This window comes from Puntigrus tetrazona, chromosome 15, assembly GCF_018831695.1.
Source record: "Puntigrus tetrazona isolate hp1 chromosome 15, ASM1883169v1, whole genome shotgun sequence".
Classification (NCBI taxonomy): Eukaryota; Metazoa; Chordata; class Actinopteri; order Cypriniformes; family Cyprinidae; genus Puntigrus; species Puntigrus tetrazona.
This window is the reverse complement of record NC_056713.1, coordinates 5705116-5777204: the sequence shown is the minus strand read 5'-3', so window position 1 is coordinate 5777204 and position 72089 is coordinate 5705116. Positions and strand designations below refer to the sequence as shown.

The 72089-nt window shown below is 36.7% G+C and overlaps 7 protein-coding genes, 1 long non-coding RNA gene and 2 pseudogenes across 8 annotated transcripts; 5 read left to right on the top strand and 5 right to left on the bottom strand.

Moving 5' to 3' along the window:
• LOC122359513 overlaps positions 1 to 2384 on the top strand; it is a 6838-nt pseudogene extending 4454 nt beyond the window's left edge.
• A 107-nt stretch (positions 2385 to 2491) lies between these two features.
• On the top strand, positions 2492 to 4596 carry LOC122359514 (P2Y purinoceptor 14-like). The gene is made up of 2 exons (XM_043259844.1): positions 2492 to 2636; positions 3454 to 4596. The coding sequence occupies exon 2, from the start codon at positions 3456 to 3458 to the stop codon at positions 4455 to 4457; it is 1002 nt and encodes a 333-aa protein (XP_043115779.1). The 5' UTR covers positions 2492 to 2636; positions 3454 to 3455; the 3' UTR covers positions 4458 to 4596.
• An 8252-nt stretch (positions 4597 to 12848) lies between these two features.
• Positions 12849 to 19042, top strand: LOC122359407 (interferon-induced GTP-binding protein Mx1-like). The gene is given in 15 exon segments (XM_043259699.1): positions 12849 to 12940; positions 13070 to 13099; positions 13288 to 13496; positions 14574 to 14708; positions 14872 to 15030; positions 15970 to 16084; positions 16086 to 16102; positions 16207 to 16405; positions 16484 to 16562; positions 16753 to 16875; positions 17208 to 17343; positions 17438 to 17603; positions 17726 to 17753; positions 17841 to 18098; positions 18333 to 19042. Coding segments are annotated over 14 exon segments (1872 nt in total). The 5' UTR covers positions 12849 to 12940; positions 13070 to 13076; the 3' UTR covers positions 18558 to 19042.
• LOC122358398 lies at positions 17252 to 17702 on the top strand. Its single transcript, XR_006252601.1, has 3 exons — positions 17252 to 17343; positions 17438 to 17596; positions 17676 to 17702. It is a non-coding gene; the product is annotated as an uncharacterized LOC122358398 (long non-coding RNA).
• Positions 19043 to 27453: 8411 nt separating the features above from the next.
• On the top strand, positions 27454 to 39749 carry pgm2l1 (phosphoglucomutase 2-like 1). Its single transcript, XM_043259789.1, is given in 16 exon segments — positions 27454 to 28114; positions 29713 to 29880; positions 32581 to 32685; positions 33740 to 33826; positions 33978 to 34061; positions 35682 to 35763; positions 35766 to 35874; positions 36167 to 36356; positions 37103 to 37200; positions 37294 to 37310; positions 37313 to 37473; positions 37650 to 37743; positions 38118 to 38247; positions 38342 to 38531; positions 38621 to 38754; positions 38896 to 39749. Coding segments are annotated over 16 exon segments (1854 nt in total). The 5' UTR covers positions 27454 to 28012; the 3' UTR covers positions 38999 to 39749.
• Positions 39750 to 42393: 2644 nt separating this feature from the next.
• On the bottom strand, positions 42394 to 43311 carry LOC122359404 (olfactory receptor 52E4-like). The gene has a single exon (XM_043259693.1). It carries the CDS (start codon positions 43309 to 43311, stop codon positions 42394 to 42396), a length of 918 nt encoding a protein of 305 aa, XP_043115628.1.
• Positions 43312 to 54099: 10788 nt separating this feature from the next.
• LOC122359402 (olfactory receptor 52K1-like) lies at positions 54100 to 55017 on the bottom strand. Its single transcript, XM_043259692.1, has one exon. The coding sequence runs from the start codon at positions 55015 to 55017 to the stop codon at positions 54100 to 54102; it is 918 nt and encodes a 305-aa protein (XP_043115627.1).
• A 4392-nt stretch (positions 55018 to 59409) lies between these two features.
• Positions 59410 to 59997, bottom strand: LOC122359218 (olfactory receptor 2A25-like). The gene has a single exon (XM_043259524.1). It carries the CDS (start codon positions 59995 to 59997, stop codon positions 59410 to 59412), a length of 588 nt encoding a protein of 195 aa, XP_043115459.1.
• A 5553-nt stretch (positions 59998 to 65550) lies between these two features.
• Positions 65551 to 66618, bottom strand: LOC122359401 (annotated as a pseudogene).
• Positions 66619 to 70017: 3399 nt separating this feature from the next.
• On the bottom strand, positions 70018 to 71198 carry LOC122359441 (olfactory receptor 1D2-like). The gene is made up of 2 exons (XM_043259742.1): positions 71181 to 71198; positions 70018 to 70941 (listed from the first exon to the last, which is right to left on the bottom strand). The coding sequence occupies exons 1-2, from the start codon at positions 71196 to 71198 to the stop codon at positions 70018 to 70020; spliced, it is 942 nt and encodes a 313-aa protein (XP_043115677.1).
• Between the last annotated feature and the right edge of the window lie 891 nt (positions 71199 to 72089).

Sequence of the window (72089 nt, the reverse complement as noted above, 5' to 3'; positions counted from 1 at the left end):
GCTGTCAGTTGCTCTTCAGAGATGTTTTGTCCACTTGCCACAACCTCAAATCGTGGCTGAGTGCCAGGGACCAGTTCTCAGTTTTTATAATAAGTGGTTGCATCTGATGCCTATTTATACCCATTTGATGGGGAGGGGCACAGGATGCCAAATTTCATTGGTGTTTTCTCATCAGAGTAAATCAGGACTTCAAGCAACACCCCAGTCTGTCGTCATGGCATAACATCTCTGTTCCCTCAATCAGGGAACGAGGGTTATATACGTAACTGAGGCGTTCATCCTCATGCACAAAATGTTAATACAAAACATCAGGCACTTCAATAAATTATTAATAATTATTAACTTACGATCTATTTGTTTTCAAATCAACATCATTTGAATATCATAATACTGTTTTTTGTCAAAAAACAAAATGCATAATAGTCTATTACCTGGAAAACCCTCACCTCAGATGATTTGACAACATTTATTATTAGTTTGGGGATAATGCATCACGTGTAATGCAAGTTATATAACCAGACAATTGATAAGTAAGATAGTGTGTAAGAGAAATACTGAGCATGACAAGGCAAATAAACGAGTACAAATATTAAAATACTGACTCTAAGAGGCTTGAACAAGAACTTCTATATATTGGATAGCTTCCTGGATAGATCCAAGTAATACTTTTTTTTAACAAAGCAAAAAAGGATTGAATAAAAAATAAGTGACAAAAAGACAAAATTGCCACATTTTAGTTTTATTATTGTTTTATGTGCATTGATAAAACATATACATTAAACACATAGTTGCTTTGGATAAACGTGTCTGTTTGGTTAAAAGCTTATTGAAACAATCAGCAACAAGTACAAGTCAAACGGCATTGGTTCCTAAGGATGGTCATAGTTCTATATGACATATTATTTCTCCAAATTCTATGATGCATTGCTCTCTTTTTCAGGTACATGAAGATCACGCGGCCACTGGAGACTCACACTCTGCAAAGTGTTCGTTCGACACGCTGCATCTGCATTGTGACCTGGGCAACTCTGCTGTGCTCAAATTGTGCTTACATTGTTCTTTTTGTCATGGCTGATAAACAAACTTCTGCCCACAGTGGTTTCGACTGTGACAGCTTTCATAACAGCTTACTCAAACAGATCTACTTGGCCTTGCAGATCATTTGCTTTCCATTGTTTTTGCTTGTGCTGGTATCCTGATTGTTTTCTACTGGTTGAACGTGCAGAAGCTTCGTCAAGCTCAGCGCACAATGCCAGATCAGCCCGGCAATGCTAAGCTCAGCAGGTCAAAGCGTAACATGCAAGTTCTGATGGTGGTTTTCTGTGTGTGTTTTGTACCGTATCATCTGGTGAGACTGCCATATGTGCTCATCAAACCCCTACTGCGGGACTGCAGAGCTGAGCAGGTTTTCTACATCCTGAAGGAGCTGACCGTCCTGCTCGCTGTACTAAATGCCTGCTTGGATCCACTTATTTACTTTGTCTTTTGCAAGACCTTCAGAGCACACCTTAAACTTCAAAGATTCTGCAACTCAGAATGAGATAAAGAGCTCACGTTGTTCCAGAGTATCTTTCTTCAGCTAAACAGAATTGAAAATATTTTGAAAAAAGCGGGTAACCCAATAGTTTGTGGTAGCCTTTGACTTCTACCTTGTTCACGTTTGCAACAACTTGAGGGTGAGTTAATGACAGATGTTTTTTTTATTTTTTTCTGAGTGAATTATCCATTTAACAATATATATCTGTATTCAAAAAAGATTTTCTAAATACTTTATTATCATGTTCTTCAGATTCTTTAGAGAATGATCTAAAGATCTAAATGATCCTATATTTCCCTTTTTTCTTTTCTTCTTTACTTTTCTACACAAACCACTGTGTTACAATGCCTCATATTCCACAACTCAGCATGGGGTGAGAGAGGAAACCATCTTAAATTGTGCTTGACAAAACACAACATCCATATTTATGTCCACTTTGAACTCCCATTGAATCCTCAGATAGGGATATCTGACAGAGATAATAATAAATTTGTAAATGGGAATGTGATCTCCGTTCTTTTTTACTGTAATTTATTTGATTGAATTTTAATGTATTTGTTTTGTAAACTGTTTTTTTAAAGAATTTGAATTCATAGTTACACGAAGTTGTCATATGTAAATTTGTTTCTTTTTACTATAAGTACGTTGCACTTTAAATTCAAATCAGACATGCTATTGTACATCTGTTATCGTTTTTGATCAAATTATTGTAATCTTGCTGGATAAAATGTAGTTATATTCATTGTTGCGTCATGATTTCCAGGGAAATGTTTGTTCATTCTTCAGTGTAATTTTTACGAATATGAATGTGCTGACAATAAAGCTCTTGAGACAAAGTTGATGCTTTATTGAAACTCTATTGCCTCCAATGAGCAATGAAAGAGCAATCAGATTGTCCCATGCTGTTTGTGTACAGAGTACATGAGTGGTAGGAAACTCCTGCAGTGCTGAGCAAGTGTTAACCCACGAGACAAACCCAGCTACTCTTCAGTTCCTGTATCAATGTCAACACCCCCTTCCTCTGAAATATCATGTGAGGCTCATCTCAACACGCTTCTTCTTATTCTGTATCATGATACAAGCTGACACAACTCTTCAAGTAAGTTTCTTTGTTTTACGGAAAACATTGCTATAATGTTATCATAAGTTTTTCTAATATCTGGATATGTGATGGAATTACTTTGAGGTATTTACATTGCACCATGTTATTTCTAAAGTTATTTAATAGTGATTTAATTAAAATCTGGAAATAACAAAGCACAAAAAGATAGAATGTTGGAGATTGTATTGTATTTCATTGAATGTGCAACTGTAGTGTATTAATAAAAATCAAATGTGTATACTACTTGTGGATAATATTACCAAAATACTTTAGTGCACTTTATAATCATGTCAAATGAAATTTTATCATTGCTTTAATATTTTTTTCATGCTTTAACAAAGTAGACATACTTTGATCTAACTGTGTAAAATGCTTAATTATAATTTTTACTTTTTTGTGTTATTCCATACTGCATATAAAAGTTAATTTGTTGTAAAAGTAAACGGCAACTACAACATTAAAAATGTGTAATTTTATAGTTTAAATACAATATACAGTACAAGTATATTTAATACGTTTAACACAATTAACTGTATTGTTAAAAGCGCTATATAAATAAAGGTGACTTGACTACATATTTTGCAAAAGATTTGTATTGTTTCTTCAGAGAGAGTCGAATGTAGAAACAAAAGCATAAAAAGTGCAAGGACTATACAAAGATGTGGATTGAAAGCGGCATAATACTTTTTTAACATTTATTTCTGAACATCAGCAAAAATAAGAAATAAAACTCTAGCAGAAGTTGCAACACTGAACCATGTCACAATATTTCATGATATCATCAAAGCTAAAAAAAAATATTTTTCCGTTTTAGATATGGATGACATCAATACTACACAGACAGAATCAAAAAACAGCACGAACGTCAGCAGCGTGTTCACACATCAGGTTCTTCCTGTGCTCTACACCATCATCTGCCTTTGCGCTTTTATCCTCAACGGACTCGCCGCTTGGATCTTCTTCAGGGTTCCCACCTCCTCGGCCTTAGTAGTTTACCTCAAAAACATGGTGGTGGCGGACATCTTGATGTTGTTTAGCTACCCGTGGCGTGTAGTGGGCGATCTCGGTTATGGCGGCACGCAACTGAAGCTGATAGTTTGCCGCTACACAGCTGTGCTTTTCTACCTCAGCATGTACACAGGAATAACCTTCATGAGCCTCATCAGCTTGGAACGCTACTTCAAAATCGTACGCAGCACGTCCAGCGTGTCTTCATTTCTGCAGCGTGTTTCGGTTGCGAAGGCTCTCGCTCTGCTAACTTGGGGCGTCATGATGTTCTTCAATCTGCCGAACGCCATATTAACCAACCAGCCAATGCCTAAGGTTTTCTCCTGCTTGGCTCTAAAGAGCAACCTGGGTCGGAGCTGGCACGAGATGTCAGCTCACTTCAATGTTGGAATCTTCTGGGTGGCGTTCCTGTTGATGGTGTTTTGCTACACCTCCATCGCTTGTCACGTATACCGCTCTTACAAACGTGTGCAGCAAGACAGCAGTGAGGCAGGACGGCGGTCAAATCGAAGCATCTTTAGCTTGCTGGCTGTTTTTATCTTCTGTTTTGTTCCGTACCACGTCTGTCGCGTGCCCTACACGCTTAGCCAAAGGCACAAGGATGACTTTAGCACCTACAACCGTTTTATTCTCTTTCAGGTCAAAGAAGCTACCCTCTTCCTTTCTGCCCTTAATGTGTGTTTGGATCCTGTCATCTACTTTTTCATGTGCAGGACATTCAGAGAATCGCTGTTGCAGAAAATATCATCTGTAAACCGTGAAAACAGGCGGCCTTCTATAGGCACTGGGCTCAGTATCAGCAATCTGTAATGACTGCGTGAAACTAGCATTAGCCACTTGCAAGATTTAATAGATATTTAGATGTTAAACCACATATCTGGTTGTGGTTACCTTGCATGTGAAAGGCGCAGCATAAAGAGATGGAACGGAAGAAGGTCACAATGAAGTGTTTTCCAAAACCCCAAAAAAACAATGTCAACTACAGCTCTCAGAACTGTTTACTGAAGAAAAGTCAACCTTTAACTGGAGAGTTCACCTATAAATAGAAATTCATCCCTCACCTCATTTTTACTTATATGCCATTGAAGAACCAGTTCTGATTCCCAGATGAACATTTTATAGTGCAGTTCTAAAAGAAGCTGTTTTTCTTTTGGTGAAGAACATTTTAAAACCTTTTCCTCCCTTTGTGTAATATAGACGTTCCAAGGATGTTAAAAGTTCATCGTAGAAACACAGATGTGTACTTCCTTCAAAGAAAAGGCAATCTCAAGGACTATTCAAGGCACTCTTTTCTGTACATTAAAAGTGAATGAGAACGGAGAGTGTCAACTTCCAAAATTACAAAGCAGCAAAAAAATTAAATTAATTCTTCACGCGACAACAAAACAGTCTAAAACATAAGTCTTTAATTAGATTTAATTAGCCTCTATGACCATTTACACTTGGTGAAAATAGCTGCTGCCTTTTTAGAATTTATTTCAAATACAGAGGGCAGGGTTATGGTGAATATATCACATGATATACGGAAAAAGCAATCAGAATAAGTCTTCTCTACAGAAAAAAGCATTATATAGGTTTGAAACACTTTCAAACTGTTTCTTTAATACTGCACAATCCCACACACATCACAAATCTGTTGTTTACATGGTGAGCATGTTTTTTTTTTCACCCACCACATTGGGTTGGACAAACAGGATGGGTTTGAATGTAACACTTGGTTTATGCAAAAACCATTTCCATTGGTTTTACTCTGTGTGAGAAAGTACAGACCAAAATAAATTTTCTCATATACTCATTTCATGTTCATGTTCTCCTTTTACACATTTTTCTAGCTTCTCACACATATTTTCCTTTTTCACTTATGCATCTCAATTCTTTGTCTCCCTCTCTCACACACAGACATGCACATATATATATATATTTTTTATAACACATAAGTGTGTGTCTGTAAATGTTAATGCGCTTTCAGCCACATTTACACTTCACTCTCAAACCAGGAAATAAGTAAGTAATAGGTCTTGCATAGGTCATCCTAACACATTGATGCTATTTAAAGTATTACTGCTGTCTTTTCAAGTATAAGTTGTAGCAATGAAAATGGCATTAGGCATCTTTTAATAATGTGCTGAAATGTTCTGAATGAATGCAAAGATTTCACAAGAGGCTGCACTGAGAATGTGTTGAAAATTCAATTACAAGAACTGCAGTAAATACATTGAGTCATTATGTGGACGTTCTAATTATTGCTGACTGCCAAACACAAAAAAAAAACAGGTCTGAGAACAGTTATGTTCTGTTGCCTCAACCTGTCATTACTGGACATCAAAGCAGACCTCAATATAACATTTCAGGAATGAACTCTTTGTATAAACTGTCAAAGCATTGTAATGTAGGAGGCTGACATTTTTCATCCTCTGAAGGGAGAAATGGATTGAGAATCACTAATTTCTGAATCCTTAAACACCTGATTAGAAGTATAAGTGCTACATTCTTAATTTGAAGCATAAAGCATAGAGCTCATAACACTTTTATATATTGTACAATGTATCTTAGTGTTCAAATTATTGATGCATACATTTTTAGCACAGTTTTTCTTGACTGCTAACACACTATAGCTGATTAATTTGGCCCAGTTTTCCAAATCATTCACACAGTTTCTAGAATCAAAGGCATGTTTCTTGGAACTTTTAACACATTTGATCTCTTTTGTACACACGTTCCAATTCAGTGTTTTCTACAAAACACACCGTTAACATCGTTTCACACAGGTTTAACCATGTTCTCGTTCAGAAAACACCAACACACACAATATAATTGACCCAGGCATCAAAAATTTGCTCAAACAGCACACATTCATCCATATGTGAACATCCAGTAGCAAAACTGATGACACGCATCAGAATCATTATGCATTATGCATTTCGTTCATAAATGAAATCTCATGGGTGCCATTGGGAAAACACATCTATTCAAAAAAAAAAACACATTGGTTGATTGAAAACTGATCACCAATCAGCCAACCACATGCAGTGTACACAGACATTTAGGTAACTTTAATCCGTAGATTTGGCACACAAGGCAGTATTTTCCATGTTGCTTAGCAGAAGAAAATATCACTTGTGACATTGATGAGATCATGTGGTCATACCCAAACATATGGTAGAATCCATAATCCCACCCATGCACAATTGGCCTGTTTTTCTGTATTTACTGTAGTGTGTTTTGTGTTTTATTTTTGCATTACTGCATTTACTGTACTGTGGAGTACTGTGAGATGCAGTGTTGAGTTGATGTCATTTTTGACTCTCGTGAAAACCCATAAAAAAAGCATAACAAATCTATCTATAATTTGGAAAAGTACTGGGCCATGCCTCTCACCTGGTTTACCAGTTATGGTAACATTGCTCAAAGAGTTACCAAGTGTATCTTCAGCCTAAGTGTTGCATTGAGCTTCACAGAATGCTCAATGATGAACTGATAAATAAAAACTGTGAAATTAAAGACTGCAGTGTTTTATATAAGGTACACTGATATGTGGCTGCTAATCTGAAAGTATATTCATACACAGCAAAATTCCCAGTGTTAAATTAACACTTCCTGGTGTTTATATGTGTAGGCACTACAGAGTCTTAAAAGTAACAGTGAAGCAGTGTTAAAGTTAATGAGGTAATTAAAAGATTCAAGAGTGATGATTGTTCATTATTGAAGACACCTGATGTTAACCACCAGAATCACCAAAGAGGTCAGTGGAAAGTGTTCACTATGGGAATCTTTTCTTTAAAATATTGCGTAGTGTTTGGCTGCTATAACTGAATTATGACAACCAGACAAGTGAAAGTGCTTTTATTGTAACATAAGCATTAACTGACCTGAAGTGCTGAATTCATTTAAAGAGAACGACTAAAATAAACACTGATCACAGTAATGCTGATTTTCTTCTTTGGTGATTTAACAGGTGTCTTCAATAATGGACAATCATCACTCAATTAATTCATCAACTTTACTGCGCAAGTGTTACTTTTTACACTCTGTAGTGTGGACACATATAGACACCCCGCAGTGTCACATTGACATCAAGGATTTTGCTGTATATTTAAATAGATGTGCTGGATCATGGACTCGAAAGAAAATTTGAAGTTAATGTCAATTTAAGTGACAACTGGAATATTTTAGTTGACTAAAAAAATTTAGGCAACGGGGTTTTTACAAGTTGAAACTTTTTTTTTTTTTTTTTTTTTTTTACAGTGAAATAATATATGAAAACTGTATTACTATATTATTTAAATGAAATAATACAACAAGTCATCTCATTTTAGTAAAATTATCAAAGTAGTGGATTTAATTGATATATGTCCTAAAGAAGAATATGAACTGGGCTAGAATGGGTCCGAGTTGCTTAAAGTGTTTTAGTTATTTTGAACTTGGAATTTGTTTAATTATTTTGTCTTTTTGAGATAAAATCTAAAGTACTGGTATACGGCCTAAAGGCATACTATCTGTCCAAAACTAATGTGACAATCCAATTTCATTGTGAGCATCAATCAATGGTCAACATCCCATCCTCATTTTTTACTATTTTTAACGCTGTTATTAATCTTCAAGTTTATGAATATCATGCTGTATTAAAGACTTATCTTTTAAACATAATAAACAGAGACTGCATAATGTGTTAATAGCTGCCAGTTCTGGGGATTGTACCGTACCTGTGCTGTTAGATCTGAGTTATAGATCTTTTTATACGGTAGATCATGCTATCCTTCTTGCTTGCTCGGAGCATTGTGTTGGTATCAAAGGAGCTACCTTTAAATGGTTTAGATCTTATCTTTCAAATAGGTTCATTGTTAATATTGGAGAATATTCATCAGAGACTGCTGTTCTATATTGTGGTGTTCCACAGGGACCCGTTTTAGCTCTTATCACGTTTACATATGCTCCTATTAGGGTCTGTCTTCAGGAAACATGACAGTCAAGTTACTTACTTAGACCCTGATTGGTTGAAAACACTTAGGGCCTGCTCATCTGACTTGAAAGCTTGCACATCTTGAACCTTTCTCAATTTTAACTAGAATGAAACTGAAATCATATAACCCTGATCAAATAACCGCATGTAAATCAACACTTTCTGCAAAGCCTTGGATAGAGAACTTGGGTTTTGTTTTGTCTTGTCAGTGGGCAAATGCTGCTTTTTCCAGCTTCATCTTTTAGCTAAAGTAAAACTGAAAGTCTTCTGATGAACTAAAAACAGAACCATATATTACTCAGTGCTATGACCTTTGCACTGGCTGCCTTTATGATACTGTGTTTATTTTAAAGTTGTTCGGTTAGTTTTTAAATCGTTAAATAGTTTGGCCCCTCCTTACTTTTCAGATTTACTTACAGAAGAAACAAGTATTCAAGCTCAAATTAAAGCTAAAGTTGATAATTAAGTGATGATTATTTATTAGTGATAATAAATAAGCATTACTGAAGAAAAGAGAAACATAAGAACTACAACTTCAGCCAAAGCCTTGGAGTAAAAAAACAATGCCACTATAACTGTGGTTGAGGTTTGCATGATGTAGTTCATGCAGTGCTTGTGATTAAACCAAACATGAATATATAAACAAAAACCAAAAGTAACTGTAATCAGGCCAGCTTATCATCTTAGCATACATAAACAACTACCAGCTGCTCAGTGGACAGCACTGATCTCTCTCTTCTTTACAACAGCACACGTATTGCTCCAGAGAGAGATCTAATACAGGAGTCAAAGGTCAGGAGCCTGAATAAAGCAAACACTGATCTCCATGATTGTGATATAATTTTAACCATAAAACATCAATATCTGATCCCATGTAACTCTCAATAAAAGCATGTGTTCGCTACAAATCATTATTTAATTAGGCATTTCATTGCGTGTTAGGACCTACTCCTTGTCAAAATCATACTCTAGATTTAATACTGTCACATGGAATTGATGTTAATGTTCTTGAAATTCTGCAGCAAAGTGATGATATTTCAGGTCACTATCTAGTCTTCTGTGAACTCTGTATAGCCAAAATGGTATTACAAGTATGGTAGAACCATCACTTCCACCACAAAAGTGCTTCTGAGTAATCTCCCTGATTTATCTCAATTCCTTAGCGCATCCAATTCAGCAGAAAAACTTTATGTAACTATGCACTCTCTTTTATCTAGCAGTTGCTCCTTTACGCTTAAGAAAGATCTCACTATGTCGAATAATGAGAACACTTGCACCCCAAAGAGAGCAGCTCGAAAAATGGAGTGCAGGTGAGAAAAAACAAAACTAGAAGTATTTCAGTATAGCCTGGCGAGAAAGTGTCCTATTGTACAGAAAAGCATTAAAAACTGCTAGATCTGATTATTTCTCATCTCTTTTAGAAGAAAACAAACACACCCACTGAAATTATTCAATGCAGTGACTAAATTAACGAAAAATAAAGCTTCAACAGAGTACAAGAGTACAGCAGTAATGATTTCAGTGAATTACAGACCAATCCCGAATCCCCCTCTTCTGTCAAAGATACTAGAAAAAGTAGTATCCTCACAACTATAAAAAATTATATCTGCAGGATCAGACCGTTCTATAGTACTGAGACTGCTCTCATTAAAGTTACAAAGGACCTGCTTCTATCAACTGATCATAACATGGTCGTATCTCCTTATTAGTGCTATTAGATCTTAGCGCAGTGTTCAACATTCTCTTGAATAGACTAGAAAACCGTGTTAGCATTAGTAGAGCATACATATCTGACCGCTATCAGTTTGTGGCATTAAATGAGGAGGTATCATATCGATCAAAAGTGAAATATGGAGTACCTCAAGGCTCAGTACTAGGGTGTTACTTTTCACACTTTACATGTTACCTCTGGGAGATATTATCAGGAGACATGGTGTTAGCTTTCACTGCTCTATGCTAAAGATACTCAGCTGTGTATTTCTTCGCAGCCCGGAATGCATAGTTGATAAAAAAAAAACTAGATGATGAGCAACTTTTTAATGCTAAATTTTGAAAAAACTGAGGTGCTAATTATTGGACATAAAACCCCCACATTCTAGTGATTATCGTCGATTTGATTACAGAGAACATCTCTGCAAGTTTTCAATCTTTTTATTTTCCTATTTGACACTGTTCAGTGCTTTGATACAATCTGCATTGGTAAAAGCGCTTATATAAATAAAAGTGATTGATTGATGAACAAATTCTCATTCCCAAAATGTTTTACATTTACATCAAGAGATCTGGTGGACAAACTAGCCTAGAATATGTTAAGGGAAACTAGGATTCACTAGAATTTGAAACCAATTATCTTGACTTTCCTATTAAAGTCTGTAAAGCCTGCTTACTGTTTCGACCCCATGTAGGTCTAGGGATACTGGGGTATAACATTTAAAAAGACAGACATTCAAGAACGTGCGTACAGTGTGTGGGACAAAGAAAACACCGCAAACTAAAGTGCAAGATAATACATTTATTTGTGTTGGTGATTATTAAATACAAGAGGTGTAGTGGTGATAGAACAAAAAAGAAAAAGATATATACACGTACGCTATTTACAGTATTTACAGGAACAAAACACAAGACGAAGGGAACGGGAAGAAGAGACGAGGGAGGTGCTAAAGAAAATAAATCAAACAGTCTCCAGCTACTTAATTTCCCCCTAAGCCATCTACCAATATAAACTATATGAAAAGAAAATGTCTTCAGCGTCCGAGAGGCCCTAAATAAACTACACTCGCTTATCCAGAACAAGAGTACATGGTGTGGCACGCGCCCCTAACCTGATGTACTATACAAGACAGATTCCTACGTGTTGTAATGTATGTCACGTGACGTTCTTACCTGACCACTTCCCCCCGGCCTCATAACACACAATGCACGATAACTTACAATATGAGCCGAAAAGGGAACGGAAAAACAATACACAGGGTGACAAGTAACGAACATCAAACAAACGCAATATACAATGATAACGAGTAATCAAACAAATAGCGAGCAAAAGAGCAAAACAAAATGGGGAGGCTTGTGGGTGGTCTGGCGGTATAACAATTGGATTCTACTCCAACTTCTTGCGCCCCTTATAATGTCTGTTAATAAAGTACAAATAAGAATTTGCAGACTAACAGTTATAGGTGGGGACCTTGGCTGACCTCCTTTTGGTTAACTTAGCTAAATACAGGTCAGATAAGGTTGATAAGGTGTCGCCATTTTTATCTTCAATAAACAATAAGCCTTTCTGTTACTACACTCCCTTTTGTCAAATTATCCAGAGCCATTCCCTGTGCATTTTCTTTACAGTTTATTCTTAAACTATTCTAGAATGGCCATCTTTACTTCAAATAAAACTAATTATATTTGAAAAGTATGCTTCCAGATTTTCTATTTACAGAGCGTTAAACACCATGGAAGACCACCTCCAAAATGTATTGCTTTTACAATTGGGAAAAGAACATTTATGCAAGAACATTTATGCATTTGACGTTATCCTAAATAATGTTTTGAACATTTTCAGCATCCTCTGGCCAGACCAACTATCATGGTGTGGTTTAATTTATGGCTGTAACACAAATCAGACTGTAGACATGCAACACTCAGAACATCCATCCAGCTTTTTCCACATGAGGAATGAATACATAACGTGGTGAAAGAGTTGAAGCTGTCCACATGGTCTTTGCAGGAGAACTGGCCCAACGACTGAGCCTGGTGTCTCCTAAGTTTTTTTTTTCCCAATTGACCAAGTTTTGGATCCTCGCCTTTGTCACATTTGGCTTGTTTAGTTGGGAATACTTCATTCTTTCGGGTAAACTATTTGAACTGAACTGAGCTGATATAACTGAACTAACTTCATCTGAAAGGCTTTATAAGGCCTTTGGCTTTATTGACACGCTGTCTTACTGTTTAATACTTTAATTTGACACAATCTGTATTCTTTAAAGCACTATAGAAATCTAGGGCTCATTTGTTGTCATGGTCTCCGCTGATGTTTAATGGTGTCGTTGTAAACATTTGGTTTATATTCTTGATAAGCATTAATTCAGTAAACTAGGAATTTATCTATGAACCTGTCTCTAGATATGTAATTCAGTTAAGTCATATGAGTCATCACATGTTTAGTTTCATACTTTATAACTTTTTATTGGACTACGTTCTTTCAATAAATAATCAACATATTGTGAAACACCCCCTTCACTATAAATACACCTTTCAAATGTTAAACTGTTCTTCAGACAACGCAAGCAAAAAGTTAGGAGACATCAGTTTTTTTTCTTTTCATTACATATTGCCGTTCGAGGTAAGTGAAAGTGCTGCATTGAACATACTAAACATATTACACATGCAAAATTATTCTTTCTAAGTATTTTATTTAACAAAGCAAATTAAAAATAAGCTGATTTTATATATTTTTTGTATTCATTTTAAGGAAAACAATGCATAGTCAGGAGGAAGAAAGGTAAAGTTTCCATTCATCTTTTGATAAAAAAATGTCATCATTTTATGTTATTTCTACCACAGAGTACTGTGGCAGAATAATTAAAGCTTATAAAAAAATGAGAGAATTCTCGGGTAATCCAAAACATGTGATTAATGCATAAATCTAAACATGTCTCTGATTCTCTGTTTGACATTTTAATTATAAAGCTTATCTTCAGAGTCACAGACTCATGGAGCATTCCACGGTCATTTCACTGAGTCTGTTCAGCCTTTGATTGAGTTGATCGACTCTCTGAGGTTGATCGGCATTGATAAGGATATAGATCTGCCATCCATTGCAGTGGTGGGAGATCAGAGTTCTGGAAAGAGCTCGGTTTTGGAGGCACTCTCTGGGGTGGCTCTACCTCGAGGAAGTGGTAAGACTCTGAAGTTCCTTTTATTTCACCAATTGACAAAATCAGAATTAAAAATAGCATTTATTGCAGTTGTGCAACATTGTGCAGTGTTAAAAAAACATTTAGTTTCAACCTTCATACATGCAACCGTTACCCCGCTCTTTCATAAAATATTTTGAGGGAGGGGGCCAGCAGACACGTTTCATAAATATATATACATATACATATATTTATGAAACTTACTTTGATGCCAGTTGGCATATGGCAAAATGGGCCTCATACATGAAACACCAGGGGAACAAATTATTGCAAAAATAATTTGTAAAGCTGTTTTGACGTAAATTTTAAGTGTCTGTTTCTTTTTAACAAACTGACGACAGTAAATTTTGATGCACTGAGTATCATAATACTAAGTTAGTTTGCTCCGTTGTTGTTTTTATTTTTGACTTTTGTTTTGTAGCTGAGAGTTGATTATCTATTTATGAAACTATTTAGCTTATGACACAGCGCATCTCCCGGATGTTCCACAGCACTGTGGCCTGATGTCATGACCTCCTCATATTCCTTGGGGATGCCCTCAAATTACATCTATATGAGTCATAGTTTTCACAAATTGGTTCAGAGCAGGGTTTCCTGGAGGAGCACCTTTCTTCTGGTATCCCCTGCAACTATCAAAGTGTATGTGGCTGCAATTCAACTTGCCACAATTTCAATGGAGGCACAGTGGGCATCCCTTTGTGTTTCATTTTCTCAATAATGTCAAATGACCGAGGCCTATCTGCAGGCTGTGGGTTCTTTCTAGGGATCTTACCCATGTTCTTGAAGGATTATCAGGCATTGGAACGGGTTTTATCAACTAAAGATGATTATATACACCAGATCAAGTCATGCGTCTAAGGTGCCATCCTTGGTCATTCGTCTGTTCATGCTTCAAGACCTTTTATTTGAGTTACAAGTAGAGGCTTCGGGATGTCTATTCATGTCCATCACATTTTATTGCAGATGAATCCTGTTCTTTCCACTTCCCCAATTGATGTAAGTTGTGTGTAAAATTGTGCATTTGTCTAGAGAAAAACTTTATGTTTTTATGTTTTTAAGGTATTGTCACACGCTGTGCTCTTGAGCTGAAATTGCGGAATCTCAAGAAAGGAAAATGGTCAGGGACCATTTCTTACAATGATCACAAAGAGAGCTTTCATGACCCACTTATGGTGGATAACTTTGTTAGAAAAGGTCAGTAGATTTATAAGGTGGAATATATAAAGTATATATATATACACACACACACACACACACCCTGAAGCTTAGAGATGGATTTAAATTGGTTTGAATTTACCAATACCAAAACTATACTCCTGTCTATGTCTGGTGAAAAATGTGCTTGGAAATTCAACAGCTCAAAATGAGCTCGCTGGAAATACAGTTGGAATAAGTGATGAACATATTTCTTTGGAAATTTCCTCTCCTGACGTTTGTGACCTCACTCTGATCGATCTACCTGGCATAACCCGTGTACCCGTGCAAGATCAACCTGAGGATATTGGAGATCAGGTGAGTGCATGTTGTGTTTCCTCAAAGCAAAACTGCTGTAAAAGTTCTTGACTGCGTGATCAGTAGCTATTACATTATATCTGTTAAATTGCAGCTAAAAAAACAAACATATTTTTGACATACAGTATTTCTTTTCATGTTTCAAGTAGTCGGTATTTAGCTGACTGGTCTAATTTAAAGTCAACATGAACTCAGATTTGAGTACAACCTGAAATCTGGAAATGCCCTGTTTTTTTTTTGTTTTTTTTTTATTTGAATAAAATGAAAACTAGTTTGGTTTGTGCCACTAATACAACTATTCAAGTATCGGCTACATATAAATCATCTCTATCAATCTGAGACTTCATCATAATATTTTCTAGCCATAAAAATCAGGAGCAGTCACAGATTTTTAAAATAATGTAAAATTGTTTGACTTCATATTCGATTTGTGTACAACTTTAAAGTACTCGTTGCCACTTCTTCCGACTTTAAATTAGAGATTCAGTTAGCCTAGATGATTATTATATATAATTATATAATATATAATGTAATGATTTATGAGGTTTTTGTGTTCATCAGTGATCGTTCAATTGTGGAAAACTACCAAATGTTCAGCAGTTTATCCCTGGTAATGGTTAATGAATAAAAAAAAACCTAATAATTAAGAGAGCTCATCTTGATCCGTTTTTAAGATTTAAACATTTGTTTTGTTCTGCATGTTCCACTGCGAATACATTTTCTCACGTGATTTAAAAGTCTTTTAGTTTTCATTTTATTCAAATCATAACAAAAAAAGTCCCAACAATTCAAAAATGGTTATATATATTTAGTTTATTAATACATTTTGGGTCACCTGGCCGACATGCTAATCTAATACCCACTTATAATGGCCATAATGCTGTTTCGTACCGATGTAAACATTCTCTCCTTTGTTATCTTTTTTTTTTTTTTTTTTTAGATAAAAAATTAATACTAAAATATATTTCCAAAAGTGAAACCATCATTTTAGTTGTTGTGCCTTGCAATGTTGACATAACAACGACGGAAGCGCTTAGAATGGCGCAACATGTGGACCCGAGGACACAGAACTCTCGGTTTGCAAAATTATTGTATTTCTATAACATACTTTTTGTTCATTTATGATTCTTGTTCTTTTTCTAAAGCTCTTTTTGTTTCGTTTTTTGAATGCTCGGGTTAGCAATTCTCACAAAACCAGATCTCATCGACAGAGGGGCGGAGATGGATGTTTTGAAAATTGTCCAGGGCAAAGTCATTCCTCTCAGCAAGGGCTACATTATCGTGCGATGTCGAGGTCAGAGTGACATCAATGACAAAATCCCTCTGGATAAAGCCATAAACATGGAATTTAAATTCTTTAGAAAACACAAATACTTCAGGTAATTAACGAATAACTGCAGTTACCTTAACTGAAAACCGTTTTTTATAATCTAGTGTTTTCTTTTTTCTCTTGACAGCTATCTACTGAATGATAATAAAGCATCTATTCAGTGCCTGTCAAGGAAATTAACCAAAGAACTGGTTGACCACATCAAGGCAAGCACTAAATAATGACAAGGAGGATTTGATCCCTTCTGATTGGTTGATTGATTGATTGATTGATTGATTGACTGAAGTGAAATGAAGGTCCACTCTGTTGTTATATGGGATGTGTGGGATGTATTATGTATGTATATGGTGTAATTAGCCGACTGATTCATCCAAATACGTTTTCCTATTGACACAGATATCATTACCACACGTAGCTGAGCAGATTAACAGTCAGACAGTTAATGTGAGAGAAGAACTTAAAAAGTACGATCAGGGTCCACCTCTGCAGGAAGAAGAAATGGGACCTTTTCTCAGTAAGGATAAAGCATCTGTCTGTCCTTAACATTTATTTATTTCGTTTTATTTAAATGTTCTGTATGTACGTTTTTCACTCTACTAAAGCATATGCTACAGTCTCTGTTTTGGTTTGTGAAACCCGCCCACTGCTAGATTACCCAATAGCACTTTGGCACCCTGGGGTTGCCAGTTGGTGTCCAACACAGTGTATTTCCTTTCATTCATCGTCATGCGTGCTCATTCAATCTGGATGAAACAAACGTCCCCATCAGTTGAATTTTGTCTGCGATACCTAGTTCAATCCTACACAGAGCACCTTTAATATTGATTGATTAGGATTGCTTTCCTATATAGATAATATTAGAGTTCAGCGATCAAATCGATGAACTGAGCAGAACAGGACATTCATCAAAAGGCAAAAACATTTATGCACTTCTACGTCCTGTCTTCAAGAAATGGGACAACCACCTGAGTGACACTAAAGATTCCTGTGAGTCAACGTTCACGTCAAATTATTGGTTTCTTTTAAGGACTGCAGCAGGATCCCTAAAACTGACTTTCTCTCATCCTTATTATACATTTAGTTGAGACAAAAGTGCAGGAAATGATAGACAAGTACAACGAGAACCATCGTGGCAGAGAATTGCTAACGTTCACTGAGTACACTGAATTTGAAAACGTCATCCAAAACCATGTAGCAGCTCTTCAAGAGCCAGCTATGGAAACACTGAAAGATGTGCGAGGTAAAGTGTGCATTTTCTAGAGGTGCTGTTAAACATTTTTGACAATAAACTTGTAATTTTATTTAATAATTTTCTCTAGATATTATTCAAAACAAGTTTAAGGAAGTATGTAATTCATGTTTTGTTCAGTACTCCAACACTGAAACACAATGTTTCTGTAAGTAAAACCATCACTTTATTATTATTACTATTGTAATAATAATTATTATTATAATTATTTTGCCAATTATGTTGTTCTCCTCAGAAAAAGATTGATGAGATTCAAACAAAACAAGAGGCCAAAGTGGAGAAAAGAATCAAGGAGTTTATTGAAATGGAGCATCTGATTTTCACCCAGGACACAGTGTTGCAAAAAAAACTTGATGAATCAGACATCCATCAGATGACTGGTCTGGAACATCATGAAAAACTCTGTGGAGATGACACGGTTTTAAATTCCAAAGGCTGTGCAGAGTTGGATTCGAGAAATCTAGTACCAGAAAAACTGGTTCTTTATTATGATGTGAGTGACAACTCATGTTATGAAAAGTCTTAATTGGTTATTTAAAATGATCTTCACACTGATAAAAAAAAAAAGATTATTGGTGCTACCTGGAACTTTTACGTTTAAGTGTAAAATAAGTGAACATCAACCAAGCCACATGATGGCAGTGTACTGCCCCAAAAGGTGGCTCAAAATCAAATAACTTTGCTTTTCAGTGAATATTATTTTAATTCATGGCCTGTGTCCTTACAGATTGTCTATCAACGCCTAACAGACTACGTGCCGATGCTGGTAATCCTCCTCATGCTGAGGAATGCAGCTAAGACGCTGCGACATGGCATGCTGGAAATGAGGAAAGTGGCGGATGTGGTCGATCTGCTAAAAGAAGACTTGGACCAAGGGCGCAGGAGAAATGAGCTAAAGCAGCGTCTGGAAAGCCTCTTACAAGCTCAAGAACTAATAAACAACAGACAATGAAACATCTTCATAAACATAGAGGCTGCAGAAATTGGCCACTGGATATACGACAAATGAGTTTTAAATTCTAATGATCAAATCATGATAGCAAAGCATAACAAGTGCTTTATTTCGAATCACCAGTTGCTGAATGGGAATGTCAGCTCAATTTATTACATGTACACACACACACACACACACACACAATAAGTCCTTTACACAATCTGACATGGCTGCATTTAAAGTTGAACCGGAAACTAAGTGCTGGTCGTCCGGTCAGAGGAGAAGGTTTTTATTTTCTCCATTCTTTCATGGAGTATCGCTTCCTTGCTGCTGAGGACATTTAATTTCGATTAGCGATTATCATCGAATTGATTACAAACACTGTCTCTAATAAAACAAAAATTAAGTGTTTAATCTTGTCATTATACATTACTATCACTCTGTTCTCGTATTTGATATTTGACACAATCTGTATCGTTAAAAGCGTTATATAAATAAGTGATTGATTGATTGATTCATTGTATTTAAATGACTAAACTGTAATTTTCTGTAATATCTATCCAATAATAAATAAATGAATAAATTCTGGATTTTTGTCATGTTATCATTATTTTATTGTGTTAGTTAGCTATTTATTATTTTTATTATTATTATTATTATTGTTTAGTCAAAATAACCCAGCTGCAGTTTGTTAAAAACTGAGTTATCTGTTTTTGCAAATGAACTCTTAATTTCTTTTAGATCTTCTTTTAGATCAATTAGGACATCCCAGTTTGAATTTTTATGGAATGCATGAACTGAAACTATTTACCCTGAATGCAGTGTAAAGCTTATGTTAATTAAAACATAAGTAGGTTAATTTATTTTAGAATTCAAAGAAAGAATTTATCCCTCTTTACTGCTGCTAGGGTTACGCTCTAGCTTTTCATATCCTAACTTTTGGTGCAACCCAGAGGTATAGGAAGGCTCTGTATATTTTTAAAAATCCATATTAGCCGAACCAATAATTATCACCTGGACTATATAGAAAACAGTACTATGCTGTTATCTGATGGACTGTGACCCTCAAAAATGAAATAATCTAACTGAGAGCTAGATTGGCAGGCAATCTGACTAATTACAATACCAAATCTGCCATTTTTGCAAACAAACCAGACCAGAACGTAATAAATAGGTGAAGAATGTAACAACTTATTAGGTTCTGCTGAGGAGCCAAAACTGGTCCCTGAAACCCAACAATGGTTTGAGATTGTGGCAATCGCAGTCACATACACTTACAAACTTGTGGGTGACAGCCTATGCTCCAACCTTTTTGCCGGACAGAAAGCACTACTCCAGTTGCGCATCTTCAGGGTCTTCAAGTCTGCTACATCCTGCCCAAGAGCCACACATGGAGGTTCCAAAGCTCCGGATACAGTTGCCAAATGGTGCCGAACCCCTGAGAAAGGAGGTCTTTCCTCAGAGGTATGCACCAGGGAGGGGCTGTTATGGAAGCATGATTTCCTTGGGCCAAAATCTGGCAGTGGGAGAATTTGCAAGAAGTAAACTGGTCTACCTACACTTCTCAGAAACAACTGCAGATCAGCTGGATCCTCTCAGGGTGGAGTTGCCAGTCTCTGCAGACCAATACATGCTTACCCTGCAGCAATGGCTGGAAGTGCTGCAAGGCCAGATGCACTGCCAACACATCCAGAATCCTGAAGCTGCCTGCACGTTGCATGTGACACCCCAACCCGACATGGAGGCATCTGTTGTAACAACAACATGCCAAGACACTTGCTTTAAAGGCACCAGGAGGACCAACTGTTTTGCAACGAGGCCAAAAAGGGCCAGTCGTCAAGATAGTTGAAGAGTTTGATGCCCACCTTCCTTAATGGGACAAGGGCATGGGGACATGGACAGCCTGAAGGGGGATTTGTAATGCCATGCTTGACTCTCGAACACAAACTGTAGAAACTGCCTATGTGGAGGAAGAATTGAGAGATGAAAGTGCACGCGTCCTGCAGGTTGATTGCTGCAAATCAGTCCTGGGCTGAGTTCATTTGGTATTGCATTTCTGCTTGAGCATCTTGAATGGGAGCTTGTGAAGGGCGGACTGAACACACGCAGGTCCACGATCGCATACCACCTTTCTTGAGGATGATGAAGTAAGGGCTATAAAAACCCCACCTTAATCTCAGCTGGAGGGACCAGCCTGATTGATCCTTTGCCAGGAGGACAGCAATCTTCTCGACCAAGACAGGAGAGTCACAGACTGCCAACAAGTCTCGAGGATGCCACTGAACCTGGGATGTCACTGGGCAAACTGAATCACATAGCCAAGTTGCATCGTCCCAGATGAGGCACTGTGATGGGTTAGGAAGCGCAACTTCCACCCTCCGAACAAAGGAAGTAATGTTTGTTACCCCCTAACAAACGTTACTGCACATGCATGCTTTTGTGGCCAAAAGAATCAATAACAACAAGTCCTTTTAGATATTTTTTGATAACAAGCAAAATATATTTGCTGCGTAAATCAGACAGATTTACTAAAATGCTAATTCATTCTCTGTAAGAGGGGCTTTAAGCACAAAAAATCAAGGTTTCCTGGTAATGGCTCTAGTCAAAGCAGCTCTGAGCTTACAAACACTACCTTATATGCAGGATGCTTATATGCCCTGTGATTTTGAGTTCTGATTGTTCTGTTAAGTCTTCCTGTCCTAAGTTTGCTGTATTGTGTTGAATTTTATTAAAGATTGTTGAAGTTCATTCTGTGTTTCCTTGTTACTAAGCAACAGCAAAGTGTGACAGACATATATAATTATATATATATATATATATATATATATATATATATATATATATATATATATATATATATATATATATATATAAATTATATATAAAATTTCAGAAAAAAAAAAATGTGCGATTGTACTTTTTGTAATTTTGTAAAAATGTTACTTTTTAAAAATAAATTGACAGCTCTAATAAAGCTGCGCTCCGCTGACTTTTCATTACACCCCACATGAAATCTGATTTGGACAGGAAATACCAAGACAAAGACAGGAAAAGGATAAAAGAAAAAGTTAGACCTTGATGTCTGAATACAAAAAAAGGATTTTAGCAGAAGAGAGTAAGGCAAGGCAAGTTTATTTATATAGCACATTTCATACACAATGGTAATTCAAAGTGCTTTACAAAAGAGGAAATAGACAAAAGAAGTGTTTTACAGTTTTTTCTCAATTGCTTTGGCTCAATTCTCAAATGAAATTTTAATTTTTCAAAACAATAAGTTCAGATCTCTAAACAATTAGCTTCTTGTTCACATCAGATTAGAATTTCTTATTGATTTGAGCAAATTGCAAATGCTTTGGCACATGTGCGCAAACAGTAAGTACAATTGTCTGCATCTTTGCACAAAAATTAATTGTATATGGCTTGTTGATCAAAACTGATCAGACGATTCTCACTTTAACTGTCAAACTCTTCATAACTTTTCAATCCTTTTTCATTGTGTAAGCCATCACACTCAAAACGATCCATTCAGTTATGAAAAGTTAGTATACATACATGTATATTCTATAAATATCTGTCATTGACATTGTTTGTGATGACTGATATTTGGCTAACGACCTCTAATTGCAACACAATTTGAATCAACCAATCAACCAATGAATTCAACCATGTAACCCATCAAGTTTGAGAGCATATATATGTAGATTGCCTACAGCACAATCACTACCAGTTTTTTTTTTTTTTTTTGAAAATGGAGGACTTCCACAACCCTGAACTGCAGCAACATGCTCGTGAGAAGAGCAATTGGAAGACGTGTAAGAATATGTGGTGGTGGTGTTAGAGGAAGACACAATAGAGGAGAGTCAGAGTCTCTGATGAAATCAGAGCCACACTTGTAGATCATGTCATAAATCATGGTTTTACAATGGAAGAGGCTGGCCAGAAGAGTACAGCCTAATGTAAACAGGTCCACAGTGTCATCAATTGTGCAAACCTTTCGTAGGGGAAAACCGGTAAATATGTATTTATCTTTTTGTCAAGCATTTTTATAAACAACAATATTGTAAAGGTAAATGCAAGTCTATTTGTACATTCTATAGAACTGCACAACAACCACGCGCCGGTGGCAGAGCAGCAATATTTAACCACCAGCAAGAACAAGTAATTTGCAACATGGTCATAGCCAACAATTCCATCAGGCTAAGAGAAATCCAAAGTGCAATCATAAATGACAATAATGTCTTTGCAAATATAAATTCTGTCAGCATTTCCACCATCGACAGAGTTTTGAAAAGACATCAAATGAGTATGAAACAACTCTACAAGGTACCATTTGAGAGGAATAGCTAACGAGTGAAGGAGTTCCGTACCAGTATGTCCAGGTAAACTATCGGTGTGCACTTAGTGAGTTTTACTGTATTTGTTTGCCTGTATTACTTGAGGTTTTAGAAACCCATAAGAAGAGAAAACGTGTATGGAACTCTAGAATAAAAATGCACTTTATTTTTGTTTCTGTATTTCTTCATAGAGAATCATGGAGTTAGAAGGACATGAAACAACACACATTCTTGTTTTTGTGGACGAGGCTGGGTTCAATCTGTCCAAAGGCCGGAGACGTGGTCGCAATCTCATTGGACACCGAGCCACAACTGACACACCAGGCCAGCGTGGGGCCAATATTACAATGTGTGCTGCCATTACAGAGAATGGTGTGAGCACACATATTCCACACATTGGGCCCTATAATACCCAACTTCTCCTGGCCTTCCTAAACACACTTTACAGAGACCTGGTTCCAGAACAACAAAGAGGTTTAGATGGACCACATTTGCCTAATTATGTTGTTGTCTGGGATAATGTCAGCTCCACCAACCAACATTGTTAGGGAGTGGTTTGCTGCACATGAAAGAATAACTGTGGAGTTCCTTCCACACCGCACTTCCATTCCTAAATCCAATAGAAGAGTTTTTTTCAGCATGGAGGTGGAAAGTATATGATCACAGACCACAAGATCAGATGTCTCTGTTGAATGCCATGAATGCTGCATGTGAGGACATCACAGCTGATCATTCAAGGAGATTTTTCCCGGTGCATTGCAATGGAAAACATCAGATGTGATGTTGATGAAAATCTTTGGCCTGACCAACAAGAGCGACAGGATGTCCACCAAGAATCATTATTTTTCTTCTTCTCATGGGTGTTATTTTGCATTTGTGGTAACGTAAGACATCTGAAATGTACAGTAATTGGACGAGCAAGATTTCCAATTACATGTAGTGCATTACAAAAATAAATGTACTGTATAAATACAAATGTTCATATACTTTTTTTTCTATGTACTATTGACTATTCTCAACAAATATCAGTTTTTGTTTGTTTTACTAAAACCTTAATTTCCATGGTTGAGTGCCATGGTGAAAAAACAGCTAAACATTTTGACCAGCGTGGCTCACACAATGACAAAAATACTTTATATTTTGGTGGCCTTGGCCAAATGACTGACAAGATAACTAGGTTTTGAAGCATGAATGAAAAGTTTTGGGTGACTAACTACATTTTGCAGACATGCAATAGAGTTCTGAAGTTCCAACAAACAGTTTTGACATTTGCACTAACAGTTTAGAGAAAGTTAAGACTGTTTTGAAAAATGTGCCAAAGCAATTGAGAAAACTGTATTACTGAAACTAAAAACCCAAGTAAAAAAAACAAGTACAGTTCCATAATGTAATTAAAGTGCTCTATTTTCGTGCACAAATTTTGTACTTAATACCCTAAAAGATCTGCTTCCAGAAGTCATAGATCCTATTTTGAACATTATTAATTCATCATTGTCATTGGGATATGTTCCCAAAACCTTCAAACTGGCTGTAGTTAAACCTCTCATTAAGAAACCACATCTTGATCCCAAAGACTTAGTAAATTACAGACCAATCTCTAATCTCCTTTTCTGTCAAAGATACTAGAAAAGGTAGTATCCTCACAACTGTATTCTTTTTAGAAAAAATGGTGTCTGTGAGGATTTCCAATCAGGTTTTAGACCGTACCATAGTACTGAGACTGCTCTCATTATAGTTACTAATGACCTGCTTCTATCATCTGATCGTGGTTTTATCTCGTTATTAGTGCTATTAGATCTTAGCGCAGCATTCGATACTATCGATCACAACATTCTCTTGGATAGACTAGAAAACTATGTTGGCATTAGAGGAAGCGCCTTAGCATGGTTTAAATCATATCTATCTGACCGCTATCAGTTTGTGGCATTAAATGAGGAGGTATCATATCGATCAAAAGTGAAATATGGAGTTCCTCAAGGCTCAGTGCTAGGACCGTTACTTTTCAACCTGTACATGTTACATCTGGGAGATATTATCAGGAGTCATGGTGTTAGCTTTCACTGCTATGCTGATGATACTCAGCTCTATATTTCAGCGCAGCCTGGTGATACACACCAAATTGAGAATCTAACAGAATGCATAGTCGATATAAAAGCTGGATGATGAGTAACTTCTTAATGTTAAATTCTGAAAAAACAGAGGTGCTAATAATTGGACCTAAAACCCCACATATAATAATCTAGAACACAGCCTATCACTTGATGGCTGCTCTGTTAATTCTTCATCATCAGTTAGGAACCTAGGTGTGCTGTTTGACCGCAATCTTTCTTTCAAAAACTATGTTTCCAGAATCTATAAAACTTCATTTTTCCATCTTAAAAATATATCTGAATTACGACCTATGCTTTCAACCTCTAATGCAGAAATATTAATTCATGCGTTTATGACCTCGAGGTTAGATTATTGTAATGCGTTATTGGGTGGTTGTTCTGCACGCTTAATAAACAAACTTCAGCTAGTCCAAAACGCAGCTGCCAGAGTCCTTACTAGAACTAGGAAGTATGATCATATTAGCCCGGTTCTGTCAACACTGCACTGGCTCCCTATCAAACATCGAATAGATTTTAAAATCTTATTAATTACCTATAAAGCCCTGATTGGTTTAGCTCCTCAATACTTGAGCGAGCTCTTATCACATTATAGTCCTGCACGTCCGCATGCGTTCTCAAAACTCTGGCCATTTGATAATACCTAGAATATCAAAATCAACTGCGGGCGGCAGATCATTTTCCTATCTAGCACCTAAACTCTGGAACAATCTCCCTAACTCTGTTCGGGAAGCAGACACACTCTGCCAGTTTAAATCTAGATTAAAGACACATCTTTTTAACTTAGCCTACACATAACACACCAACACACCTTTTATTATTCAAATCCGTTAAAGGATTTTTAGGCTGCATTACTTAGATTTGCTGGAACCGGGAACACTACTCCTACAATACGATGTACTTGTGACATCGTAAAAAGAATGGCATCTACGCTAATATTAGTCCTGTCTCTTTCTCAATCTGTTTTCACAGTTTGTATCCAGACTAGATGGTGGATCAGCACCCAGAGATTATGTTCATCAGAGACCAGAACACCTAGATGCGCCCTGTGGACCAATCACCAGATCCTGATGCACACACACACACGCACACACTAAGTCATTTACACTACCTGACACAGCTGCGTTTAAAATTGAACTGGAAGTTAAGTGCTGGGCGTCCGTCAGAGGAGAACTGACCCCAACTGAGTCTGGTTTCTCCCAAGGTTTTTTTTTTCTCCATTCTGTATGCATGGGGTTTTGTTTCCTTGCCGCTGTGGCCTCTGGCTTGCTTGGTTGGGGACACTTAACTTCTAGTGATTATCGTTGAATTGACTACAGAGACTGCATTTAATAAGAAATTGGTCACTCGTCATTATACATCCCTGTCATTATACATCCCTGTCATTATACTGTACAGTGCTTTGATGCAACCTATGTTGTTAAAAGCGCTATATAAATAAAAATGATTGATTGATTGATAAAATTATTATTTAGTACTTCTTAAGATGAACATAAGATCATCTAAATGTACTGTGCTATTTTGAGACACCCTGAATATGAACTAAAATGCACTTTTAACATACTTTCTTTGTACTTATGTTACCACTTGTGTTACACTTGAATTTACTAATGCATAAAAGATGGTTTCAAGTGTAGTACAAGTGGTGACTAAATACATACACATACACACACAAACACACACACACATATACATATATATACATATATATATATATATATATATATATATATATATATATATATATATATATATATATATATATATATATATATATATATATATATACACATACTTTAATATCTTGCAGGTCCATGCAATAGCACCCAATTGTATTACTACAATAGGGGAGACCTATGGTGAAATGTCTACTCTCTCGATAACGCACAGCTGAAGAAGCTGTATTTCTTCACTAACTGCATCTTTAACAGACATCGGTAAGTGGCAGAGTTTCTGGCGACTTGCCATGCATCTCCAGAAGCACCCACAACCAAAAACTATTCATTTTGTACTCATCAGCAATTTGTTATAGCCCTGATAGGAAGCAATGAGGAGGCAGATGAAAATAAAGAATACATTAATTCACCAAATTAAGTAGCAGAACAGTACAGCACATGCACCAGTGCATACTCTTCTATATCAATATACATATACCACAAACCTCTATTACTACCTACTGGTCGACATGCACCAAATAACACAACAGTAACTCTAAATACTACTGTACTCAATATAAAATATTTAAATAATAGCCTATTTTATATTAAAATACACATTCATTCAGTCTTATGCTTTATATGCTGAATACTTGTCACAATTAAAAGTTACAATTTAATTTGTAATTTATATTCATGATCTCTAGAAAAACAAACCTCAGAACTATCAATCCACTGAGGTTCTAGTGCTGCCTAGTTGAAAAAAACTCAATTTCCCAGCATCCCCCATCTAAACCCAACCCACCCCTGAGTTGTGACAGTTTAGCTAAAGAGTTTGATGGTCACAGCTGCTCATATGCGATATAAAGCCACAGCAACACGCTTCCAGTTATAGGGAAACATTTGCACACGTGTTTTGTGACGTGACGTGCGTAAATAACGTAAAATATCTGCTTTCTGATTATCAACAAACGCACTTAGGCTAAACCCACCGATGCTAACTGCATGTGGCTCACCGGCTGCTCATGCCGAGGAAGCGTTGTTATCCTTTAAAGTGAACTAATCTAGCTGCAGCGCATTAAATGTTCCGTTATTTTCGTAGCCGTTGGAAAACGTAGTGTTTGAAACGATCCAAATGTCATTGGGTCCGTAAGCATGGACGTGACGCGAAGTACAGTACCTATTCTGACGCGCATTTAGTGTGACAAGTTTTTGTCCGTCTCGCCTTTCGTCTGTGACCTATTTGAATGGTGACGTCACGCCGTTAATCTTTAATTTCCGAGCACGCCGTGCGTTAAAACATTTGGTCGCGCCGGTTGGGAGCAGCTGGATTAGAAGTTCCTGTCTAAACTCACCCATCTGGCTCTCCGGCTAAAATGGGGTCTAATGGAGACCTCAACGCAAACTCACAATGTCTCAGCAGCACTGGGGACCTGGCCCTGGACAAAGCAGTCAATCAATGGATGGCCTGGGATAAGGTGAGAATATAACCGGTTTTAAAGATTCTCACGGTGACGTTATGACTGTGTGTGTGTGTGTGTGTGTGTGTGTGTGTGTGTGTGTGTGTGTGTGTGTGTGTGTGAGTGTGACCACGTTGGCAACCCTTGCCATTGTCAGTGACTTTATTAAGTGTTTACATATTGTTCATATGGTGTCTGCTTTTATTAGACCGTGATCATGTTTTTTGAAATGCAACATATGTTGAGATGTTAAATGCGTGCGTTTTATGTTGTCATGACTATAAAGTGTAGTGTTTAGAGATATAAACTCTCTGTGGCATTCAGTATTACATTGCATTTCACTGCAATGCAGTGCCAACTTGAATCATTTAAATGCTTTGGTGGTACAGAGATACATCAGATGATGATGCCAGTAATTTGATATGCACCATGTCCCTACAGTTGTCTTTGTACCGTAGTACAACAGTATTCCTGTGAATTTTAGTATCATGAAATATGAAAGTAACAAAGTATATGCATCCGATTTCATTGCTGTACCCCAGTGCTCATTTAGACACATTTAGAAAGTCATGATATTTCGAGTCTGGTTTAGGTTGGCTCAGTGATGTTACTAGTTTTCCAATTCTAAAGATGCATGCCATCACCGTGTTTTGCTATGTCGAAAGGTTTTGTCTGGTCCTTTTTGACGGGTGCTTTAGTGCTATTTTCAGAATTTAAATGTTGTATTGTAAGAGTATTAGCACAGCTTGCGTCTCTTTTTCCTTTCTTCCTACACAAGCACATTTAATGTCTGGCTGACCTCATCTTGCAAATGTCAAACTCCACCAGCACTGGATGACTGGAGTATATAGAAATACACTAGAGCGACCAGCTGTCAGGTGGCGTTGGAATAAAAGATGATTGGCTCAGCAAAAATAGATGGAAAGCGGCATTTCCCTTCATGCTATGTTTAAGCGGTAGGCTTAGGTTTAGTAAATGCGTACTTTCAATGCTATTTAAACATTCTTGTGTTCACATGTTAAGGTGACTCAGCTGGTTTACATGTTGGGATTAATCGGGAGTCTGTTTTGTCTAGGCTGCAGAGATAAGATTTCAGCAACAGGAAAATAAAGGAATTGTTCCATTTTCCATCCGGACTGTTTACCAAAAATAAATATAAACAAATGTGTATGTATATGTATATCTCTAAAGGGAATGCTGAAAACAGTGCTGCCCTCTTTTTTTAGCTTTATATGTGGGAACATTATTGATTTTTAATCTGATCAATAACTTGCCATTTGCAGTGGCCTGCGGTGTCTCAGAATCATGCTTGTCCTTAAAAGTTCCTCTAAATTAGGCCTCTGTATTAGGGCTGTTAGTTGATTTGCGTGAATTAATGACTGTGAATTAATTAAATGGAGATCAAATGATTGCATATCAGTATTTGCTGGGAAAAGTACCAAAATGAAACCTTTTGGGAAGCGGTCTCAAACCTGATTCCTAAAGGCCCACAGCTCTGCAGAGTACAACTCCGCTCTAATTTGCGTATGTTTGAATGTTTTTAGTGATTTTAAAGATCTTGGTTACATATATAATTTTTTTTTGTTTAGATGACCGCTAAGTTTTTGTCTCTTTAGAATCCTAAGACATGGAAGCAGATAGAGTCTCTGGTGCGAGAGGGCCGTGTGGTGGAGCTGAGAAGGAGGTTGTGCACCAGGATGACGTTTGGAACTGCTGGATTGAGAGCGGAGATGGGGGCGGGGTTTGCTTGCATCAATGACCTAACTGTCATCCAGTCTACTCAGGTTAGTCCAGTTAACAGTATGCAGGTGACCTTGGATATAGATGAGCAGCGACGCTTCCCGTTTTAAGTGTCTATTTGATGACCTTTAATTTCTGACAAGAAATGTACATGCAGCTTATCCTGTGTTCACTTATCAGTAGATTTGTTTTGCCACCTGAAATGTTCCCATTTTGGACGCATCTTAACTCATCATAAGCAAGTGTTATAATTATTGGGACGGTAATAATTTATCCAATAAAATATATATACAGTGCCTTGTGAAAGTATTCGGCCCCCTTGAACTTTGTGACCTTTTGCCACATTTCAGGCTTCAAACATAAAGCTATAAGACTGTAATTTTTTGTGAAGAATCAACAACAAGTGAGACACAATCATGAAGTGGAACAGAAATTTATTGGATATTTCAAACTTTTTTTAACAAATAAAAAACAGAAAAATTGGGCGTGCAAAATTATTATTAATTATCAATACTTTCAGTGCAGCAAACTCTCTCCAGAAGTTCAGTGAGGATCTCTGAATGATCCAATGTTGACCCAAATGACTAATGATGATAAATAGAATCCACCTGTGTGTAATCAAGTCTCTGTATAAATGCACCTGCACTGGGATATTCTCAGAGGTCCGTTTAAAGCGCAGAGAGCACCATGAAGAACAAAGAACACACCAGGCAGGTCCGAGATACTGTTGTGGAGAAGTTTAAAGCCGGATTTGGATACAAAAAGGTTTCCCAAGCTCTAAACATCCCAAGGAGCACCATGCAAGCGATAATATTGAAATGGAAGGAGTATCAGACCACTGCAAATCTACCAAGACCTGGCCGTCCTTCTAAACTTTCAGCTCATACAAGGAGAAGACTGATCAGAGATGCAGCCAAGAGACCCATGATCACTCTGGATGAACTGCAGAGATCTACAGCTGAGGTGGGAGACTCTGTCCATAGGACAACAATCAGTCGTATACTGCACAAATCTGGCCTTCATGGAAGAGTGGCAAGAAGAAAGCCATTTCTTAAAGAGATCCATAAAAAGTGCCGTTTAAAGTTTGCCACAAGCCACCTGGGAGACACACCAAACATGTGGAAGAAGGTGCTCTGGTCAGATGAGACCAAAATCGAACTTTTTGGCAACAACGCAAAGCGTAAATCACCCTGAACACACCATCCCCACTGTCAAACATGGTGGTGGCAGCATCATGGTTTGGGCCTGCTTTTCTTCAGCAGGGACAGGGAAGATGGTTAAAATTGATGGGAAGATGGATGGAGCCAAATACAGGACTATTCTGGAAGCAAACCTAAAGTAGTCTGCAAAAGACCTGAGACTGTGACGGAGATTTGTCTTCCAACAAGACAATGATCCAAAACATAAAGCAAAATCTACAATGGAATGGTTCACAAATAAACATATCCAGGCGTTAGAATGGCCAAGTCAAAGTCCAGACCTGAATCCAATCGAGAAACTGTGGAAAGAACTGAAAACTGCTGTTCACAAACGCTCTCCATCCAACCTCACTGAGCTCGAACTGTTTTGCAAGGAGGAATGGGCAAAAATTTCAGTCTCTCAATGTGCAAAACTGATAGAGACATACCCCAAGCGACTTATAGCTGTAATCGCAGCAAAAGGCGGTGCTACAAAGTATTAACTTAATAATTTTGCACGCCCAATTTTTTTTTTTTTTTTGTTAAAAAGTTTGAAATATCCAATAAATTTCGTTCCACTTCATGATTGTCTCACTTGTTGTTGATTCTTCACAAAAATTACAGTCTTATATATAAGCTATAGCTTTATGTTTGAAGCCTGAAATGTGGCAAAAGGTCACAAAGTTCAAGGGGGCCGAATACTTTCACATGACACTGTATATATATATATATATATATATATATATATATATATATATATATATATATATATATATATATATATGCATTATTTTAGCAGTAAAAATTTCAGAGCAAAATTAAGCTCATCTGACAGCATAGCATATAAGAGGGTATGTCTTTGTTTGCCACATTATTTTATAACTTGATGTTACAATTATGGAAAATTAAATGATTTGACAAAATGGCTAACCTCCCCAATAATTATGGTTATTATTATATTAACACTTGATTAGTTAGGATAAGTGCAAAATGGGCACATTTCAAAAGATTGGATATGGCAAGTAAAAAAATCCACTGATAAGTGAACATAGGAAATGCTGCTTGTACATTTCTTGTCAGAAATGAAAGGTTGCAATAGACACTTAAAACAGGAAGTACCTATGCTCAAATCAGCAGTGAACAAAGTTCAAAGAGCTAGTCCACAGTCCCGGTAACATTGTCCACAATAACTAAAACGAGTTTCCAATTCCAATGAATGCTGTGCGGTAAGATAGGACATTGTTTTCATGATTATATTCATGAAGGCTTTAAAATATACTCTACCCTCATTTCATCCCGCTTGCCCCTGTGTAACACGCCAAGTAAACAGGATATATAATGAAACCCATTTGATGCGTTTGTGATCAATGTCAAGTGATAAATATCGTGGCCTAGATGTTTTTATTACAAAAAGTGTCGTAGTTGTAACCGTGCACAAGTCAGATCCACAAGCTTTTATCATGTTTGCTTTTTTGTTTGAGTTCTATACAACCTTTTGCCGCTTAAACTTGCCAGTTCTTTTTTGATAACAGTGATAACTCTGCTTTTTCTTTGTTATTGTTGTAGGGGATGTACAAGTACTTAGCCAAATATGTCCCTGACCTTAAAACAAGAGGGCTCGTGGTCGGTTTTGACACTCGTGCCCATACAAGTAGTGGCTGCACCAGTGAAGCAGTAACGCTCTTCACTCCATTACATCAACTAACTTTATCCAAATACACCTTCACTGTGTTTATAATAAATCTGACACCTAATACACGCATCAAGAAAACAGCATATTCTTTATTAAATGCTAGTATATGCTACTATTTTATCTTTTGAATGTGCAATGTACAAAGTACCAGAATTGATTTCAGAATGGGGTAGTGGTGGTAGTAGCAGGAATGGTAGTAGAAGACATCTGATGGTTGCACTTTGTGCTTGCCCAGGAAATTATTGGATAAGATAAGCCAACAACATGGGTTAGGTTATGTTTAGCGGTATGTTCAGGGTTAGTACCGTGTTGTTAAAAGTATTGCATTGTTTTACAATGATAAGTATATAGCACATACATGTGAAATTGGACTATTAAAAAAAAGTCCGGCCCATATCATTTTGCAAGTGAAATGAGCAAAATGCAAAATGGACCAGCAAAACAGCCTGGTGTGGACAAGAGCAGTAAGAGAAAGTTTGAGAAAACAGTCTCTCTTCCTGCACTGAACAACAGTGCTGCTATCAGGCACATGCTGAGCCTATTCGTCAATTTTAAAAATGCACTTTCAGTTATAAGAACATTGGTGTTAGAGACTGCTGTTAAGATCTTTCACTCGCCCATTCTGTACTGTAATTTTGCGCATATATGTGTGTATTTAAACTATACATTACAATTACAGCAAATTAATAAATCGTATTAATTTAACTTTAAATAATAAATAAAGCACAAATAGAACAAATACATTGAATTATGAATTAAAATGCCACAAGACCACAGAAATCAGATAAGCACTTTACACAACCTGACATGGCTGCGGTTGGAATTAAACTACAGGTTTCGTCCGTTTAGAGAAGAACTGAGAATGGAGAAAAAAAAAACCTTGGGAGAAACCAGGCTGTCACAGATGGGTTTTGATTCCTTGCTGCTGCTTTCTTAGTTGGGGACGCTTAATTAAATGAAGTAATGTTCAGAATCATGGTCACATGTTTAACAGTGTCAAAATATTTGTGGTGGTGTTTTTTTTTTTTCTGCAGACTTGCAAGGTTGACTGCGTCTGTTATGCTTTGTAAAGATACCCCCGTCTATCTGTTCTCTACATATGTGCCTACCCCATTTGTGGTAAGAAAATGTTCTTGATGGGTAATAATAAATAACAACAACTATTATTATTTTTATTTATTAGTATTGATAATAATAATGTGTTTACATGGGAAGCATACTTGCATACTATTCACTTCCGTGAATAGTTTTTCCAACTTTTGCCCTCCAGCCATACGCTGTGATGAAGTATGGAGCTGCAGCTGGAGTCATGATCACTGCATCTCACAACCGAAAAGAGGACAATGGATACAAGGTGAGCAAAATAATCCTATTATTTATTTTTTTATAACAGATGTTTTAAAGAGTTATCAAGTCCATTCCTATGCATCACAGGGCTATAAAAATTTAAATGAACTGTAAATGTACCATAAAAGGTAACAGCCAATTATGAAAATTCTGTCATCATTTTTCACCCAGTTGTTCCAAAGCGAACACAAAAGAACGATGAGAACAAAATAATTTTTTGTAATCAATGACTAAACCACCTTTGTACTGAAATAAAAATCACTTTCCTAAAAATAATCTTCTTTTGTGTTCTGCAGAAGAACGAAAGTCATACAGGTTTGGAATGACACAAGGGTGAGTAAATAATGACAGAATTGGGTGGGCTATTTTGTAGGTTTATTTTCCAAATAAAAGCTTATCATTTAAAAGTTATCTGGGTGTATAACCAGGGATGCATGCAAATCTTTCAGTCTGGTACTCGTGAGAGCACATGGAGGTTTTGCACAATTTTAATAATAGTAATAAAACATTATTTTAATACAATTGTTACATTTTTTTAAGAAACTGTTTCTTTGAATATATAAAGAGTGCACAGGATTTTGTGATACTTTTGGCAGCAGATAATGTCAGATATTGCATTCATGGCTCTGTGTATTAACTGTCAGTCCATTTGAAAACAGCTGATGGGGTTAATGGTTTAATACATTTTTATTACTTACAAAATATGTCTTTAAGTTTCATTATTATAATTAATATCAATTTAATAAAAGTTGAACAAAATTATGTTTAGGGCCAGCTATCAAAGGTTTTATTGTAACCAAATGGTGTTTTAGCCTGTCTATTTATTTGAAAGTTGTATTTATTTTTGCAATATATTTTGAAATAATGGCAGGGGAAACGCTGTTCCCTGATTACGAATACAGAAATGGCTTTGTGTTTATGAGGCAAGATACATAAAAAGATGTCCCTACTGGGTGCAACAAATGTCTCGTTTGTATTGTTTTATTGTTTCGGTGTCATATTCAGCCAATAACAATGCACTAGGTAATTGGCCAATCAGAGTATACTTTGCTTTTTAGAACAATGAGCTCTGTACAGCATGTGGAAAATAATGCATGTTTTCCTTTAACTGCATAAACACATTGCATTACACCAAATACACACAAAGTTCTTTTTAGCTACATCGTATGACCACTTCAAGAAAGTACGGTTTTTGGAGAGTCTTTTTTTTCCTTTTTCAACAAAACTGTTTTCTAGTTAAGTTTTCCCTATTTTTTATGTTTTGTATAAAGTGCTATTGAATAAAGGTGACTTGACAGAAACTTAACTGTTATTGAGATGACTGTTTCAGATGGTATTTTCATTGTTGCTGCTAGGGTGCTCTAGTTGATCGGCTACCAGTCACTTTTGAATGGAGCAAATTCAATATATACAATTTATACATAATTTGGCATGATAAAAGGTTTCAAAAAATGTATATCCGTGAATAATTCTTCATCATATTACTGCTTTCTGTGGTCGATTTATTTGTGATTGGCTCCAAAATCCTGATCAGAGCACCTCCAGCTACTGCCAGGGCTTTATACAGTATCTTAGAGTCCAAGATGTTTAATTAAATTATTATTATTATTTTTTCAACTTTTTAAAGGTTTACTGGCATAATGGTGCACAGATCTCCTCTCCACATGATAAGGAGATCTTGCGTTGCATCGAGGAGAGTAGTGAACCCTGGCGGAGTCTTGGAATGAGGACCTAGTTGAAAGCAACCTCTTACGGAGAGACCCACTGGAGGATGTCTGCCGCTGGTACATGGAAGAGCTCAACACTATCTGCTTCCACAGGTGCAGTCTCTCACCTGTACTACGAGAAAGTACTGTTAGATTTTGTCAAATGTTTATATATATATATATATATATATATATATATATATATATATATATATATATATATATATATATATATATATATATATATATATATATATATATATATATATATATATATATATATATATATATATATGAAGCTGTCAAAGTGGTGAAATGTATTATTAATATTATGTATTATATTTTTTTTTTTTTTTTTCATTGTACAATATCACAATATTGGCTACTTTTCCCCTTTTCATTGCAGAGAGCTTAATGTGCAGTCTCCCCTGAAGTTTGTTCACTCATCTTTTCATGGTGTCGGGCACAACTATGTCCAGAGAGCCTTTCAGCAGTTTGGCTTTCCACCTCCCATTCCTGTTCCAGAACAGAAAGATCCAGATCCAGATTTTTCCACTGTCAGTTGTCCTAATCCTGAGGAAGGAGAATCGGTTTTGGTAAGATTCTTTCTTCCTGTGGAAGAATATAGCACATGCAAACACAATTTCTACACACAGCAAATTTACAAATATTTGTATACAAAAAAAAAATGTCCTATAGAGCTTAGTGAATTCAAATGTGGTGCTGTGATAGGATGTCACCTTTGCAAGAATTAAATGTAGATTTTATTTTTTTTCCTACTATTGAGGTCAAAGCTGACCCAAAACAGAATTCCAAACGTCCGCTGCCATTTAATATAGCAAAGACTGTTGCTACATGCAAGTCCCTCAAATACATGCCATGCGTCATATGGAGTGGTTTAATGCACGCCTTCACCGGTTTTAGCAAATGCTAGGAGAACGTTCTCCTAGCATTACCAAACTCTACCCACAAAGAAGAGTTTGGAAAAGGCTGTTTTTTTCTAACATGGTCCATAAAGACATGGGTCATGAGCGTGGAGAAAAAAATTGATTGGCCTGCAAAGAGCCCTGATCTCAACTACATGGAACCTGTCTGGGATGAACTGGAATGGAGATTGTGAGCCTGGCCTTCTCATCCATGCTCTTCTGAACGAATGGGCAAAAAGAAACACAGAAACACTCCATAATCTTCTTGGGCATAGTCCTCTTTTTGCAGCTATAGTAGCTTCCAAACTTCTGTGTATTTATGACCCCCTTGATTATGATGCAGTGGGGAGGTAATACAGTACTTATTAATAATTCAGACATAACTAATGACTCGTGTTGGACCGGCTTTGTTTTAGGAGCTGTCCCTTCGTTTGGCTGAAAGAGAAGAGGCCCGCATTGTTATGGCCACAGACCCTGATGCTGATCGCTTGGCTGTTGCAGAGCAGAATGACAAGTAGTTTATCTCATGTTCATTAAAACCCAGCACGCCTGAACTCTTAAAGTGAATCATGCGGAATATAACTTATGTCCTATGTTTTATGGGCAGTTGTGGTTGGAAAGTGTTCACGGGAACGAGTTGGCTGCATTGCTCGGCTGGTGGATGTTGTTTAACTGGAAGGAAGCGCACCCTGACCCAGCAGATACAGAGAGAGTATACATGCTGGCCACCACCGTTTCTTCCAAAATACTTAAAGCCTTTGCACGCATAGAAGGCTTTCATTTTGAGGTTAGTACAAGTCTTAATTTGAATTATTACTAAGGCTCAAAAAGCCAAGAGTTCTTTGTTGTTCTACTTTGAAAACTTGAATAAAAACTAAGAGTAATAATGATACAAAGCCACTGCTTAATAGTTTAACTTCTTACCGAACTCTGGTATTTTTACTTTGCTCTCTGTTTTCTTAGGAAACATTACCAGGCTTCAAATGGATTGGAAATAGAATCCACGAATTAACAAAAACAGGAAAGGAGGTTATTTTTTCCTTTGAAGAATCCATTGGTAAGTGCCTTTATCTGCATAAACTGCCCTGTTTGTTCCATAACAATAGTAGGATGGTTTAGACCAGGGGTGTCAAACTCAATTCCTGGAAGGCTGGAGCCCTGCAGAGTTTAGGTTCAACCCTGCTAAAACACATATATTATGTATGATTGAAGTACTTGATTAGCTGGATCAGGTGTGTTTAATTAGGGTTGCATCTGAACTCTGCAGGGCTCCGGCCCTCCAGGAATTGAGTTTGACACCCCTGGTTTAGACGGTTCACCCAAAACAATTTTTCAATGTTCCTAGAATATGTTTGTATTGTCATCCATTTGAGCGTAAAAGCATATGTAGAAGAATGCTAACGTTGTGTCTTCCCTTTATTTTGATGCCAGGGTTTTTGTGTGGGAACATGGTTCTTGATAAAGATGGAGTCAGTACAGCAGCTGTTGTGGCTGAGATGGCAGCTTATCTACACACCAAAAACCTCTCCTTGAACCAACAACTAATCAACATCTATGAAATGTATCTCTTCTGCTATTCTATAAAATAAATCCGATCCAGTTTTACTTTGATTGCACAGTAAGTGTTAATCGTTTGCTTCATTGTCGTACCCTAGATATGGCTATCACATTTCCAGAACGTCCTATGTCATCTGCAGTGACCCACCAACTATTCATAGAATATTTAGCCGTCTACGCAATTTCGGAGGTCAAAGTGTTTACCCAGAATCATGTGGTGACTACTGCATCGCACACATCAGAGATGTTACCACTGGATATGACAGCAGTCAGCCGGACAAAAAATGCGTATGTCAAAGCGGTTCTATAGGTCTTGATTTTAAGTCAGCGGCACGCAGTTTGGTTGGAATAAATGTTCTTTTAACATCTCTTTTTAGGTCCTTCCGTTTTCAAAAAATAGCCAAATGGTCACATTCACATTTCAGAATGGCATTGTTGCAACACTTAGGACTAGCGGGACTGAGCCAAAGATCAAGTATTACACAGAATTCTGCGCAACACCAGGGGAACGGTTTGTATCAAAATGATTACATTAATGATATCTTTAAACGTGCATTTGATTTAGTTTTCAGTTAATTACACATAATTGCAAAAGTGCATATTATTTATGCACTCTACCTAATTTTCCAAATTTTTTACAATTCTTTTGCAGTGATATCTCGAGTCTGGAGGAGGAGTTAAGGAAAGTGACTGCTGCTCTAGTTGAAGAATTTCTAGAGCCCGACAAGAACAACCTGCTTCGCAGATCAGTGTAGCTTAATTTAAATAGTGGTAAGATCATTGTCTTCATGGGCATCCCGTGTAAAACCAGTCCCAATGGCCTGTCGGTGAACTGTTCCGTTAGCGTCGTTTTATTACTGTGAAATGATTCGAGGCATAATCACCTCACGGCTCTCAAAACAAAAAAAGTAAACATTATTGATTTTAGTGGTTTAGATGGGACAAAAAAATATTGTCATGATCGTTTTGTTATTTTGCAATCGAATGATTTGCTCAGAGACAGAAAACCTCAAGGCTTTGATTTTTATTTGTGTAACGTGTTTCTAGAGCGTCACATTACTACCGTAACATCTGCTGTGTTAGGGCCACTTGCTGTAGTTCAATGTTTGCTGGTGTACAGATTTCAATATCACTCCGCGTAGACAATATGGTAGACATGGTCTGCTCGTTTTTCTCAGAGGTTTGGCTGAGAGCTGTTGCTGCTACCTTTTATTGCTCTATGAGCATGTGTATTTGTTGTTCTCTTATAAAGCTACGTCCATGATGTATTTATATCTCTATTTCTGTTGATGCTCACTCCCTCTATATAGTGTTATACGCATCGATAATCAGTAGGCAGATGGCACAGCACCTTGTTGCTCCCTGATATTCTGCTGGCTTTGTCACGCACAGGGTAATAATGGAAGAGTCAATGTATTATTTTTGAAGCTTTTGATTTCTGCCTTGTTTGGGCATATTTGAGCTTTGTGGTTCATATACTCAATAAATCAAAGGTTCGGTGTGCAAGTCTTGCATTCTACCAATAGATAGAGACCAGCGGAAGAAAAATAAACATTCCCTCATTAGTCATTTGGTTGCTTAAACCACCAACATAAAAGAAAATGGGGTAAAAAAAGCGCAGGGGTCCATTCTTTGCACCTTGCTTAATAGCTCTGAAATGATTTGAAAGATGCCAGAAAACTGATCTAATTTGGGTCTTCAAACAAATTTGCAGATTTGATTCAAATATCAATACACAAGCCCTTTGCGGGGAACACTAGAACGTCTTCATCCAGATGTTTTAAATCCTAATCAGCAATGCAGCAATTGACCAATGCCAAGACAGCAATGTAATGACATCATATCATTAAAAAGACGCTTGACAAATTAACAACCTTTTATAAGGAAACTGCCAAGTGAACAAAATAAATGTTATTGTCGCTAAATTAAATGCAGTGTTTTTGTTACTCAGTTATTTTCATTTGATTGACATTACTGTCAATGTGTTAAAAAACTATTCATTTAATTTTAACTGATGAAGATTTGCATGCGACAGATCAAACTCAATCAAAATGGCTCACCATCAACCCAATCCCATAATAGCTGTCAGCACTCAAATTAATGCACGGCACAGATTAACTGTAAAACATGCAAGACTCCAATTATAAAGTTATTTTTTTCAGTGTCTATAGTGTTTTCAAATTATTTTGTAATTATTTTATTGTCATTGGATTAGCGCGGTACTCTTATAATAAAGTAACAGTGGCTGGGACAGATTTTAGGCATCGCTTAAAAAGATGAGATCTAATCCTGTTTACATGAAAGGTTTAAGCTTCTGGACCTCAATGACAGAATCCACAAGATAAGCTATGAAGAACCGACCAGTCCAAGATCATGCCAAATCATAAACGATCAAATCTAGCTAACCAAGTTAGCAGTGTATGAAGAACGGACCCCAGAATAGAAATGCTGATGGATGTATTGTTGTACAATTTTATTTCCTATCAGTTCTTTAAAAAAAAGATTATAGTACGAAGTTCAGCTTTTCCAAATGCAATAATATAACTGTCCTGTTTTCTCCCTTAATGAATTAGATTTACCCATGTCTCTGTATTAACTGAATTTGTGCCATTAATGCCCTGCTGTTTTGTTTTACTGTGTCGAAAAATATCCTCAGAGTGCTAAAATTTTATCAAAGATATAATCTTATTCAAATCCTAATAAACATTCATATAAATAAATGTGAAATATTTTAGTGTAATACATTAATATTTGTGTTGACCTCGCTGATCGAGAAGGTCAAATAGAGTATCTGATTAACCTTTTTTTTGGTGAAAACCAAAGAAATGTGTTTTGTTTCTACATTATTGTTTCAAGTAAAATATTTATTTGCGTGTGTGACATTCCTTATTGTATCTGTGATATACACCCTTCACAAATAAATAGTAATATTTTTTTTTATGTGTTGTTACTCCACTCAAGGAATATAGGAGAGCAGTCTTTAAAATCTGCACAATATTCAGCATTATTATTAGGTCAGTTGGCTAATGGCCGTATTATATTCCCATTTCTACATTCAAACTGTTTGAAATGTGTGGATTAAGTCATTGGTTGTTAACCAGGGAACCCACTAGATGGCAATAGCAAGCTTCCACACGAGCTTTAATGTTTCAATCATGTCTGCACTGAAATTAAAAGCAAAATGACATGAAACGTGGTGGTGTTATTATTAATACAATCACCAGGCTTTGAAATATTTGGTCAACAACTCTTCTGCAATTTTTTTATTCCTTATAATCCTGTAGAAAAAGAAGACATGGCTGGATAATTACATGTTTCTACTCACCTGGTGTGTTAAAAAAGAAAGTAAATATGAATGGAATATAGATATTCATATTTTGCTCAATGTTTTTTTTTTTTTTTTAAAAGTACATTTTATTTATTTTTTGAAAGCCAAAGCCAGCTCTGAAAGGATTTTCCAGACTATTGTCTAATGAAATTGCAAATTGCATTTTCCATGTGTGGACGCATAAATTGTGACAATCCAAATGCAATCTTGCATTACCATTTATTTTTGCAAACGCGCCATGACTGCCACATTTCAAATGAAAAAGCAACGACCCCAGAAAATGTCTATTTCCGCTTTTTTTAAAGCTTCTCTCACAAACCATGCTTCTGTGGCTCTCTTCGACGGCCACTGGAGGAACCCTGGGTCTACGCTACGCAACAGCATTCTCAAACACTACTGGCCACTACGAATATTTGGTTATGCTATTCGGCCTTTCCAATAGTGTTTTTTCGTGTTCCAGGCCTTCGTCAACAAAATCTTCAGAGACATGTTGAATCAACATCTCATTACCTCCTGCATACACATGACATCATGGGTTCTATCAAATAGAATCACCAAACCCACCTAAAAAGCTTTTTTAGTTTTATCTGACAATGAAATTTCTGATAACTGACTATGCTGAAGTTTGTTTTTGGATGAGCAAGGACAATTTCCCAATCCTCCCAAACAACATGTGGTGATGTAGGGGCTGTTTGACTGTTGTTTTAAGGACCCCAGACTCAACTATTTTCTTCAAGTCTCCAGCTGTGGTCATTGAATAGAGTCTTTACAAGTGTTACAAGTTTTTCCACAAACGTGATTATTTAATTAGAGTAATTAGAGTTAATAAGGTTTTAATTTTATAAAATGTCTAACCTTTTTGCGGATACCAGGAAAGTTTAGACCATAAACAATAGGGTTTACAAATGGTGGTATAACAATAAATTCCAGTGAAAGGATAACCGCCAGCTCTGTAGGAATTTCCCCATTCACAAACCGACTCAGTGTAAGCTCACAAAATAGAGCAACTGAGAAATTTAAAAGGATTGCTATGTGTGGAATACAAGTTTGATATGCTTTGCTCCTGAAGTCTTGTGAGCTTCTTTGACAGATTATAAGTATTTTAACATAGGAATATAATATAAAAATCAAAGGAATAAACATTGTAATTGTTACAGTAAAGCCATAAATATTATTAATATCGTTCTTCACACAAGATAGTTTGACAATTTCATAGTTGTGGCAGTATACCTTAAACAATTTGTCGCCACACATTTTCAGTCTGGCAGTCAAAAGAGCAGCAATACCAACAAAAATCATTGGATAGAGCCAGGCTATAACTATTAAAAGAGTTAGAAAACGTCTGGTAATGATGTTGCTGTAATGCAAAGGTTTACTTATTGCAACAAACCTATCAAATGCCATTAGCATTAATATTGTAAGCTCATAACCTGCATATGAGTAAATGACAAAACTCTGTATGAGGCAAGCTTCATGGGAGATTTGATGTGTATCATACAGCAGGTCTGTCAGTAACCTTGGGAAAAAGCCAGCAGTGCCATATACAGAGTTGATGGACAAACATGAAATCAAAATGTACATGGGTTGGTGCAATGTCCTTTCCAGAACTACAGCAAGAATAATAAGGACATTAAAGTATATAACAACACAGTAAAAAATAAACCCCAAACTGAAAAGAGCATATTTTATGCACCCAAGATTTTCAAACAGCATGAAGTAAAAATATGTTCCATTTCCCATTTTACTCACACAAGAGATATTTTCATTGACCTGAGGAAGAGAGAAAGCGACATAATTCATATAATTTTGCCATGTTGATGAAATAAATATAGATTAAATAATTCAATTACTGGAAAGAACAGTAATAACAGTCTCAGAAACGTTTCAAACATTATAAAAATACCTTTTGATATATACTATGGCATGAACATTATAGCACATTCATAAAAGAGCAGTTAATGAGTTCTGTTCTGTCATCAGCACACTTGGAGATTTTATAGTATCTAACATGACTCAGGAGGCCTGCTTTGCATATACACTGCAGCATAAAAAAACTTAACTCATGTCATGATTACCTTTGGGGAAACAAACAAACAAAATAAAAGATTTAAAAAAATTATAATTTTGGCATGGATGTTTAACAACTGTAACTGTTACCGTCACACAAGTGTTTGATTATTATATTATTATAAGATTATTATTGTGGTATTGTGGGTGAATTGTAATTGCAATTCAATACCACATTTTCGGAAAATTGTTTAGTCACTTGCACATCATAAAAGCAGTTTCTCATTCTTTTGAACAAATTGCTTTATTACATACATGCAAATGATTATCTATATAATCATTTGCATGTATGAGACAGATGTACCAGAGACAGATGTACATATTTTCAGTTGCTAATGTAATTTTTCCTCAAAATGTACTGTACAATTCTCTGTGCACAAGTTTTATCCTCAAAACATCTAGACATTATGTCATCGCCATTTAAAGCAAAATGGCTGATCTAGTTGTCATAAACTGTCAAACATTTCTTTTAGGCTTTTTGTAAATTTGCCATGAATTGTGCAAGTGAATTTTGACTTTCACTAATGATGAGAACATAAGCCTAGTTTCCATCCAGATTGTAAGCTGTTTTGTTATCGACAAAGAGAATTTGTGCGTACCGAAAAACAATTTGGCCCTTAAGCTGTTTCCATACATAATTTCACCTATTGCACAAATTATAGGACACGCTGAAGGAACCATGTCTGGCTGGCATAGGAGCACCTCGGTGTGGAAGTGTCTGGGGAGAGGGAAGTCTGGGCGTTCTTACTTAAACTGCTGCCCCCGCGACCTGGCCCCCGAATAAGCATTAGAAAATAGATGGACGGATGGATGAATGGATTTTTATTAGATTGTATTGGAAATAGGAATGTTGCTTTCAGTTATTTTATTTCTCATAATCGCTTGACAGTCATTAAGCCATTATTAACTGACAAAATTATGTTAAATTACAATTGATATGTGGATGGAACTTATTGAAAATACCTAAATTTGTATCTTTCTGAAATGGAGGCGAACAGAGCTTGTGCGAACAGAGAAAAGCTTAAAGCTATATATATAAAAGAAATAAACAGGTCCATACGCCAAGTATATTTTTCTAATGAGTTAATAAATGAACAAAACAAAAGAAAGAAACTGCAACAAGCAGCAGCAGAATTTCAGTTGATTTGTGTGACACGCCTTCAATTACAGTTTCCTTTATTTACAAATGCACAACTGTCTTTATTTTGAATGTACACAAATAAAATAAATATTTTGAATAGTTTGAATAATGTCTTATTCTTGGATGAGTATTGTAAGCAGTTTCCACTTTCATAAGGGAAAACAAATCAAGTTATCCTCCCAATCTTTGCATGCCAATTACTCATTACTAACTGTAAAACATTCATCTTCTGAACAAAATTAGGTTTAATAAATGTTTCAATTTAAATGTATTAAAGCAGCATAAGATATGCATGTTTGAGAGGTTTTTTTCTTACCATTTATACAATTTTAGATACAACAATATGAATATGATTTAATGAGCAACACCACGAACACAGAATCCGCTTATAGGCTAATTCTGTCATGTGTTTATTTGTGTTAAAGCCCATTTTCTCGACAAATGGTGTTTTCAAACTAATTTTTGAAACATCGATATAGAATTTATGAATTTTTTTTGTTAGTTAAACAAAAAAAATGTGTCAACACATGAGAATTTTTTATATATATGACATTTCCATCAGCTATATCTGTAAAAACTTTGAAGTGTTAAATATATTATTTTGCAAAACCTCCCTGGATGAAAACCTGGCGATTGATCAACCAATTATAAACTAGTTCTCTGAAATAGCTCAAAGGTGTATCTTACGAATTTAGAATGAATTTATGAATATTCAGTTGAAAAGAATATATACAGAGATGACACCACAAATTGCTAATTCTGACTGTGGATGAATTTCCAGAAAGCAATCAGAGTCAACAGCCGAGAGGAAGAAGAGGAGTAAAAATGTGTGGTTAAAAGGTACTGAAGCAAAAGAGGCCAAAGAAAGTGCCTCTTATCAGATAAAAAAAGGGCCACTATTGAGGACTTTTTTTGTTAATCATGAGATTACAATGACTGTAGGGTGCAGCTACTGTAAATATCGGGCGATAAAATCTCTTTCAATCAATATCCCACATACAGTAATTTGTAAATTTGTACTTTTGAAATGAATATATGGCATACACAGGAAGCAAATTTGTTGAGTAGTGAAGTGAACTGTACTCCAGTATCAGAAATCAGCTCTTCAGGTTTGCTTGAAAAAGCTGTACACTGAACACTGTAGATAGGAACTGCATCACAGCATTGAGTGGTGAGATGTAGTTATGGACAGTAACAAATTAGTTTTACTTTGTTACTTTACTGTACTGTACTTACTGTTGCTGTTTCAATTATCAGTACTTTACTGGAATTGTTTTATTTTTTAGCAACTTTTACTTCATTACATTCCAAAGCCAAACATTGTACTTTTTATTTCACTACATTTCATAAAACATAGCTCCTGTAATTCCTTGCACAAGCCAATCTGAATTGAGAAAGGTAGCCACCTAAGTTTCTGCTGCACAGGTGAACACCAGGTAGAACGTGAACACAGTACACTTCTCCTCTTGCATAGTGGGGACCCCAACCACAGCATATTTTGTATATCTCCCTCGTTTAACACACCTGATTGAATCCATCAGCTTGTTTGTCGACCTGTAGCTAAAATAACAATGTGACCCATGTACGGTAAATTGTCTTAGTTACCATGTACGAGCACTACCTGTAAGTGACTTACTTTCTTACCCTCAACTGTTTGAATGTACAAACTAATTACCATGCACGTGTGACAGATAAGTACATCTGTGTTAGATCTTATTTGTTTTCATGTACATACAGTATAGGTACCCACAGCTCCGCCTCAGCCAGCTGCCACTGTTAGTGTGGTTTGCAGCAATTGACCTGAAGGACGCGTGCTTTCATGTGTAATTTCTTCTACACCACAGGCCCTTCCTGAGGTTTGCGTTCGAAGGTCGAGCATATCAGTACAACGTCCTACCCTTCGGGCTCTCCCTGTCAGCACGTGTCTTCACTCAGCTGAAAGAACCACATCCTCAACTACTTGGACGACTGGCTCATTCTAGCTCAGTTCCGCGCTAAGTTGTGTGAACACAGGGACCTGGTGCTATGGCACCTCAGCCTGTTGGGTCTTCGGGTCAACCAAGAAAAGAGCAAACTCTGTCCAAGGCAGAGGATCTCTTTTTGGAGCTGGTTTCGGTTGAACAGACTACATGCGTCATGCAGGAACGTGCTGAGTCAGTGTTGAACTGTTTAAATATGTTCAAGAGCAGGACAGCGGTCCCACTGAAATACTTTCAGAGGCTCCTGGGGCATATGGCAGGTGTGGCCACAGTTATGCCACTAGAACTACTCCATATGAGACCGCTTCAACACTGGCTCCACGATCAACTCCCGCGGGTTCAAATAACACCGGCCTGCCGCTGAACCTTCACCCCGTGGTCAGACCTTTCGTTCCTTCGGGCCGGAGTGACCTGTAGCAGGTCTCCAGGTTTGCCGTGGTTTTCACGGATGCCTCCACCACCAGCTGGGAGGCCACATACAACGGGCATGCTGTGTCGGGGGTTTGGACGGGCCATCAAATGCAATGGCACATCAACTGCATAGAGTTGCTGGCAGTACATCTCGCCCTAGGCCATCTCAAGAACTGCCTTTGAGGCGAGCATATACTAGTCTGCACAAACAACACATCGACCGTTGCGTACATCAACTGGGGTGGTCTGCTCTCCCGCCGCTCTGTCGCAACTCACCTGACACCTCCTTTTATGGAGTCAGACGTTTCTGAGGTCGCTTCACACCATTCACATTCCGGGAGTGTGCAACCTGGCAGCCGACAAGTTGTCGCAAGATTGGCCAATTCCTCTGAGGAAGGATCTTCTGACTCAGAGACAGGGCACCCTTTGTCACCCGCATCCAGACCTCTGGAAACTCCACGTCTGGCCCCTGGACGGGACATGGAGGCTCTAGGTGACCTACCTCAAGGGGTAATTGACACCATTTCTTTGGCTAGAGCACTGTCCATGAGACAGGCCTACGCCTTGAAGTGGAGCCTGTTTCAAAGAGAAGAACCTCGGAATTGCCTGATCAGAGTCATGCAGAGTCATCCATCCACCCTTAAATTCTATGTGGCTGCGATCGCTGCAAATCATGACCCCATAGATAGGAGGTCTGTGGGTAAACATGACCTGATCATCTGGTTCCTTAGGGGGGCAAGGAGATTAAATCCCCCATGGTACCCTCTTGGGAACTGTCTGTAGTTCTGACAGCACTGCAGCATGCTCCATTTGAGCCTTTGCCAGCAGTTGAGCTGATGTTCTTGTCAATGAAGACGCTGCTCCTGCTCGCATTGGCCTCCATAGGGTAGGGGACCTGCAGGCTTTTTCGGTCGAAGAATCAAGCCTACAGTTTGGGCCCGCAAATTCCCAGGTAACACTGAGGCCACGGCCCGGCTATGTGACAAGGTTCCCACTACCCCATTTAGAGACCAGGTGGTGAATCTTCAGTTGGCTCGTTTAGATACACTCGAAGTAGATTGGCCTCTCGATGCGAGATCCCAATTTTTCATCATCCGATGTGACGTCTCCATTCCCTTCTTCAGACGTTCTGTTTGTGTTCTGTCATCAGTACACATGGGGTTTTTATAGTATCTAACATGTCTCAGGAGACCTGCTTTTGCATATACATTGCAGCATTGAACCTGATAAATCTGTTCACAAACCGATCCGATTGTAGCTTTTATTGATTCAACAGCTCACTGATTCAAATGGTCCATTCAGAGTCTCCAGTGAACTAAATTCACAAGTAAGTACAACTGGGAGATCTTGTGAGCACGCATTACTGATGCTGCAAAATGTAAGCTACTAATGTCGAATTTTAGTGTCAAAACTGTCATGTTTCTTAACTAAACTTGCTGTAAAGAGTGATCTATTTAAGACTGCTGAAATGAATGCAGATACATCAACATCGGTGTCTCTATGTTTTAGGTCAAAAAATTAAACAGATTAAATAAAATAACTAAAGGATTACAGTGTAAAAGAATATTATTGTGTAGGCTACATACTGTACATGTAAAATGTAATGATGGACAGTCATTGCGTGTATCAGAATTAGCCTACCTATTTGCAGTTCAGCCTATTACTACTAAATGAAATTGGCTAATTAATTAATATATAAACTGAATCATCAGATGGAGCTATTTGAAAGCCTGTATCCAATGTAGACAGCTGAAAGATTGGCCACTTAACATGTAATTTCAGCAAAACATCACTCGTTGAACTTCTCAGTTTTCAAGTCATTGTTCATCTTTTCCTCCAACAAATTTCTCCATGTAAATAGCGATTGGTCAAAGAGCAAGAGCGACTCGCTCTTGAAGGGAATGGTAATGAGACTCAAAAAATGCCCAAAAAACACCCATTACTTTTAAAGATAATAGGGACAACCCAATTGTGTGCCTGGAGTGCACCTGCTCCATGTGCTTTAGACTTTGCATTTAGATCAATAGGGCACAATGGATCAACTAGCCATGTAGACAGATCTTTTTCTAAAACTAAGTTTTAAAACACCTTCTTGTTACTGGTGAAAATTAGCAGGATTGATAAATCTGTTTTCTCTCAGGTACATCGCGGTGTAAGCTTCACAGTGAACATTGCTACATCTTGCTCGTCAACGTGGTCCAATCAACAACAAAATATATTTTGACTGCATATAGAGGATCCCTTATAGTAAATCTCAGGTAATTTGAGCAGTAGGATTATAAAAAATATGTATCAGTACATCTATCTATCAATGTACCGGAAGCAGACTCACACAGGAGGTAGGTAAAATGATAATAAAGTTTATTTGCATAGGCAAGCACAGAAAGTCTATGGCAGAGGAATCGGGTGAGTATATAGTCCTTTTAAAGTCTTTAGCTGGAATTACAGCTATACTGAGCACAGTTCTTATCTTTTCCAGGAACCAGGAGTATGGGGGAGATGAAGGAGATCACACACCACAACCACAGAGGACACTGATAGTGACACTGGAGACAACTGGGACTTAAGGAGAAACATGAGGTAAGTCATTCACTCTCTCCTTCTTCCAGAATCAGTAGGTGATTTCCGGGACATTTGACAGTTAGGGGTAACAAAGCGTCCTTTTGGTAGAATGTTTCCTGGATTTGCTGGACCCAACCTGCTTCTGCTCAATGGTATTACCGTTATGAATTGCTGCAAGGGTACAAAATTTCAAGGAATGTTCTTGTATAGACTTAGTACAGCTGCTCTCCCATGGAAGTACTGAACCTGATAGCAAGGAGATTATGTATGCAATCTTAGACTAATCAGTGGGATAGAGCGTTGGTTGAAAAATCGAGTACTTTTGTACTTTCACTAGAGTAAAATTGAAAGGAGTAATATCTTATTGTCACGGTTGCGCTTTCGCGAAACTAAGCACTTGAAGCTTCAAATTAACTTAAATGGATTTAATCTCAAAATGGCAATATAAAGATACAAAAGGCAGGCAAGCAGAACAGACAGGCAGGACAACAACCAGGTAGGGACATTGACGATCGGACAATGGGAACTCAAAACACTCAGGACTAAATACATGAGGAAATTGACTACACTGACGAGACACGGCTGCAGACAATAATACAATTAACACGGAGGGAAGGCAAGGCACAGGGAGCACATGGCACGAGACGAAAACAATAACAAAAGTCCAGAGAACGTGACACTTATTATATGTATATTTTTACTTTTACTTTTAAAGTACTTAATTTGTGTACTTCGTTCACTTCTGGTAGATTGTGAAACAAATTTTATCTCAGGCTACTTATTGTAATAATCCACCATAGTGAATACAAACCACAATCAGCAGGTGCTGCATATAAAGAACTCAAAATGGCTGTGTTTACACTGCAAGTCTTAATGCAAAGATCCAATCTTTTGACCATATATGATTTTTTGGCCACCTGTTTACTTTAGAAACGACTTGTATCCGATATCTATGTGTACATTAATTCCCACCCAAAATGATTTTCAGTGATGGCTTTATGATGCACATGATAGATCCTTAGGTTCTGAATAGTGGATAGTCTTTGGAAGTGATATTCAGCATTATAACTAAACCTTCTTTTCTTTTGGAATCCATGATGTGTTGCAGCGGACACCAGAGATGATCATCCGATCTGAAGAGGAGCACAGGACACACAGGAGACAGGATACAAACACAGAGGTAAGTATAACAGGTAGGTAAAGTAACAAACTCTTGGAACAAAGTCTCCAATCTGCCTTGGTCTTCTTTCTGTGAACTGCCAGCTGAATATGGTGATGTGCATTGTCCCAGATCCTCTCACTCTCTCGGAACCAATAGTCTACCACTGGGGAATAGCGGGGGCTGGAAGGGAGTGAGTCTAGTAGATGGCTGACAAAGGAAGCAATACAAATATTACAGATGTCTGGGGCTCTTGGACATGGAGCACTCCTTACACCTCTCTACGCAAGGGTTCTGTTGGCCCTTGGGTGGCCAGTGCCTACAGAGGTGTGAGTGGGAAGAATGAGTGAAATGCGCTGGGATCGTGGTACCAGCAAAGTCTCGAGAATGCAGCTAAACCTGGGAGGTCGCTGTGCGAATTGAATCGCATGGCTGAGTTGTATTTTCTCGGATGAGCCAATGCGATGGGTTGGGTAGTGCATGCCACGCGCCCAACTGTACTTGAAGGATCGGCATGCAAGGCAGAGGCAGCCTGACCAGCAGCACTGTAGGCCTTAGCAAGAGCTGCCATGGTCCTACAGGGTCTGGAAGGCAGACACAGGCGATCTTGCCAGGTGGTAGTGTTTTGGTGTTTGGTGGTGGTGTTTTGTGGACAGGATGAAGGGAGGACACTTTCTGGCTGAGAAAGGGGCCGTCCACAACTTTGTGAAACAGCTTAGACAATTCACCGGAGAGCTGTACGGGACAGTCACTGAGGGAGGAGTGAGAGGTCTGATGGATGTCGACAGCACTCATGGCTGTTGTTGGAGGGCACAACCAAGAAGACTCACCAAAGAGGACACACCCAAGAGAACACAGCCTTTGTTCCAGGAGCTCCCTCTCATATATAGGTCATATGGAAAAAGATATAGAAATTATAATTTTTTTCTAAATATGATGTATACTGTGACAGCCAGAGTCCTTACTAGAACTAGGAAGTATGATCATATTAGCCCGGTTCTGTCAACACTGCACTGGCTCCCTATCAAACATCGAATAGATTTTAAAATCTTATTAATTACCTATAAAGCCCTGAATGGTTTAGCTCCTCAATACTTGAGCGAGCTCTTATCACATTATAGTCCTGCACGTCCGCTGCGTTCTCAAAACTCTGGCCATCTGATAATACCTAGAATATCAAAATCAACTGCGGGCGGCAGATCATTTTCCTATCTAGCACCTAAACTCTGGAACAATCTCCCTAACTCTGTTCGGGAAGCAGACACACTCTGCCAGTTTAAATCTAGATTAAAGACACATCTTTTAACTTAGCCTACACATAACACATCAACACACCTTTTATTATTCAAATCCGTTAAAGGATTTTTAGGCTGCATTACTTAGATTTGCTGGAACCGGGAACACTACTCCTACAATACGATGTACTTGTGACTTTGTAAAAAGAATGGCATCTACGCTAATATTAGTTCTGTTTCTTTCTCAATCTGTTTTCACAGTTTGTATCCAGACTAGATGGTGGATCAGCACACAGAGATTATGTTCATCAGAGACCAGAACACCTAGATGCGCCCGTCGACAGATCACCAGATCCTGATGCTCACACACACACGCACACGCACACACTAAGTCATTTACACTACCTGACACAGCTGCGTTTAAAATTGAACTGGAAGTTAAGTGCTGGGCGTCCGGTCAGAGGAGAACTGACCCCAACTGAGTCTGGTTTCTCCCAAGGTTTTTTTTTCTCCATTCTGTATGCATGGGGTTTTGTTTCCTTGCAGCTGTCGCCTCTGGCTTGCTTGGTTGGGGACACTTAACTTCTAGTGACTATCGTTGAATTGACTACAGAGACCGTCTCTGCATTTAATAAGAAATTGGTCACTCTCGTCACTATACATCCCTGTCATTATACTGTACAGTGCTTTGATGCAACCTGTGTTGTTAAAAGCGCTATATAAATAAAAATGATTGATTGATTGATTGATTGATTGACTACAAATAAACAGAAACAGACAAAATAAGTATGATATATCCTTTATTTTGTAAAATATAGTGGTTCATACCACTATAAATTTTTATTCCTGATAATTCAACTCATTATTAACAATGTATTATTGTACAACACATTGTGACATTGGGGCTTTTGGATTTAAACACATTGCGACATTGGGGCTTTGGGATTTATACCTTTCATAAAGTGTGCAAACAGATGACTGCATTAATTGTGTTCATTTTGTGAACACAATAACACTGTGACACTGACACTGACAGTTCCAGAATTAAAGGGTTGGTTTTAGAAAACTGAAGTAATGCATTTCGAAACAAAGATTAAATTCTCAAGGTGAATGCATGCACTGACTGTAGGGGTCAAACAACTAAAAATTAATTAATAATTTTGGTTTGATTTTAGAGAAAGATCTCAGTTTTAGTAGTCATGTCAAAGCAGTAACTAAACCAGTATAATATCATCTCAAATACATTGCAATAATATTTTTTTCCCCAGTCAAAACATGGAGAAACTTGTTTATCCCTTTATCACCAGCAGGGTGGACTACTGTAATGGTCTCCTCACCAACCTTCCCAAGAAGACCATAGGACAGCTGCAGCTCATCCAGAACGCTGCTGCCAGGATTCTGACTAGAACCAGAAAATCTGAACATATCACACTAGTTTTCAGGTCCTTAAACTGGCTTCCAGTTACATTTAGGATGTTTACGTTTATAAATCACTCAATAGCCTGCAATTTTGCTGATTTCATGAGAGAACAAGGAATAAAACATATAAAAACAAATGTTTACCACCCTCAAGCTAATGATGCCGTTTAACAGTTCAACCAAATTTAGAAAGAGTGTATTCAAGCAGCAGAAAGAGACAGGTGACAGTTAAGAGGTTAATGCATTTGTATTGCAATTGTAGGATTTCATAAATAATTCTAACCTCATCTAACCTCACACATTCAACAAACATGTATACATTGTAACTTTAAATGCTTTATGAAAAGAAAAATCATTACTATGTACATTATAAGTACCTTTTTATTGTATGACATATTTTAAGGCTTTAAGTTACAAATTTTTATTTTTATAGGACCAGAAATCGGAGAGGTGAAAAATGTTTTAAAACATTTGCATATTAACTGCATTACATGCATTGAAATTTTTTTTTTTTCAACTATACTTGTTTGTGTAACAGTAAAACAACAAAGCAGGCTATTTGGAAGCTTTTATAAAATGTCTAATTTTTTTGCGGATACCAGGAAAGTTTAGACCATAAACAATAGGGTTTACAAATGGTGGTATAACAATAAATTCTAGTGAAAGGATAACAGCCAGCTCTGTAGGAATTTCCCCATTCACAAACCGACTCAGTGTAAGCTCACAAAATAGAGCAACTGAGAAATTTAAAAGGATTGCTATGTGTGGAATACAAGTTTGATATGCTTTGCTCCTGAAATCTTGTGAGCTTCTTTGACAGATTATAAGTATTTTAACATAGGAATATAATATAAAAATCAAAGGAATAAAAATTGTTGTAATTGTTACAATCAGGCCATAAATATTATTCGCATTTTGGTTTCCACAAGATAGTTTGACAATTTCATAGTTGTGGCAGTATACCTTAAACAATTTGTCACCACACATTTTCAGTCTGGCAGTCAAAAGACCACCAAAACCAACAAAAATCATTGGATAGAGCCAGGCTATAACTATTAAAAGAGTTAGAAAACGTGTGGTAATAATGTTGCTGTAATGCAAAGGTTTACTTATTGCAACAAACCTATCAAATGCCATTAGCATTAATATTGTAAGCTCGTACGATGCATATGAGTAAATGACAAAACTCTGTATGAGGCAAGCTTCATGGGAGATTTGATGTGTATCATACAGCAGGTCTGTCAGTAACCTTGGGAAAAAGCCAGCAGTGCCATATACAGAGTTGATGGACAAACATGAAATCAAAATGTACATGGGTTGGTGCAATGTCCTTTCCAGAACTACAGCAAGAATAATAAGAACATTAAAGTATAAGATGACACAATAAAAAATAAACCCCAAACTGAAAAGAGCATATTTTATGCACCCAAGATTTTCAAACAACATGAAATAAAAATATGTTCCATTTCCCATTTTACTCGCACAAGGGATACTTTCATTGACCTGGAAAGAGAGAACAAAATATAATTCATATAATTTTGACAACAGAAAATGAACAATGTTCATCATCTTGGAACAAACTATCAAAAATTACCTTTTGATATATACTCTGACATGACCATCATGGCATCTTCATGAAAATTGCAGTCAGTTGTAAGTGGGCTTTTTATAGTATCTAACTTGTCTCAGGAGGCCTGCTATGCATATTCACTGCAGCAAAACAATTCAAACTTCACTTTCAAGTGTTTCAAAGATTTATTTTATTTTGTTTTATTATCATGCTTTGGTTGAATTGAAAATCTGGTCAAACTATATATTAGGTTGTCTTTACTTAAGGTTAGGGACAGGTTTGGTGGTATGGGTAGGTTTTTTCTCCTATTTGATACTGTTCAGTGGTTAAAAAGAAAAAAAATGCCATTAATTACTTACTCCCAATTTCCAAACCAGGAAAGCTTTGTTCATCCTCAAAATGAACTTGCCAGTCAATAAGATGGATTTTATCCAAAATATCTTAAATCTTAAATTTAGTTTCAAGGACAAAAAAGGTTTTACAGGTTTATAGGTAAAAGCATAGTGTGGGTAGGTTTGTTAGAGAAATGCTAAATTCTCAGTGGGTTTGTTTTGGCTTTATATTTATTTAGTGCAATATTAATGTACATTTTTTGACATATTTAAACAATGAGGCCAAAGCGTCGGTGTCAGGGATTGAGAGCAATGGTAAAAATTAGCTAAAGTAGTAGAATGCAATTCCACCTATTTATTGGTTAAAATTAAAAACTGAAAAATGTAAACATCTACTAATGACTAGTAGTGTTTGCATTTCATCAAGAAACAGACCATTTCATTATGTATGCATCAGTGATGCAATATCTCAGCCAATGATGGTTTCAACAACCTACAAACACTGGACTCATTTTCCAACGTAACCAAACTCACTGGTGGCTTCAATGCTCACACTGGTGCTGATCAATCTTGCTTAATTGGTACTTCAATTAAACCTACAAGGGTGCAGGTTTAATTTCAGATTAAGGTTGTGTATCCAGTCTTTTTATATCAAAATTATTGGTACCCTTTGCAGATATTAGCAAAGAAGCCTATGAAAATGAATCTGCACTTTGAATAAAAGATCAAACTCCTCTTCAGTTTTGTAGAGTTCAGATACCACTGAGTATTGAAAAATGTCTCGTTGTTCAGTACTAAGGGGTTAATCTCATCAACATCAGTGAGCCAATAAGCCTGCAGCACTAGCCAGTGTGTTTGACTAGAAGTGGCGTTGAACAGATTGACATCCTAGAAAGAGATTTGAACGTGTACAGAGCTCTTGCTGCACGTGCCAATGGTAAGCATTCGTAGTAATGAGTGCGTAGCACTGCGTCAAGTTGAACACACCTAGTTTATGCTGGTTACACTTAAAATATGTGGTTCACATTGTGTGAAACCATCCAAAAAACATTCTTTGAAGGCTACATTAACACTGGTGTGTCACTACTCACATCTCACTATGTGTCCTCAGTTGGTAAAACTTAATTGTGAGTCCTTACTGGGAGTAGTTCCCAGGGTGGCATAGTCAAATTAAACTAATTGTGATTATTTTCAAGATCTTTTTAGGCCTATGTGAGTGCCACCTAATTTAAACTGATTTATTGTGTTGGATATATTTTACTTCTTTGTGCAGTGACTTATAAATGTCAACAAAAAATCTTGTTAAAATTGATTTTATAAAATTGGTATCAAAAAAGAGAGAACTGGTATCAAACTCAAGGTATCTGTATCGATATCAAAACATTTTGGAGCCTATTTTGGAGTATAGTCTAGCCTTGCTATTAGTCTGTTTAGCTGTGTCTTGATCCTAGTCTGTTTTCTCATTTCATCTGTTTGGTGCCATTTTGGAATTACCCATTGTCTTGCCATTTCAGATTCTGTTCACACCTAGGACCTATTGCTCACATTATTGGATCACACCTCTCGTGAAGACACTGGATACTGTTCTTATTAATATTCACATTAGCATTCAATAGATGCTTTGCATTGACTGTTCATGCCTAAAAACGGATGTGTACAAGACGGCATATGAGGCTGATTCACGTACGCACGCTTGCAGGTGGTTTATGATTTCTAACATTGCTTACAGGTGTGCATATGTATGGCATATGTAAGAGAGCAGATATTTTTGGACATACAGTTTTTTTGGGCACACATACTCTTTTTAGGATCCTTCGCAGATTTAAAATAAGATCCCAGAACAAAAGTGCTGCACACTAAACACAAGGGGAGACTGGGGTCATAGTGTCTCTGAAGTTATCAATTGTTCAGCCATCTTAAAAGCATTGTCACACTCTTTGGACCACATCCATTTACTTAATTCAATAGATGTCCAAGTCCAAGGAAAGCAAACAAAGCTGGCTTACATTTTCTGCATTTGGTGCAACACAGCATTTATTTTGTCTGGCAATTTGCTAAAATACACTATACACTAAAGTGCATGTGACACTTTTTAGGCTCCGCCCCCTCAGTGCACAAACACACAGACATAATAGTAACACTTTAGATTACAACTTAAAGGTTATACAACAATCTTATATTGCACTATGTATATACACACTGGGAACACATTGTTTCAATCCAAACAATCAATCGAAGCTGACTGATTTCACCCAATTTGGTTTGACAATATCAGTAATAAGAGTTTTCAGCTGTTGTTTAAAGATTGAGAGGGATCCAGCTTTCTGTATGGGGGTAAAAAGATCATTTCACCAGGACTGTAAATGAGAATGTTCTGGAGAGTGATTTTGAGCCTCTCTTTGATGATACCATGAGGCATCTCTTATTAGCTGATTTTATACTTCAAGAGGGGATATAGATTTGTAATAGTGAGTGGAAGTAAGGAGCCGTGCCTGTGGCTATTCTATATACAAGCATATATGCTGGAACCTGGTGTTCATTTCATCATTTCTGAGTGTTTTTACTTGTGATTGTTTTCTGGTTAGTTCTTTGGGCTGTTTCTCTCCGTTTATAGATTGCTTGTTTGCTGCCTGCCCCGACCCTGCTCATTCACTGGACTCTGATTCTCACTTCCTGTCCCGATCTCCGCCTGGTTAATGACTCTGCCTTGCCTCTTTGTTACAGGTGCTGCCGTATTTCTGTATCATAATCTGTTTTTGCATAAATGGCGCAAAACACACCTCCTCTGATGCTTCGCAACAATTCCCAAGCTTGTGGTCATCCCTGTTGCTTGAACTATATAAATATTTTATAGTTATTGTTGTGTATAAAATAAATAGGTTACAGATGCTTTTGAATATAAAAATTTAATGAGACATTAAAATGGAATCCACAAAATGCAAATTCCATGATTTTGTTTAATTAGACAAAATTAGAAAAAAGAATAAAAAGAGAATTTGGGAAACAATAAAACAAACCACAGTCTGTATGTTTGTTTTCTTATCAACTTTTCTGAGCTGGCAGATACACCAGTAAAGAAATCTGAAAACAAAATGTAAATAATAGATTTAAAAAAATAAAATAAAACATATCCATATATGGCAAAACTTTATTTTACGGTTACCCCTAATAGTTGCTTATTAGCATGTTTATTACTAATATAGTTGCCATTTATTAGTGCTATTTAAGCACATATAATGCCTTATTCTGCATCATTATTCCTACCTAATACTTAAACTTAACAAGTACCTTACTAACCTTTAATAAGCAGCAAATGAAGAATGTATAGAGGGAAAGGTCGTAGTTATTAGTTAACATGCGTTACCTATTCTAAAGTGTTACCCCATATATATTATACTGCATATATTAATTTTACAGTCAGTGTTCGGTATCTGATATATTTGGTATCTGAGAAGTAACCAGGGGTCTAACCCATGTTATGAATCTAGTAACAGGCTAAATTACAAATAAAATATATAGTACATAATTTTGCAGAAGATTTACAGTAAAACGCAATGTTTCAAATTCACAGAATCGTGATTACATAATTTATACAATACAATCGTACAATTATTGAATCTGCATCTGTTACAGCTTACGTGCACGCTTTTATAATCCACATAATTTTTTTGCGAATTTCAGGAAAATTGAAACCATAAACAATAGGGTTCAGGATGGGTGGTACAATAAGAAACTCTAGTGAAAGAATGATTGACAGCCCTATAGGGATTTCCAAAGTTGCAACCCGACTCAAAGTGACCTCACAAAACAGAGCAACTGAGAAGTTTAAGAGGATCACTATGTGTGGAATACAAGTTTGATATGCTTTTCTTCTGAAATCTAGTGAGCTTTTTCTACAAATGATAAGAATTTTTACATAAGAGTATAATATAAAACTTAAAGGCATGATGACAGTTGTGGTCACTATGAAAAAGCCAAAACATTATTCACGATAGTGTTTATGCAAGAAAGCTTGACGATTTCCCAGTTGTGACAGTACACCTTCCACAGTTTGTTACCACACATTGTGAGTCTGGCATTTAATATACCAGCAATACCAACACAAAGCATTGGATAGATCCAGCTTATCGCTATTAAGACAGATAAAATCTTGGGTGTCATTATGTTGCTGTATTGTAATGGTTTACAGATTGCTACATACCTGTCAAATGCCATTAACATTAATATTGTGTTTTCATTTGATGCATATGAATAAATGACAAACGCCTGTAAGATGCATGCTTCACGGGAGACCGAGTGTGTATCAGACAGTAAGTCTGCCAGTAACCTTGGGAAGAAAGCAGCTGTACCAAACACAGAGTTGACGGATAAACACAATATCAAAATATACATTGGCTGGTGCAATGTCCTTTCCAGAAAAATTGCAAGAATAATGAGGGCATTGAATAATACAATAGCACAATACAGAATCGATCCCAAACCGAAGAAAGCATATCTTATGTACCCAATATTTTCAAACAACATCAAGTAAAAATATGTTCCATTTTCCATTTTCCATTAAGCAAAGAATGGATTCACTGACCTGAAGATAAAAACAGAAAAAGTTCATGTATTTTACAGATAAACAGTTTTGATGGTTATCAGCTTTAGACAACCACAATGCTTTAAATAATGCATCAGGTGAATGTAAAGTACTGTATGAATTGTTCAGCCGGTTAAATAATATACATGCAGTTGCATTACCAGAAATACCTTGTGTGATATGATCTGAAATTACCATCAGTTCATCTTCAAATGTGTGAATGTTCAGAGAATTGTAGTAGCTCTACTTGTGCTGCGGTTAAGATGAACTGAGAGTCACCAATACATTAGCTTTTTTTATAGTATAAAACTTGTCTCCGAAGACCTCTCTGCTGTGGCATTATTTGCATAAGCAGCGCAGACTCCTAGAATCATTAAAATGGGTTTTGTGGCACGGTGGACAAAATTCTCAAAACTTTTAGGCAATTACAAAATGCTTTTTAAACCTGAAATGTGCAGTGTGGTGAGCAAACATAACCAGCTTGGTGAGCTTTTGAAGTTTCAACAATCTATTTCTTCTCAGTTGTATTTGTTTTTTAGATGGCAAAGGTCATGTCTTAACAGTATTCACCAGCAGGTGGTAATATTCACCTGGATGTAATTTAGCAGTGCGTGCCATGTCCACGCCTCCTAATATTAGAGTTACGATGTTAAATGATTTGTGCTTAAAATCATGTGGACATGCATAATGTGATCAGTATTTCCTTGATGTTGTGTCTTGTTGTTAAATTACGGCATTTTGCAAGTAAGTACTTCCTTTTCCCAAATATTAATCATGTTTTAGATATTATACTATTAATAAAAAAGTAGTATTTTTAAACTTTATTAAAAATTCCCTTCTGATAATTCTTCTGTAGAAGACAGAGAGGTTGAAGGCCCAGTTGACTGGCTCAACAATCAACACATTCAGGGACATCTTCAATGCTGCTTCATTCTCAGTAAGCTGAATTTCACACTACATACTCTAAAAATATATGGTGCAACTTATGACACTCACTGAATTGATCATCCACGTTCCTGTTTAATTAGATCTAACGGATAGATCTACCGGTAGCTCTTGTTACCATGTGACTGTTTTCATATTACTTTTACTAAGGACATCTTGAAAATGTGTAGGTTTTTATTATTTGTAAAGTTTTCACCAAAAGGTAACTGACTAAACTGAAAGAAGCTCCTGATCTCAGGACATCTATATCACTAAGAGTGGCTGAAAATGATTTCAAGTATGCATCTTATCCAAGTACCTATACTGGAATATATAACATCAAACTTTTAAGTTATTGAGTTATAAGTCTTTATTATGAGAGAATTCACGAGAGTGCAGAATTCAGTCAGCGAGTACTTGCACTGTACTTTAGCAAGGACTGAATGCATCTGATTGGCCTTTGCATTCAGAAGCTCAGCATAATCATGTGTGATTGGTTACAATACCAAACCCTGTAACAAAAAAAATGTATAAATAAAGCAAATCATTTTCACTTTATGGCCATTCGTGTCCTTGTTTTTTCATCTCTCTAGTGAAAATGTCAGCTGCACAAATGTATTTTTAAATCTCTATAAATCTCTATATTTTTAGTGTTGCATGATCTATTGTGACATTGTAAATTCAGGGAAGAAAAAAGAATCTCAAAGATGCAAAATTTGCCTGATGTTTAGTCGTACGTTCAAGGTTTACACACTGCTCGCTAGTTAACTCCTTCCGTATAGTATATTTTGGCAGAAGCCTCTCAGATCAATAGCAGCCGAAATGAGTTTCCTCCGTAGGGTGACTGGGCGCTCCCTTAGAGACAGGGTGATAAGAGTTCAGTCACTCGGGAGGAGCTCGGACTCAGACTGGCTGATTTCACCTCTTTCTTAAATGACAGGATCCACATTTTTGTCCCTGAAGTACAACACATCTCAGTCTTTCCTATCCTGACCCACAGCTCAACTATAAATATGAGTGCAGCTGCATGGCTGCAGCATGACCCTAACCTGCACAAAATGTTATTACTAATGTATGAAACAAATTAGTATAAAATATGCTTTAGGCTATACATATAAAGAATTTGTAAGATTTCAGCAAATAAGCAGGTAACTTTAGTTTGCATAAATATAATAAGCCATACAGTGTAAGAACTGTATAATGCCTGGGTCATCGTCAACAAGACAGACAACTGTATTCTTACAGCAAACTGCACTTGTATGGCTTATAATATTTTTATCTTCTTTCCCTGTCTTTGGCTAGGCAGAACCTCCGTCTTCAGCACTACAAAGTCTTGAACTTGGTAATCATGAAATTGTATGTCTTGGACATGACCACACAGAACAAAGTTGTACGTGTCATACTCACAGTCAGTTATCGTTTAGCTTACTCTGTGAACCTAACCTGGTCAGGAGCAGGTTTTCTTCACTAATCACAGAGTTTTTTTTCGATCCCTTCCCTTCAGTTTTACAGTGCAGGCGATGTTTAAATGGCTTATTCATTCATGCACACTGCAAAAATGCTTAAAAAAATTATGTTTTTTTAGATGACAAATGGCCTAATTTGGTCTTGTCGTAATGCAAAAAATCGTAATGCAGTCGGAAACAAGAAAATTTAATACGATTTCATTTTGGCAGATAAAGTCAGCAGATAAATATACTTAAATTAGTTTTTGTTCTATCATGGAAACAAGACTAAATAAGTTACCTTATGTTATTTTTATTATTTTATTAATATACAGTCAGAACCATAAATATTGGGACATCAACACAATTCTAACATTTTTGGCTCTATACACCAGCACAATAGATTTGAAATGAAACAAACAATATGTCCTTTAACTGCAGACTGTCAGGGTATTTGAGGGTATTTACATCCAAATCAGGTGAACGGTGTAGGAATTACAACAGTTTGCATACATGCCTCTTACTTGTTAAGGGACCAAAGGTAATGGGACAATTGGCTTCTCAGCTGTCCCATGGCCAGGTGTGTGTTATTCCCTCATTATCCCAATTACAATGAGCAGATAAAATATCCAGAGTTCATTTCAAGTGTGCTATTTGCATTCGGAATCTGTTGCTGTCAACTCTCAAGTTGAGATCCACATAGCTGTCACTATCAATGAAGCAAGCCATCATTGGGTAGAAAAAACAAAACAATATTAACAATAAAAATATTAGGCAGGGCCAAAACAACTGTTTGGAACATTCTTAAAAAGAAGGAACACACCAGTGAGCTCAGCAACACCAAAAGACCCTGAAGACAACGGAAAAGAACTGCGATGGATGACAGAAGAATTCTTTCCTGGTGAAGAAAACAACCTTCACAACAGTTGGCCAGACCAAGAACACTCTCAGGAGGTAGGTGTATGTGTGTCAAAGTTAACAATCAAGCGAAGACTTCACCAGAGTGAATACAGAGGGTTCACCACAAGGTGTAAACCATTGGTGAGCCTCAAAAACAGGAAGGCCAGATTAGAGTTTGCCAAACAATGCCTAAAAAGCCTTTACAGTTCTGGAACAACATCCTATGGACAGATGAGACCAAGATCAACGTGTACCAGAGTGATGGAAAGAGTATAGAGAAGGAAAGGAACACCTCATGATCCTGAGCATACCACCTCATCAGTGAAGCATGCTGGTGGTAGTGTCATGGCGTGAGCATGTATGGCTGCCAGTGGAACTGGTTGTATTGTATTTATTGATGATGTGACTTCTGACAAAAACAGCATGATGAATTCTGAAGTGTTTCGGGCAATATTATCTGCTCGTATTCAGTTAAATGCTTCAGAACTCATTGGACGGCACTTCACAATGCAGATGGACAATGACCCAAACTATACTGCAAAAGCAACCAAAGAGTGTTTGAAGGAAAGAAGTGGAATGTTATGCAATGGCCAAGTCACATGAACATGATTGAACATGCATTTCTCTTGCTGAAGACAAAACTGAAGGAAAATGCCCCAAGAACAAGCAGGAAGTAGGAACTGAAGACCGTTGCAGTAGAGGCCTGGCAGAGCATCAAACCCAGCGTCTCGTGATGTCTATGCGTTCCAGACTGCAAAGGATTTGCAACCAAGTATTAAAAAGTGAAAGTTTGATTTATGATTATTATTCTGTCCCATTACTTTTGGTCCCTTAACAAGAAAGAGGCACATATGCAAACTCTTGTAATTCCTACACTGTTCACCTGATTTGGGAGTAAATACTCTCAAATTAAAGTGACAGTCTGCAGTTAAAGCACATCTTGTTAGTTTCATTTCAAATCCATTGTGGTGGTGTATAGAGCCAAAAATATTAGAATTGTGTCAATGTCCCAATATTTATGGACCTGACTGTGTGTGTGTATATATATAATTATTAGCAGCATATTTTCGCATATATTCAGGGCTGCTATCAACAGGTATGCGAGTGCTGACTGCACAGTGATCGTTTGGCTCTCTTAACTTCTTTGCAATTTTAGAGTGTCCAAAATTCTGGGTTATGAAACGTATTAAATTCGCACAAGTCACCTTCCAATGCATCCTCGGTGCGGCGCAAGAAGGAATAATTTAAACTGTACTTGGCTAGATGGGATCTTTAAGTTGGACTACTGAGGACGTTTCACAAGTACCGACAAGAATGCACGTTGACAAACAGTCATGGTTATGTTATCATCAAATCACATTCATTGTTTTCTCAGGAATTTTTGTGGCCCTATTTAGTGTGTTTTACAAACACAGTATTAGTCAAGAGCCTATCATTGGTCTCTTTGATGGTGATATCAAAATGAAATCTAATAACATCTGTTAATTCTTAATATAACTTAATAATAATAATAAAATAAAGTATGATGGAAAAGGCAATCTGGTTAGTAATATGAAGCTAATGAAGCAGTTTTTAATCAGATCTTGAAATATTTAATGTCTTATTTTATTTCAGTTGATCTCGTCTTTGGCTGAGGTAGTTCTTGATTCAAATTTTGATTAGCTGGATTAAATAAACAGGGTAAGAATGCTCCCAAAATTGTGAAGGTTTCTCTTAGATTTTCCTTATTGGATAACATATTATGTAGCCCTTTCTGCATAATTATTAAGTTACAGAGAAACGACTTGGGTAAATAAAAAGTAAAGCTTTACATTAACGCATTTTTCTCACATTTAAATAAAAGTGAATTTTTATTTATTGTCAATAACAGCAATGGTGTACCGTTTTTAAAATGTTAGCAACATGAGTATCTTTTTGTTTTATTTTTTGTTTTCTTCTTAGTTTTTGCTATTACAGTTGAAAAAAATGAAAAACAAACAACAATCACAAACCACAGATTATACCACGGCTATATAGCTGAAAACTGAAACAGTTGGTCATGGCTGATCATGAGTTTAATTCAGTATTGATGTATCATGTAGCAAATCTTATGCAGAAAAATGTTTTATTGTAATGAATAATACGATATTATTTTATGAGTAGTTACTTATGTTTGGTGCTGACATGATTATATAAAAGCTATCAGGTTGGTTAACTCAAGCACTCCGTTGAACCAACAAAGAAAGTGTCATGTTTTCTGAATTGCTGAAATAGTCACTTAGATATTCCAACTTTTTTCTTAAAAAACAGGTGAATAACTTGCTGTCGCACGGTTGTCAGATTTAATCCATATATAAGCGGATTTAAAATAGGTGGTATGAGTAGGAATTCCATGGCCATGAAATTACGCACACCTTGTGGCACATTTTTGAGCCATAACGACTGTACAGTACATCAAACAAAAATGCAACAGTTACGTTGATCAGTGAAAGCAAATGTGGTACACATGTTTGTATAAATTTGTGCCTGCCCTCTATTGACTTCAAGCAGTTTTTATCAACTGAACATAAGAGAAATAAATCAATACACCATGTCCGCAATATACTAGAATAACAGAGTACCCAAACACATTATTTAATGTTGTAGAAAAACAAGAAAGTTTTGCAACTGCCCAAATCTCACAATACAACTTTTCAATAGTAGAGCCACATAAAATGAGTCTAGATGTTAATACAATTAGGACAGTGATAGAAAAAATGGGGCCAGCCAGCAGAAAAGGATCCATTGAAGAACTCTCTGATTGGTCATTATTGAATGATACTCCAGTGGTCTGCATATTGCCACATACCTGTCATATGCCATCACTGTTAGTGTTGAAACTTCACACAGGGCAGATGAATAAATTACAAATATCTGAATCATACATCCAGTATAAGAAATCACATGCTCTTCGGATAATAAATCATACATGAATTTAGGGTAGAATCCAGCAGTGCCATAAATCGCATTTATACACAAATTGCATATAAACACATACATCGGCTCATGAAGCTTCTTATATGAGATTATAGTGAAAATTATTGTTACGTTACAAAACACCATAAGTGGATAAAACAGTGCTGTGAAAGAAAAAAATACATATCTGTTTTCCATTGTTTCATTAAGACCTGAGAGTGTAAATATTAAAACACTGGTCTGATTCTCCAGTAATGGTTGCACCTGGAAAGATATTTAGGGAAATAGAATGTTAAAATATTTAAAAGCATACATTTTTTTTTTTTCCCCCATCTTCTTTCTCCAGTTGCAAACCAATTGAAATCTTACCATGATCTCTGTTGGCATGTCTCCTGTAGTGTTTGCAAAGGTTTGATTTGGTTTGCTATATATGGACACTGGTCTCATGCTAATTGCATTGTCCACAAACACTGAAAACAGTTTTAACAAGCTCTCTAAAGGCTTTCTTTTCTCCTAAGTTATGTAATAAATTACTGACCGTCCATGTCACTCTGTGCATACAGGTCAAATTTTTACTTGTGTTCAGTTTAAGCTGCCATTCGTGTTCCTGCCAATTGATCAGATCCAACACTACATGAAACCTGTAAAACCTACACAATTTGACAACATGATTGTTTTAGTTTGTTCAAAGAGGAATCTAAAACTGGTTTCCTGCACAAATAATTCAAATAATAAATGCTTTTTAAATTGAGATTAATTTTGGTTCATCAAATTTTTAAACATTTTTAAAATCAAAGATGTAGGAAGTGCTTATTGTCACACCATTCTTTTTTATATGACAAAGTTTACAAAACTATAGATAATATTAAAATTAAAAAGTTGCATGGTTTGAGTTGCCAGAAACAGAAAGAGATGTACAGTGATACATTTATCCGCATAAACCAAGGCCTTCTGAAATACATTATTGCTGTAAGATTGTTACGTAAAGATATTTATTAGTGTCATGAACTCAGTCAATGGAATTTCATTTGCTCACCACCAGATGTCACTCTCCCATTATTCTCACACCACACAGAATGTTGCAACCTACAACCTGGACTGCATTTCCCATCAGCCCTTACACTGATTGCACTCACACAGCTGTCACAACCACTCAAACCTAAGGTGAGAAGCAAGGGTCCACGTTCATCACTGAATTTATGGACTATGCTTTGTTGTGCATTGGCCCTTTATTCACTGTGGCTGTGACTGCAATGGCACACAGCAGTTTGCGACAACGGATCTATTTCACAAAATGACAGCCCCAACAGCGCCCTGTCTCACTTCTGTTGCACCCAGAACTTCGAGGTCAGTTCTTTAATTTACCAGACTGATATCAAACGTAGAGAACCTTCAGAGGTGTCAGTGGTGTCTAGTCATCAGGTTGGTGTCACGGCTCTGAAAGGCATCCCTGAATCCTCGTCCTGCCCTGTTACGGCTGTCGAGGCCATTTGTAATTCCCCGTCCTGCCAAATCATGGCTAAGGAGGCCGTCTGTGAACTCCCATCATGCCTATGAACTTTCACCCTCTACCTGCATTGACTAAGGGGTTCGTCTGTAAGACATCTTCCTGTCCTTCTTTCCTGTCTACCCTACTATTTTTCCCTGTCTTTTACTCTTAGTTTTTCTACATTGAATAAAATTCTCTTTAAAAGTAATTTTTTTGGAGCACTTTATTTTAAGGTGTAATTACTTAATTAGGTACTTAGATGTAGCCATTGTACTTACATGAAATAAACTGTACACCTAACTAAGAATGGAACACCGTATAATTAAAGTTTGTAATTATGTGGATGTAATAAGCAGCTACTGATATTTCACAGTATGTACTAAGTCTGTTACACAGCTACTTACACTTGAGTACAGTATTGATACACTTTATTTTTAGTAGCTTATGTCTGTGTAAAATTCTGTAATTTTAATGTAAATAGAAAGGTATTAAATGGATTTAAGCTGTGTACTAATGGGTTAAATCAAACAAAGGTGCAGCTAGGTAAGGTATACTGTAATAGATAAACATGAAGTACACATAAGTATAATCTTGATACACTTTTTTTTTTTTTAAAGTAGCTTAAGTCTGTGTACTTGAATTTATAATTACATTGTCCAAAGTCTGCAACACACATATGACAATCTTTTGGTTACATAAGTTCCATAACTTGGTTACATGATGAGTACATTTTATTTTATTTACGTACAACGGCTCCTACTAAGACCTTAATAATTACTCTGTATTATGGAAACCTTTAAAATAAAGTGCTTCTGCTTTATTATGCATGTATTATGTATGCAACATTCGTTAGCTCATGTTAATTGGTTAGACTATATGGAATCAAAAAAATTGATAAAAATGTCTATGGACATGTTATACATCAACTATAGCTTACATATAGATACCAGTAGCAAGGACTTTGGCACAGAAACTTAGGCAATATTCTTGGCAAAATTTCTGCTTGTCCATCGGTGTCACTACAGTTGCAAAATTGTATTTATTGAGTCCACATATGAACATGTCCAGCGAGTACAAACAAAGAGGATGCCTAGCAGTCAGGTCAGCAGTGCAGGGTCAATTCTTCAGTTTCTGCCACATCCCAATTAGCACCAGGCCCACAATGCATTCACAAGCGTTTGGTTCCAAGCATGGTTTCTTTTTTTTCATAATAAAATGACCATGACAAGTTTTTTATTACTGGATAAATCATTTATTATTTACTAACCACTATGAAACAGCACACACAAAGGGCACACTACAGTATGGCAAATGGAATATTACATATAATGCAAAAGTTGCCAACAAGTTTAATTAAGAAAAGAAAAAAAAAAAAAAAAACAAAGTTGTTACACATTGTTTTCAATGTCCTTTAACTGAACCTTTTTTTGAAAACTGGTCAAATAAGAGTGACCTTTGTGACAAATACTCATGTATTCTTTACTATGTTATTGATGACATTTCATTGGCTAACATTGTTATTACACGAGGTTAATGAGATTTTCTAATGCAGGGGTGTCCAGCCCTGCTCCTGGAGAGCTACCATCCTGCAGATTTCAACTCCAGCCCCAATCAAGCAACACCTGAATGGAGTCTTTAAGACGATGACCGCTGCATTAGGAAATCTCATTAATCGTATATAAGAGCATTGTTTTTTTTCTTTACATGTTTTTCTTAAGTATTTAGAACTACTACAGTATGGCACTGTTTAAGTATCTTGCCCTCAAGCGGTCATTAATAATTCAAAACACCACTTCAGAACTAGTAATAGGGTTTTGCATTGCTTTAGGAACATGCCCCTGGAACTGGTGTCTTTGCCTCTCCTGTTTGTATTCTTGTCTCAGAAAAATATATGATTATATTGTTGTATTCATAGCCAATGTTCTATAACTTAACAATATAGTAGGAAAAACAAGCACATAAATTTAGCATTATGCTATTGTTGTATTGAATTATGCTATTGTTGAATTGAAATCTCAACAAACATTTCTACTCAAATGCAAAGATTTTTTTAGAATTGCAAATAGAAATTTGAGGATTTTTTTTCTTGTTCCAAACACCCTTGTTTTCTTTATCATATGACTTCTATTTCACCTTATATCTACGAACAGCCATTAATCGAGGTAAAATCAAATATATTATTTTCGATAAACAATGAAATAAATCTTAAAAATATTCACAATACAATTGTCTGCAATACAAAATCAAAAGGACTTTTGACTTAATAAAATCATCACTCAGATATTCCCACATGTTTCTTAAAAAACAATCCAATAACTTGCTGCCTTACTGCTTTTAAATTTAGGCCATAAATAAGGGGATTTAAAATAGGTGGCACGAGTAAGAAATTCAAGGGCCATAAAATTACGCACACCTTGTGGCAAATTCTTTGAGCCATAACGACTGTAAAGTACATCAAATAACAATGCAGTAGTCACATTGATCAGGGAAAGCAGATGCGGTACACATGTTTGTATGAATTTGTGTCTTCCCTCTATTGACTTTCTGCACTTTTTAATCAAGTGAATGTATGAGCAAAATATCAATATTGCATGTCCAAAGTATGCAAGAATAACTATGTACCCAAACACATTATTTAAAGTTGTAGAAAAACATGAAAGTTTTGCAACTGCCCAAATCTCACAGTATAACTTTTCAACAGTAGAGCCACATAAAGTGAGTCTAGCAATTAATATAATTAGAACAGACATGCACAAAAATGGAGTGAACCAACAGAAAAGGATACACTGAAGAACCCTCTTACTCGTCATTACTGAATGATACTCCAATGGTCTACATATTGCCACATATCTGTCATATGCCATCACTGTTAATGTTGAAAAGTCACATAAAGCAGATGAATAAATGACAAATATCTGAATCATACATCCAACATAAGAAATCACATGATCATATGATAATAAATCGTACATGAATTTAGGGTAGAATCCAGAAGTGCCAAAAAGTCCATTTAAGCATAAATTACAGATAAACAGATACATTGGCTCGTGAAGTTTCTTATGTGAGATTATAGTGAAAATTACTGTTACGTTACAAAATACCATCAATGGATAAAACAGTGAAGTAAAAGAAAAAAACACATATCTGTTTTCCATTGTTTCATTGAGACCGGAGAGTGTAAATACTAGGACACTGGAGTCATTCTCCAGCTGTGGCTGCATCTGGAATGATATGCACCTATTATGTAGATTTTGTTGTTATTATTATGTTTTTGGTAAGTTAATTAGACATAGAAGGATGTGTTTATTTGAATGGTAAAGGTATTTAATTAGGAGGCATGTAGAGGAAATGCTACTAGTAGTAATAATAATAATAATAATAACAATAATGTAAATATCAAATAATCTAACTTTAGCATACATTGTTTTTTCCAGTTATAAGAGGTTATATGAGGTCTTACCACGTTTTCTGTAGGCATACTTCCTGCAGTGTTTGTCAAGGTTTGATTTGTTTTATATGGACGCTGGTCTCATGCTAATTGCCTTGTCCACAAACATTGACAACAGTTTTAACAAGCTCTCTAAAAGGTTTTCCCCTCTTAAGTCAAAATAACTATCTATCAATTATCAGCAAGTACACTTAGAGAAATTTAAATCAATATAGTCAGTATAGTCATATTCCTGCCAATCCATTAGTTTCCTCACTACATTCAATATGTAACTTGTGGTATGTATATGATACAATTATTTACAACATTAGGTTTCAGATTTTCTGTTTTGTTGTTAGATCACACTTTCTTCACTAACTGACTCTTTTTCAAATTTTTGATTTCTTACTGAAATTTAAAAAATTGCCTGCAGTCCGAATCTGACTTGGATATTTAGTTATCCAGATTGGCATGACTCAGAAGTAGTTGTGAAAGAGGGTTACCAAGTCTGCATAACAAAATCAATTACAGATAAAAATTTGTCACCTAAATTAACCTAAATTAATTAGCAAGTCTTTTAAAACCATTTTCCAGAGAAGAAAATGTAAGTTTTAGTTTGGCAAATATTGCATATATTGTTTATTGCGATCCAGGCAGGAAGAAAGGGAGTTTAGTCTGGAAACCTTTTTTTTGTCAACACTGCTGTATGAGAGCGCTATTGCTGTCCCAGCAGCAAAAAGACCACAATAGCAAAACAGTTTTTACAAAGGCTATGATGCTCCTTAAATTTTAATTTTTTTCAAAGCAACATTATAACAATTTATATAGGATTCAGCATGGGGGAACACAATCCTTTCCCCTTCATTGGAAAAGCATCGTGTTGACCCAGACTGGTCTACATAAAATAATTTTTACTATTTGAACGGTCAAGATATGCCAAAA

Coding starts and splice junctions, on each gene's coding strand:
- LOC122359514 (XM_043259844.1), top strand. CDS start 3,456: ATGGATGACATCAATACTACACAGACAGAATCAAAAAACAGCACGAAC.
- LOC122359404 (XM_043259693.1), bottom strand. CDS start 43,311: ATGGGAAATGGAACATATTTTTACTTCATGCTGTTTGAAAATCTTGGG.
- LOC122359402 (XM_043259692.1), bottom strand. CDS start 55,017: ATGGGAAATGGAACATATTTTTATTTCATGTTGTTTGAAAATCTTGGG.
- LOC122359218 (XM_043259524.1), bottom strand. CDS start 59,997: ATGGAAAATGGAACATATTTTTACTTGATGTTGTTTGAAAATATTGGG.